This window comes from Quercus suber, unplaced genomic scaffold (assembly GCF_002906115.3).
Source record: "Quercus suber isolate HL8 unplaced genomic scaffold, Cork oak 2.0 scaffold_128, whole genome shotgun sequence".
Taxonomy (NCBI): domain Eukaryota; kingdom Viridiplantae; phylum Streptophyta; class Magnoliopsida; order Fagales; family Fagaceae; genus Quercus; species Quercus suber.
Genome location: NW_027069591.1, coordinates 276,331 through 348,419, shown reverse-complemented (window position 1 = coordinate 348,419; position 72,089 = coordinate 276,331). Strand labels below are relative to the sequence as shown.

General features: G+C 34.1%; 1 protein-coding gene across 1 annotated transcript; it reads left to right on the top strand.

The window, feature by feature from the left end:
- The first annotated feature begins 37,701 nt into the window (after nt 1-37,701).
- Nucleotides 37,702-60,834, top strand: LOC112021086 (serine/threonine-protein kinase STY46). The gene is made up of 17 exons (XM_024053653.2): nt 37,702-37,869; nt 37,980-38,275; nt 39,956-40,070; nt 45,070-45,182; nt 45,393-45,512; nt 48,003-48,075; nt 50,092-50,202; nt 50,868-50,918; nt 51,696-51,835; nt 51,936-52,043; nt 54,959-55,032; nt 55,765-55,940; nt 57,850-57,945; nt 58,684-58,764; nt 58,891-58,941; nt 60,262-60,402; nt 60,500-60,834. Exons 2-17 carry the CDS (start codon nt 38,112-38,114, stop codon nt 60,527-60,529), a joined length of 1,644 nt encoding a protein of 547 aa, XP_023909421.1. The 5' UTR covers nt 37,702-37,869; nt 37,980-38,111; the 3' UTR covers nt 60,530-60,834.
- The last annotated feature ends 11,255 nt before the right edge of the window (nt 60,835-72,089 follow it).

The window sequence follows — 72,089 nt, the reverse complement described above, 5'->3', positions numbered from 1 at the left end:
TTCAAAAATCTTGAATGGCCACCCAAGATACTATCATGGACCAACTGTAGAACCTTAGGCTTTAATCCACAAGAAGGGCTCAGATACACCCTGCCTTTAAACAAGATCAGCCCATTATGTAAAGAAAAGAACTTAGGCTTAGTAGAATCATCTTGCAACTACTAAAACAAGGACTGCATAGTTATATCAGAATGATAGCTTGCCTTAAGCTCATCAATCCAAGAGAGAAAAGGGAAGGACATCAAACACAATGAAGAAGGAGGTGTTGCACTAGCAATGGACTGATCCATAACAACTAAATCAGATCTCCTAGATAAAGCATCAGCCACTTTATTCTTACTTCTTTGCTTGTATTCCACCACAACAAATACCCCAAAAGCTTTGTTAACCACCTTTGTTGAGCAGGAGTAGCAATTTTTTGTTCTAGAATGTACTTCAAACTTTGTTGGTATGTTTTGATGATAAAAGGTCTTCCAAGAGACAAGGTCTCCACTTGTGACAATAGTGACTAAAGCAAGCAACTCCTTCTCATAAGTGGATAGTTGTAAGGCTTTTCCCTTAAGCACTTCGCTATGAAAGGCAATAGGCCTCTGATTTTGTATCAGGACAACCCCTAAACCCAACCCAAAAGCATCACATTCTATAGTAAAAGGAAGATTAAAGTTAGGTAAGGCCAAAACTGGGGGCAGACTCACTGCAAGCTTAAGTTGTTAGAAGGCAACCTTAGCCTGAGAAGTCAACACAAAGGAATTCTTCTTCAAGAGGGCAATGAAAGGGGTAGCAATCTGTCCATAGTGCCTTATGAACTTCCTATAGTAACCTGTTAAGCCTAGAAAACCCTTCAAGGCTTTAAAAGATGTAGGAACAAGCCAAGACACCATGGCAACAATTTTTTTAGGATCAGTACTCACACCCTTCCCATAAATGATGTGACCAAGATACTCCACCTCTAAACATCCAAAAACACACTTAGTTCTCTTAGCAAACAACTGGTGTTTCAATAGCAAATCTAATACAAGTCTAAGATGCTTAAGATGGGGCTCCAAAGATGGACTGAAATGTTGATGGAGCATTGGTCAAGCCAAAGGGCATAACCAAGAACTCATAATGTCCATCATGTGTCCTAAAAGCAATTTTATGGACATCCTCCTCTCTCATCCTGATTTGGTGATGGCCAGACCTTAAGTCCAACTTGGAATGATTGTGGAACCAGCAAGCTTATCAAGGAATTCATCCACCACTGGAATAGGAAACTTGTCCATAATAGTAGCATGATTCAAAGCCCTATAATCCACACACATTCTTTAAGTGTCATCTGCCTTCCTCGCTGTTGATTGTCATTTTGGAAGTCATAAGAGAAAGGAGCCCAACAACACAGGTAGAAAAGGAGTTGGTAAAAAGATAGAAAAAACCATTAAGCCCAGGAATAATGGGTCACAGGTCCATAAAATAAATAAATAGGCCTTAAGGAAGCAAACGGGCTTAAAAGAGCCCGGAAAGAGAGAAATAGCAAACTCATGGGCAGTATATGATGTATAAAAGTGAAAATAGGTCATGGCAGGCCCAAAGTAATACAAGCAAAGAAAGTAAGGGGCTGATGGCAAGTCCATGAACCCCTTGAATGAGGACAAGGTAATTGGGATGGGGAAGCCCAATGAAATTAGTAAAAACCCATGGGAACACAGAGTTAGAAAAATGGCCAAGTAAGCCCAAGAAAATTGAATGGGTCAAGGATGCCCAAGAGAAAACAAATGGGACACAGGAGCCTGCAGGTAATGTGATGAAAAACCAATGGCCATGCTGAGTCACTAAGGAAAGTATAAATGGCAGGCCCAAAGTGTTCCAACAGGATTTGATCAAATAAATGTCATAGAAGGAATGACAAAGTGATATGGCAAAAAATGATAGAAGTCAAAGGGGTGGACTGAAAAAAGGCAAAACCCAACATCAAACAAAGCCTAGCACCTAAGGGGAGCAGGAAATCAGAAAGTAGCTCACATAAAAGGTCAAGGACGGGCGACAGACTGTGCAAGCAAGCCTCCAGACCGCAATGAACACATGAGTAGCAAACAAATTTCAGACATACATGAAAGGGAGGCACACGCAAGACCCAGACATCACCAGCCTGTACCTAGCCAATATGGGACATGGTGAGGTCATGGGTTAGAGGTAAGAGAGCATGGTTTGGTGGTGGGGAGAAAGGAAAACCTATTCTGGGGTTCCTGCTCAAGCTCTTTTGGGGGATATGTCCTGCTGGGATGACATACCACCAAAAAGAAGTAAGACTGAGTTGGAACCACTTGGTGCATGCCGTGAGAGATAGAGAGAGAGCACTCACACCGTGGCAGGAAAGGGTGTCACGGCAGACTAACAAATAAAATGACTTTCTTTTGTCTATAGATAAGGAGTGGCACATAGACAGACTAGTGGTAGTCGGCAAGTACACCCAGACCAGACAAAAGTAGTTAAGGGCTAAAATAGTAAAATCCGGTCATGACAGGCATTATAAAGGGAGACCCTTGCCGTGCCCAGAAGAAGGAGGGATGAAATCATGGTAACAAGCACCTATAAGGAAAACCAGAAAAAAGAAAACATGTGTGGAGGAAAGAAAGATAAGAGGAAAATTAAATAAAAAGGAAAAAACAGAGAGTTAGATCGGCAGTCATGCACCAATAGGTTGATTCCCCCTCTCCCTCTCAAAGTCCTGTTCTCTGCCAAAAGCAAAAGGGGTTCTCTTGGGCATCAACCATTCAGGTCCGTTTCCCTCAAAGTGATTAATTTCCACGGTATAATTTTCCTGGGAGATTATTCACATTGAGAATGGACGTTCTTCCCTCTCTGGCTTTGGTCCTATGGATCAAATTTGATCTGATTTCTTTCTTTCTATTGATTAACCCATATACTACTCATTTATTCCTCTTGCTTTCTTTATAAAAGTAATTGTTGTTAAATTATGATTATCTTTCTTAATTAGGGATTATCCATTCACGTTGATTAAAAAGTCAAAGTACTCTCTTTGTTGTTTTGTTATTATCATATCTGCCTACCATGACTTATCTAGAATAGTTCTGCCTGCCGTAAGCATACTCCTGGCAAATAAGGCATAGTTTGTGCACTAGCCAAACCAAATTGAGTTGCAGAACACTTAGGCCTAGTACTGTAGGAGGTAGCCCAGCCCAATCTAACAAAAAGGCCCACTACACTCACCAACAATACTGGGGAAGAAAATGGACTCTGACTAGGTCTTATAGAACCAACCTCCAACAATTCAACAATTATATTTTCAATCTCAGCTTTCTAAAAATGTGGATACCTATAGGGTCTTTGACAAATAGGGTCAGTACCATCCTTCAAGAGAATTTGATGCTCATGCCCTCTACAAGGAGGTAAGCCAGTTGGGGTAGCAAACACTAAAGAAAACTCAAATAAGAGCTGTTCAATAGCAGGGTCACATGGCTGTGCAGATGAAGTAGCAGACCCCAAATACACAATCTGTAATAGAATGCCTTTTTTGATAGGCTTTTAAAAAAATTGGTCACCTTCTTGTAGAGAGTGATCAGTAAGGTGCAGACCTACCAAAGTCACTGTGGCACCCAAGTGTTGGAACTTCATAAACATAGCCCTAAAATCCCATTGTATAACACCCAGGGTTCTAAGTCATTGAGTGACTAAAACCAATTCACAATCACCAAGAGGCAACACATTCAAATCCACTGCAAAAGCATGCCCTTGCACTAAAACTCTAACATTGGCACACGCCCCTTGAGTTTGAATGGTAGCACCATTAGCCACTTTCACCTCAAATGTTAAGGTAGGGTCTAATGAAAGTTGTAAAATAGCTAGGATGGCAGTATCCAAGAAATTGTGTACCCGTGTCAATTAAGATAATAACTCAGTGACCATTAATCTTACCCTTAACTCTCATGGTACTAGGTGAAGGACTACCCAATAAAGCATATAAAGTGATTTTAGCTACACCCTTCTCAATATCAGATTTATTATCTTTAGAATTATCTCCATCCAATGGTAATAAGGTAACCTTAGAATCATCAAATTCAACTAACTGGACATTAGAACTAAATTCTTGAAAAGGAAATAAACCTTCTAACAAGAAGAGTTTGGCTGACTTACATTGGTGTCCAGGTTGGTGTTGGGATTAATGCCCTTAAATCCTATTGTATGATGCTATGTATGACATTATGTATGACATGATGTATGGCTTGATATTGTAATTAATAAAGTCGTTTTATTATTACCTAAAATAATGATAACATGAATATTCGGACATTATCATTTAGTCCATGAGATACATAGTATGTGATTTATGTGATTTAGTCACAGAAGATATAAGTCACAAGTTCTTTGTAAACTCAGAATTTTAGTTCATAGTCGGTGATGAAATTGGGCATTTCATCTGCGAAGACTATAACATATCAACTATGATGATTTGTCTTGATCATGAAAGTGGAGACTTCTAGTTGATGTGTTAATATGTTTTAAGAGTTAAGACATATTGAACTGGACCACTGTGAGATTTATTATTCTCCTAACGACTGTCAATTGAATAATAAATCTCACAACTTATATTTGCATGAACTCTTAATCCTGAGAGAATAATGGACCGAATCATGAAGTGTAGGTTGCTTTGATATATCAGGAGTGAGATCTAAAGTAACGGTCAAAATCTCAGTATGTTGGGCAGCCACATTTCGTGTTGATGGAACATATATTCTCAAGATGGAATTCATAGTCTCTTAACAGAGATTTAAAATATTCCCTTGAGATAAGTTTAATGGGTTTAGTTATTCAAAGAGTTAGGCCTAATCACTTTGGCAAGAAATTACTAAAGCATATATTTATGAAATTGGATTTCATAAATATATAATGAATAACTTAAAAGGATTAAACTGGGTACTCAAGGATTAAGACGTAGTAATCTTCAAAGTGACAGTCTATATTTATGACTTTGAATTACTATGAATATTTTATGAAGGGGTTGCATGTATAATAAAGTTTTGGGATATAATTTATTAATAAGGCCTAGAGTGTAATTATATTTATATAGTGGTATTCAATATAATTAATGGTAACTTTGGACTTGTCAAGAGTTGACAGAAAAGCCCAAGACCCATTGGAGCTAGTGTCTTATTAGTCCTTTTGGTCCCACTCCAAGCCACACATTAAAGCCCAATTGGAAATGCCCAATAGGCCGGCCCAATTAGATAATTAGTTATATATAAAGGGAGAGACATACAGAATTTTTATTAGAGAAAAAGTGAGACATCATTGTGAAGTGGTGTGTATGTGCGAGTGAAACCACTTAGTTATTCTCCCTTGGAAATTGATTGAGAGACCACACTTCTTGTGCATAAAGTGGAATTGGAGTGAAGATTGAAAGTGTTCCCAAGGACTTATAATCTTTTGTTTTTGAATTTCACCGCACCAAGGTACGCTAATTCTGAAATTTACATAATGCAAGTTATCAATCATGAATGAAATAGATCTTTGTTTATTGCTTCCGCTATGTGTTTTGTATGAGATACAAAACCAGATTTAACCAACAGTTGGAACTTCTCATCACAGTTGAAACAAAGCCCTTTTCTTCTTCTTTCCTTCATCTGAGCAGGTGACAACCTTTGCAAGGGAAGCCTATATCTAGAATCCAACTTCACATCAGGTTTTGGACCCAAAATGGAAGACTCGGTGTAATCAATTTAGACCTTTGACCTATGCGGTTGTTGTTCTAGTATTCTTCTTGGATTTTGGTCAATCCAAAGGCTCCATTATGATTCTTGGGATTAAGCATCTTCACAGTTAAAATCACCTCATCTTTGAGACCACTTAAAAAACAACTCAGTTTATGGCTATCTGACAGACCTGTAATCCCATTTGATAAGGCTTCAAATTGCCCTTTATAAACCACAACATTACTTGACTGCTTCAATCTTGTGAGTGATTCCATAGGATCTTCATACGCAGTACTCCCAAACCTTGTCAACAAAGCTTCTACAAATCCTTCCCAAGTTGCAAACATCCCAGTCTCATCACTATCTTGGAACTAGATCAAGGCATCTTCATCCATGTGGAAGGAAGCCATTAGCAACCTTTCACTCAATGGTGTTTGATAAAAATTGAAATATTGATTGGCCTTATACAACCATGAAGCAGGGTCATCTCCTTTGAATCGCGAAAAATCAAGTTTCACACTCTCTGGCAAATTTGAGATAGGCAGAGAAACATCATGTGATATTGGAGTGCTTAGGGTCTGAGATGAAGACTTTAAGGATGCGACTTGTTGCCTCTGTTCCTCTGCTTCAGTGAGTTTCTGTAGGGCTAAGCTAATTGCATTCAATTGTTGAGTGTTGGCATTCAATTGTTGAGTGTTAGCATTCAACTGTTGATTGATCTCTTGTAATGAATTGGCATGGTGGTCTGTGGTGGTTTTGAGAAGAGACAAGGATTCATTGATATGAGAATAAGATCTAGTCTCAGTCACGGTTGCAGGAAGGTAGGCTTTGATACCAATTGTTAAGTGTTTGGCTAATCAGAAAATTAGGAAGGAAAGAATGAAAAAACAGAGAAAGGAAAAGGAAAACAAAATTGGGGAATTTCTAGTTACTTCAAGGGTAACTGCCTTCAAGCAGAAAGAGAGGAAGAGAAAGACAGAAATAGAATAGAGGAAGTTGATCTAATTCTCTTCTTACCCTTTCTCATATCATTCCACATCTTTATACAAGTCACAAGTCTTCCCGCCAAAACTAACTAACTCATAACAATCCAACTGCTTTAACTAACAAAACTGTCACAACTAACTCACTTAGCACAGCTCACCATGGTTTTGAAACCCGGACCGGACCGTACGGTCCGACCGGAAAAACCGTGAACCTCTCACAATTACGGTTCTTTTAGGCATAAGAACCGGCCTATGCCAAAAAAGCAGGAAACCGTTCAAACCGCGGTTGAACCGCACGGTTCTGAGAACCGAATTCAGACCGCTTTTCACGGTTCCCTTTGAATCTGAACCTTAAAAAAAATAAATAAAAAAAAAAAAAAAACAGAAAAGCAAAAGAAAAAGAAAACGTCTGATCTGACCCAGAAAACATCTCATCTTTGTTTCAATCTCTTTGCTTCACTTTCAAAAAAATGTCTCACATAATCCAAACACAAAAAAAAAAAATCCAATTCTTACAATAAAGTTGAATCAGAACAAGCAAATATGAAAAAAAAAAAAAAAAAAAAAAAAAAGAAGATCAATCCGATCTGACCCAATCTGGTGGTGGGGAGGAGGACGAACGGCGGTGGGGCGGTGGACGAGGCCTTCGATCTCCACGATCTCCACCAGCGCCGCTTCAGATTCTTCTCTCTCTCTCTCGCTTCTTCTCTTTTCTCTGATGTGAATATGTTCTTTTTTTTTTATGAGAAAGCCTGATGTGAATATGTGAGAAGGATAAGTGATAACTGTGAAGTAAACTCTTGGGTGAAGCAAGCTTTAAATTTTGCCTTTGTTCTCCGCTGGTAATGTGTGTGTGGGCAGGTGAGAGCATGAGAGAAAGAGAATGAGAAAGACAAAGCTGAAAGAAAAATAAAAACAGAGATTAGAAAAAGCAAGACACGCTCTCTGGACTCTGGAGGAAGACTCTAGAAAAATAAAACCAAGATTAGACTAGTGGGATGGGGATATGTGTGTGGAGGAGAATAAAGCAAGAAAAAAGAAAAAGAAAATAAAAGGATAAGAAACGTATGGATGCAAGCAACGGAAGGAAAAAGAATAAAAGAATAGAGTCACAATTAAATGTTACTACAATATTTTATAATATTTTACAATAAGTTTTAAGTAATAAATTGTTATTAGTTAATATTAGTGAGTAAAAAAAATAATTTTAATAGTGGATTCAAATTAAAATTAGTAACAATTTTTTACATAAATTTTGTTGTGAAAGTATTGCTAAAAATATTATAGACTTCTTCACTGCTTTCAGAGACTTCTTTGTTGCTGCGTGCTTTAATGTCACTGTCAACTACTAAGTGCTTGCACTTCCTTCTTGGTTTTGATTTTTTTTTTTTTTTTTATAAATTCATAATAAATGGTGAACAATGACTATTTAAATAGACTTAGGAAAAAAAATGATGGGCAATCAAATGGGCTTGGCCATGTGCAAATAAACTTATTTGTCTCTTAACTATTTTATTGGGTTGCATAAAAAATAAAAATTATTGTGTACTAAACTATGCTTTATCATGACTTAAAAATAATTTAGAAACTCAATAGCTATTGCTTTTTAGAATTTTATAATTTTTATTTGTATTATGAAAGTTATGTTATAAAAAATACTATCTATATTTGTTTTGGATTATTTTAGTTAATTTTTCTATTTTTTTATTAATTTAATGTTTTTATATATATTTAAAATAATTATTAAAGTAATTATGACGTCATCACGGTTCAACCCCGGTTCGACCTTAAAAACCTTGAACCTCTCTCTTTTACGGTTCAATGAACGGTCCGGGTCTGAAAACCATGCAGCTCACTTAGCACAGTCAGTCACACACCTTTACAATGCTATTCAATTAGCTAAATGCCTACAATTAACTAGTTCCTTAACACTTAGCCAGTAGGTTGGAGGAAACAGATATCTTCTCTTAAAATTCAATGTCTTACATGTAGACATGGCAAAACGGGTCAGGCCCGTTTGACCCGCGACCCGATTGACCCGACCCGACCCGCCCGTTTTTCCACGTCTACCAACGTTGAGTAGATAATGAGATTGAGGTGTAATTCTTATAAGATATTTACTTATTCTTCTTCACTTAATATGTTATGTACTCCATTATAGTTTGTCATTCTTTACTTGCCACCTTCATTTTTCTTTCCTACTTTAAACATATCAAAAATTATACCAAGATTAGCTTCTAGAAAGCTGGAATAAGAGTTGCACCAAATTAGGTATCAAGTGTTTAGTGGTAATTGGTAAGTGGTAATAGTATCACCAATGAAAATCTAATCACAGTTAAGGAACTTAGAAACAATTGACAAATTGCATCTATTTCCAAAAAAAAAAACTTGTTTGAAAAATACGGGTCAACTTGACTCGTCCCGCAACCCGTTTGACCCGTTTAAAAATGACCCGTTTTGACCCGCAACCCGATTGACCCGACCCGCAACCCGACCCGACCCGCCCGTTTTGCCATGTCTACTTACATGCTATCCCAATTTGCTATAGACAAATAGGACATGTTATCTTCCCTAATACCTATTATTATTGTTTGTTGTTGATAGTTTTTTTTTTTTTTTTTTTTTTATGGGATAAATTAGATAATGGTCACAAATTGCCAGAGGAAGAGAAAACGGAAATAGATGTATAAGAAAAAAGTTTTACACTTTTTTTTTTTTTTTTGGTGGAGAATAAACCAGTTTTACACTTGAAACCTGATGTCATATTCATTTAAAATAAAGTTACTTATATTAGCTATGTAAGCCTATCCTAGTTACACCTCCTTATTCCATGGTAAGTGATCTACTGTATTCATGTTCCTGTAGTGTTTACCATCATATTTGTTCAAGGTAACACTACTCACCATTTTGTGATGTTATCACTCATCTTGATCCTGCAAAGTTTGTGGCCAACAAATATGGAAATATTGATGCTAATCTTCTTCATTGAAATTCTTATGCTTCATTTTTTAAATGAAAAATCAAAAGAAGACGTTTTTCAGTGTTTTATATACCACTGTGCCTCACATTTTGCATATTTTCAAGTATATGGGGCTCTACATGTTATTTGGGGCTGGATTTTGATAGAAAAGTCGCATATCCTCAATCAAAGAAACATGTACTCCGCTATTCCTTTTCGATATCTCTGTCAATTAAGTGAAATTCTTTTTGGTTTTATTCAAAAATTTGTTTCTTTAATGTAATAGAGACCATATTTAGCCTATGTAATAAATGCTTAAATTTTGCTAGGTTTGTTTGTTTGTTTTTTTTTTTTTTTTTTGGGATAAGGGTGTTTTTCCTTTCATTGCCTTTAGATGTGAGAATTGGAAAATTTGTGATTTCTCGCAATAATCACTTTTTTTTTTAATCTATTTCACTTTTTATAATACTGAGGAAACAATATATTTTTTAGTTATAAGAGCAAAAGTAAATTGTTGTTCTATTCATTTGTATTTTTTTTCCATAAATTTTATGAATTGAAAATTTCGTTTCAATGATAATTCTTACCTGACCGGCAAATCATAATTTACTTTACCTTTTTTCCATTTTAATTAAACAGACTTAATGCTTCAAATTTTTATTTTTAACATATACAAACACTTGCAGATATAATTGGAAAAGTTACTGTTGTTGGACCCGTTGAACAGGTTCAAATTGACAACGGCTATACAAATATGAGAAATCTTCAAGTTCTCCTTCATGAGTGAGGAACATTAATTTACCGCTAGTAATTACAAATACTGTACACATCATCTTAACCTTTTAAATATTTATTGAATGCTAATAACATATCTTCAAGGATAGAGAAACAAAACTTTCATTGTGGGATGGAGCTGCTATAACAATTATTAAAAATGACTACAAACAAGATGAAGATCCATATATAATTAGTGTTACTTCAACGATTGTAAAAGCATTCCAAGGTATATATATAGAGGCAAAGTTGAGAGAAAATCCAATTAAATTTAAAATTAGAATTCAATTATAATCTAATTTTGTGCCATGTGCCTCATCTAATCTAAGTTTTTAAATTTTTGTGTCAAGTGAATTAATTTAGTGTAAAAATTGGATTTCAATTAGAGTTTAACTTTGCACCATGTGTCCTATCTAATCTAAGTTTTTTTTTTTTTTTTTAAAATTTTTGTGCCAAATAAGTTAATTTGGTGTAGAAAATGAGGAGTCCAATATAAATAAACCATAAAAAAAATATAATCACACATCTAACTCTATATAAATTAGAGAGAGAAAAAGTTTGAACAATTTTATATTTATGAGCATTTTTTGTATAACTAAAAGGCTAAAATACCATTTTAGTACCTACATTTTGGAGTCACAGTCAATTTGGTCCCTGCATTTTGGGAGCAATCAATTAGGTCCCTGCTATTTTCAAGTCACAATCAATATGGTCGCTACTGTTAGATGACTAACAAAATATGCTTAGGTGGCAAATAGAATGCACACGTAGCATAAATAAAATTAAAATATAAATAGTTCTTCCACTCAAACCTTTCACATCAACTTCCACTATTACTAATTCCAATCACTCTCATATGACCCACTTATCATCAACACCCTCCTCACTAGTCAAACAACTCAGACTAATTGAAATCAAAATCCCCAAAATGAAATTTCAAATCCTTATTCCTTAACCCATGATGAAATCCTTCTTGACAGCCACCTGGACCTCGTCGTCTTTCCTCACCGGCATGGACCTCGTGTTTTGCTTGCTCAACTGATATGATGGTAACTTTTCAAAATTCATTTGCAAAATAAATAGACCTACAGTCCTACCCATTTTTAATTGTAATGGTTGAACCTACCCTTCTTGTAATACTGTGCTCTGCACTTTTTCTTCTTCTTTTTTAATGAAATTGACAAAGTATTATCGCTAATAAAATATTTACAGTGAGTATATATCAGTAAAATATCATCAAGTAATAATACAATGTGGAAACATAAAGAGGTGACCAACACATTTGCGGCCCATTGAAAAGATTCTAATTAATTTATAGAAAAAAATAACAGAAGATTTCCATACAAAACTTTTTGCTATTATTAAGAATTTAAGATCCAAAAAAGAGGATTAGGCAAGAAGAGATGTGGCTGTCAAGAAGGATTTCATCTTGGGTTAGGGTTCGAAATTTCATTTTGAGGATTTTGAAATCAATCGGGTTTGAGTCGTCTGACTAATGAGGAAGGTGTTGATGATAAGTGGGTCATGTGAGAGTCATGTGGGATTAATAGTAAAGGAAGCTGATGTGGAAAGACTGACATGGAAATACTATTTATATTTTAATTTAATTTATGCCACATGTGCATTTCGTTAGCCATCTAAGCAGATTTCGTTAGTCATCTAACGGTAGAAATCAAATTAATTGTGACTTGAAAATAGCATGGACCAAATTGACTGCTCCCAAAATGTAGGGGCCAAATTCACCGTGACTCCAAAATGTAGGGACTAAAATGGTGTTTTCGCCTAACTAAAAACAATTCAAATTTATAAGTTATTTATGTGATATACCATGACTATGTATGGTCCATTATTAACTAGGTAATACAATACTATCATTAGTTACTTCCTCACTTCACCAAAGTATCCATACAACGGTTTGCCTACTTAGTGATTTCTCATCTGGAAATGCCAAAAAAAAAAGTCATTTTAACAATCATTTTATTTATTTTACATTATCACTTTAATAATACAATCTTCATAACATTCCTTCCTTTTTTCTTTTCTTTTTTCTTTTTTATTTTTATGGGAAGACTTAAAATATTATTCAACGGCAGAAAAAGAAATTACACTCTAGATAAGAGTTTGTTCAAGAAAATAGGGATTTTCTTCAATCCAAGTTAGGAAATCATCCATGCCTAAGATATATTACTTATTTAGTTAACATATGGGCCGTTTGATTACCATTACCTGCGAACGTGGGCAAACTCAACACGACAAAAATCATGACAAGCCACTTGCATACCATAAAATAAAAATGATTGACGCCATAGAGGAAGGAAAATGTTCGCCTAAAGCTCGAGAACTAATCAACTAATCTCCTTCTAAGATAAACTCCTGAATACCCATATCAAAAGCAAACTGAAGGCCCTCTCATCCCTAATGATAACCCCCACACCAACTTCCTTTTGAGATGGAAACACCGCCACATCTACATTAATCTTGAATAAAAGGAAGCCACTTCATTACTTAAGCCTACACAGGAACTACGTCCACTGGGTTTGCATCATGATGTTCATTCAAATAATTACTAGCCCCCTGAAATATCACAACACTCCCCTTTGTGGTACCCTTCTGCCGCACAACATTTCGGTCATTCCATAAAGCTCAAGCTATATTAGCGACCACAAAAGCCAATTTATCATCATCCCTTTGGTCTACCATAAGTAAAACCCACAGTAAGTCCATGATATTATGGAACTAAGAAACTCCACAGTTAACGACCAGCTTAGAACAACTCCAGACCTCCTAGTCTCTCAGACATGTCTAGAAAAAGTGACCAGAAGATTCGACCTCTGATTTGCAAACCTCGCAAAAATTTTCCTGTATCACATGGCGACGCATGAGATTCTCCTTTGTTGGCAAAATATCGACAAGCTCTTCAAGCAAAGTGACGGATCTTATGGGGAACAAGAATCCTCCATAATTTCTTGCGAGACCGCGGAGTGCTACTATCATCCGAAGTAAACCCAACAGCCTCGGGCTCAGAGGAAGATAATTTACAGCAATTTTGTATGCACTGCGAACACCGAAAATACCATTCGATGTAGCAGCCCAATTTTTTTTATCCTCCGAAAATCTAGAACTCAAAGGGGATTCCCAAAATAGATTCAGCTTCAAATGTAATAAAAGTTTGACCAACCAAATCAATTCTCTATTCACCCAAATCCAGATTAATAAAATCAGACACTAGAATCAACCGGTCAACCCAAGCTAGGAGATACCACCTTAAACCATCCACGTCAGTCTGTGTAAAATATTCCGTCTATTTTAGTATAAGAACTTACTTTTTTATTTTATTTTACACAATCAATTTTTCAAAAACACCTACATCAGTCGATCTATTTTAAAAGATATTTCAATAAAATATTCATTCTTCATTAATTTTTTATTATTTTCTCTAATGATTATACTTTTTTAATTTAAATTTATATTTCAAGTAAACTACCAAAATCGGTGGCTCGGCCAATGGAGCCACTTGTGTCGGAGGTCCGGTAGTCGAATTGCCGAAATAGTAGTTTCGGCGACTGCCGCCGGATTGGTGCCTTCGTCCACCGTACTGCCATCCCCGATGGTCAGACCACCAAAAAAGTGGTTCTGGCGACTATCGATAGATCAATGTCTCCAACCATCATATCGCTATTAATGAAATATTTCTGTGCGGCACCCGAAGTGTTGGGCCTACTCAACCCCAAGTCTCCGTCCCAAAACACGCGGTCTTTGGGCCCAATCCTCATTTCGCCCGAAGGCCCAACCCTTGCTATCACAGCTCGGGAGTGCCGAGCTTCATTAGTAAGTTATGATCGGCATAATTTTTACCGAGCACTTTTATTGAACGGCACTTCAACTTTGTTCGGCTCAAAGAGGGCCCTCCAAACGCCAGCACCTCGCTCTGACCTGATGTGGGCACCAAGTCCCAAAGCCACCTAGACCTAGACTCCCACTTACCACCCCCCTGATTGGACCCTCCGTAGCACTCAACGCGCCCTGACTCTGCCGAGCTGCCAACGAATGTGGGCACCAAGTCCCAAAGCCACCCATACCTAACCTCCCATTTAGAGAAAATCCTACTGGACCCTCTGTTGCACAAACATGAGAAGCATTAATGACCCTCGCCTGAGCTGAGCACTATAAATAAGAGGGAAGGAGAAGAAAGAAGGGGTTGGTCAGAAAAAGGGGAGAAAAAGAGAGTCCGGAGAGCAGTTAGGAGGAAAGATTGTGTCGCCAAGAAGGAGAAAGGTGATCTCAGTGAGTCCTTGGTTGTAGGATCACCCATAGTAGGAAATTCAGCCTTACAAACAAATTAGTTGTGAGCCCAAGTGGGGCTGAGCCCATTGGCCTCATTTGCGACCCGCACAATTACTTATTCAACAACAAGAAACACTACTAGTTAAATTAATTGGAATTCACATGTACTTCACATCTATATCTATATCAATCAAGATTTGCACGTTATTAATAATACAAATTATATTCACAAGAATCACAAATGATGTTGACAAAATCTCATTATCGTTATGACTTACTATACATACTCTTCTTCTTTTCTTTTTTTTCTTTTCTTTTTTTGAGGAAAACGATACATGCTCATAAGTCCTCGCAAACACATTCCATCAACATAAGCCAAACTCACAAATTATCACATTTCCACAAATCCCAAACACATACTCCAAAGTTGCATATTTTAGCCTTAAAAGTTAAATGAAATATCACATTATTCCTGATGTTAAGTTGTTAACAGCCTACATTAGGCCAGTTCCTCCACTTCGGATGAAATTTACCAAACCTTATAAGTCAATACTTCCACTTCGCATGAAATTACCAAACCTTATTAGTCCTGCCTATATACAAAGCTTTAATTTCTATTTTAGTATTTGGATGACAAAGAATGTAAATTAATTCTTCTTTCAACACTAAAATTAAAGAAGTCGAATTGAAGAGAAAACAGCCATATTATTGTATTTTGAATTCTTGTTTTTTAAACCCCGTTTGGTTCCAGAGAAGGCAAAGTAACAGAAATGAAAATCTCTAAAATAAACTAATTTCAAATATTTTATGTTATTATATTTTTAAATTAGTGACGTGTGGTAGTCAAGTGGCAATTTAGGTGGTAAAAAAAACAATATTTTAATATCACTGTTAGCTACGTCATCTTTTTTCATCCTCCACCTCATGATATTGACTATTTTGATTTTTGACACAATACCAAAATATTAAGAACTAAATGGACATATTCAAAACATTAGGAAACATTTTAAAACACTGCAAATATGGGGACCAAAATGGTAATTTACCTTAGTTTTTTCTTTTAAATTTTTAACTTATTTGTTATGTAAGGATAACAAAATCTTAAGTATAACTAACTATAATTTTGCCAACTTTCAACAAAAAGTTAATTCAAAATCACTCTTAATTTATAAACAATTTTAACTTTTGATTTGAATTAAAAATTTTAATATAGACTTTAATAAAATTTCAAATAAAATCATCAACATAGTTTGAAAAAAAAAAAAAAAAAACTCAATTATGATTCCTTTCCCTCTCACTTTTGACCCCCAACACATAATAGCTGACCCTTTTTTTTTCCACAAAACCACATCTTTTCTCTACTTCCTTTCCCACGGTCTTTTCTCTTCAATTTTTTTTTTTTTTGATCTTTTCCTTTGCTGTAGCTCTCAAGCACTTGTTTCTCTCCTCTCTCATGCCAACAACAAGCTCTCCATGGCAGTGATGATGACGGCGGCTTTGATTTGGGCTTGAGTTTGATTTTGGGCTTGGATTGATGGGTTTTTTGTTAAAAATTTTATTTTGGGTTCTAAATTGTTAGAGTTTTCTGTTGAAGGTTTGATTTTGGGTTTGGATTGATTTTTAGTTTAATTTTCCTTTGTTTTTGGTTGATTTTGTTATTGGAATATCATGGGTTGTGGTTGGGCGATGTTAGGTTGATTTGATGCAAACTAGGACAAACACAGTTGGGTGGATTTGCAGCAAATTGGGACAGACACAAAAAGAAGAGGGAGAAAGAGAGAATTAATAAAATATTGTATACAAAGCTACAGTAACCGTGTATATTTACATAGTTACTATAGCATCTTTGTATATTTACAAAGGTTTAGAAAGACTGATGCAGGTGTTTTAAGTTCTATGTTTTGTAAATTTTTGCACGTTTTGTATTTTGCAATGACTGATGCAATTGCTCTTATACGTAGATGAATAAGGAAACCATTTATCATTCCAAACACGAACCTTGGACCCATTCCCTCCCTGCCAACGTAACCCCTCTTTAATCAATCCTTGAGCCACCATAATACTTCTCCAAACATAAGACAGATTGTTTCCCATAACAGCATGGACAAAATCACAATTGGGGAAATATTTAGTTTTGAAGACCTGAAAAAACAAAGATTAATGGCCAGATTGCAATCTCCAACGTTGAAGGAAGAAACAGTTTGAAGAATTAAAAATGAAGGAAGGTGAGAGGTTTGACGAAATTCATGCTAGCCTTAACAATATAGTCAACTCTAGATTCAACCTAGGTGAGAAGTATTCAAAGCCCAAAATTGTGAGGAAAATTCTAAGATCCTTAGTTAAGAGTTTTAGGCCAAAGTCACTACCATAGTGGAGAGTAAAGATCTAGATGCACTTAAAAGTAGATGAATTAGTTGGATCCCTCCAAACTTATGAGGTGACCCTACCCCCAAACTCCCAAAAACAATTCCATGATCCTAAAAATGATTAAGGAGATAGAAAGTGACAATTCTGAGGATGAGAATGAGGAGAAGAGTAGCATATCCTTTATAGCTAAAAATTTAGAAGACTTTTTTTTGTTGTTGATAATTTGATAGTTGGAGGGGGATTTGAACTCTAGATGTCTCATTTAGAAACACCAAGAAGTGTCAACCAGGGCAAGCTCAAGACCTAGGCCTAAGGCTCCCATTTAAAAATGAAGGAAGGTGAGAGGTTTGACGAAATTCATGCTAGCCTTAACAATATAGTCAACTCCAGATTCAACCTAGGTGAGAAGTATTCAAAGCCCAAAATTGTGAGGAAAATTCTAAGATCCTTAGTTAAGAGTTTTAGGCCAAAGTCACTACCATAGTGGAGAGTAAAGATCTAGATGCACTTAAAAGTAGATGAATTAGTTGGATCCCTCCAAACTTATGAGGTGACCCTACCCCCAAACTCCCAAAAACAATTCCATGATCCTAAAAATGATTAAGGAGATAGAAAGTGACAATTCTGAGGATGAGAATGAGGAGAAGAGTAGCATATCCTTTATAGCTAAAAATTTAGAAGACTTTTTTTTGTTGTTGATAATTTGATAGTTGGAGGGGGATTTGAACTCTAGATGTCTCATTTAGAAACACCAAGAAGTGTCAACCAGGGCAAGCTCAAGACCTAGGCCTAAGGCTCCCATTTAAAAATGAAGGAAGGTGAGAGGTTTGACGAAATTCATGCTAGCCTTAACAATATAGTCAACTCCAGATTCAACCTAGGTGAGAAGTATTCAAAGCCCAAAATTGTGAGGAAAATTCTAAGATCCTTAGTTAAGAGTTTTAGGCCAAAGTCACTACCATAGTGGAGAGTAAAGATCTAGATGCACTTAAAAGTAGATGAATTAGTTGGATCCCTCCAAACTTATGAGGTGACCCTACCCCCAAACCCCCAAAAACAATTCCATGATCCTAAAAATGATTAAGGAGATAGAAAGTGACAATTCTAAGGATGACAATGAGGAGAAGAGTAGCATATCCTTTATAGCTAAAAATTTAGAAGACTTTTTTTTGTTGTTGATAATTTATTAGTTGGAGGGGGATTTGAACTCTAGATGTCTCATTTAGAAACACCAAGAAGTGTCAAATAGGGCAAGCTCAAGACCTAGGCCTAAGGCTCCCATTACCAAAAGTCTATACTCCTTTGTGAAAAAGGCCCCCACGCCAATTATAAAAATGCCTAGATTTTATGATTAATAATAGTTTGGCTAAAATGCAAAACTCACCTTTTAAGTTTCTTCAGAATTCATTTCAATCATCTAACTTTATTTTCATTCACTTCAGTCATCTAAGTTTCAGATCTATTCAATTAAGGCCATTCCGTTAAATTTTGTTAAAAAATTTTGAAAAAAAATTGGAAAATATTTTTCAATTAAAAAAATTTGAAGAAAAATTTACAAAATTGGAAAATTAACCACAACATATAACAAAAGTTGATAGAGAAGCTTTATTGAATAAACTTGAAAATTAGAAAACCGAAATGAATAAAAGCAAAGTTAGAGGACTTAAATGATTTTTGGTGAAACATAAAGGATGTGTTTTGCATTTTAGCATAATTTTTTTAAAAAAATTATGCACTATTTTTCTCATGAGCCATGAGTAATGTTAAAAATACTACAAATTTTACTACATAAAGCTTACATTGATGTATAACTAATAATAAAAAAATGACTCTAACATTTTTTTAATTAAGTTGTTAAAGTTCATCAATCACATTCTTTGCAACATCAAATTGTAAACATTTTGTATTAAAATTGGAAGCAGCTTGCATTTTCTTTTTCTCATCTTTAACAAAGCCTCCAAAATATATGTTAGACCAATAGAAACCTAACCCAACTGAGACCCTAAAATATTTGCAAAAAAAAAAAAAAAAAAAAAGTAGATGTTTTACATTATCATTTACCTCTCCAAAATATATGTTAGACCAATAGAAACCTAACCCAACTGAGACCCTAAAATATTTGCAAAAAAAAAAAAAAAAAAAAAGTAGATGTTTTACATTATCATTTACCTTAATACCTTGATAATTTAATTTTTGTAAACTAATATTCTACACAATATATTATTAACATTGACCACCTAATCTTCCATATAGTGACACACTAAAAAATCTACACTGAAATATAAAATTGAAAATTAATCTTCAACTTTACTTAATCATGCATTACCTTCTTTCTAAGATAAAGTAAACCTATTTTTTGTATAAAAAAATCTTTTTTTTTTTTTTTTTGTAAAAGTTTGTATTTAAACTATAATATTTAATTCTCTATACAAAATTAACCTTAAATTAATTAATATCAATTAATTAAATTAAATTTGATTCAGTTAGTTTAAATAATTTTATTTAACTAATATTTAAATATTAAAGGCCTCATTTAAATTCACTGCCTTGGGTCTTATATCATATCAAGTTAGCTTTGGTGTCAACTAATTGAATTACAAAGTTTTTGACAACTTTTCGAATAAAGTATTCTGGGTTAATTACACTCCCCCTACTTAAGATTTAAAAAAAAATAACACCCTCATTTTGTTTATATTAGTAATGAAATATTCTAAAATCTTATAATAATCTCAAGTTTAATTGGTTAGTAAAAAAATAACTGATAAATTTAAAATAAAAATGCAAAATTTATTGTGGACGAGGACCCCTAGTCTTATCTAAGTGGTTTGCTAAGATGATTTTCGAGGATTCCCCTCGAACCTTAGGGACGAGCACTGAATAGCCACAAGACAAGCACTCGTTGATCTGGGGGATGAGTAGTAACCATAGAAGGTACACAAAGTTAAAATATCACAGAGGGACTACAATAGACTTAGCACGAGTTACGAGTAGGATGAAAGGAGAAGGGAGTGGAAGCTATCTCTTCTGCATTAAATGCAAGACAACTACTCATTTGGTCGCATTAATGAGGAAATGACCATGAACAGTGGTGGCATAGCTCGGCAGAAGCTTACCTGTATGTTCTGGATGGAACAGAAGTCCTATAAAGGCAATCTCAACCCTCCAAGTGTCAAGGGAGGATAATGGGTGTGTAAATATAAAAGGGAAATGAAGATCCAGAAGAGGAGATCGAGAGAAAGGGAAGAGAGAGATTTGTAAAGGAGAGAAAGGGAAGAGAGAGATTTATAAAAGATCTTCCTCGGGGTGGACCGAGGATCCCTCTTTCTTCATATTTGAGTGTTCCTAGTCTTTTATTTGGCATTTCTTTTCATTGTGATTAACTTTAGCTTATCAAGTAGTCAATATCCAACCTATTTCTCTAACAAATTCGTTGTGATGGGCTCATTGGGCCATTGTTTAGACGTTCTTGGGTCGTAGGTCTGTTTGTACCCCTACATTTATCAAGCACCAAAACACTTACAATGGCAAATCTCTTACAACCTATTGAAGAATAAAAAAAATAATAAGCAAAATTCACAATTAATATTTTAAAATACAATTTAATTAAAAATTTAAATCAATGAATTTAACAAAGTTTAGTCAATAGTGGGGGAAAATTTCCCTAAAAAAAAGTAGGGGGGAATGTTTTTTCTCTTCAAGTTTAGAGTGCAGTGTTATTTTTTCAAATCTCAAAAAAAAAAAATGCAATTATCTCAGGTATTCCTTACTAAAGTATTTCTTTTAAATTTGTATATTTTACTGAATAAAAATTCATTAAAATACCTTAAAAAAAATAGAAAGACACAAGGAACCAGAATTTTTTTTTTCAAAATAACACTAAAACTCAAACAATTTCATTAGTTAGCACATTTTCAAAACTATTTAGCAAACTAACATCTCGAGTATGAAGAACTCGATTTTGTTGCGCTAAATCAAGCATTACTGACTCGAGTTCTATGTGTGGAAATCGAGCATTATAAATTCGATTTCCATAAAGAGATCAAACAAAGAAGACACCCAAGCCTAGAAAGAAGAAACCTAGACCAAACAAAGAAGAAAAACAAACCAGACTGAACCCAAGCAGTGACAGCGAAGGTTCCAGGAGGAGGTGGCAGCAGCGACAAAGCTCCTTCATTTTCTTCTCTGGGTCTTTGGGTTTGATGATGTTTCGTTGAGTCTAGGAAATTGACTTCATCACACTCGATTTAGCGCAACAAAATCGATTCACTTGCGCTTGAGATGTTAGTTTGCTAAATTGTTTTAAAACATGCTAACTAACGAAATTGTTTGAGATTTAGCGTTATTTTGAAAAATAAAATCCCAAGAAACCACAAATTGCACAGGGACTGAACAAGAGACCCCACCTGTAATAACGATAGTATATATATCAGGGTAAGGCTTCTGTCCAGTGGCCAGTGGCCACTGGACCCGTTAGGATACGGACACGTGTCCAGTTTTGGACACGTGTCCACATCGCAACGTGTCCAGTGATCACTGGCACTGGACACAAGCTGCTCCCTATATATCAGTCCATATGTAAAAAACTAGCAAAATCTAAATAGGCCCATTTAGCTAAAGCATGAACACTCTTATTCAACTCCTTGGAACCCATTTGAAACAAAACTTGGTTTCCTAACTATCATTCACTACAATACTAAAAGACTTTGAATCCATTTATGCTTTAGCACCCTCTCTCTCTCTCTCTCTCTCTCTCTCACCAAAAAAAAAAAAAAACAAACAAACAAACCATCACATTTGTAGACCAAACGCAGGAAATTTTTTATTTGTGTTGTGTTGATAATATAAAAATAACTATGGTCTAGGGTAGGACAACTAAACCTAACATGTCATGATAGTACAATAGCACACTAAACTTTGGCCTATCTGGATCCGGACGTAATATTTTAACAAGCTCACCTCAAAATTTTAACTTTTAAGTGAGTTTATGGATCATGACAAACTAGGTTGAGTTGGGATTTTAAGTGAAGTCAAATTTTATTTTTAAGGGAGAAAATTAAAATGTAATGATTAAATTTTTAGAATACTATATATTAAAGTAGTATAAAATATTAAAAAATATATCAGACACTTCTTATCTTTGATAAATTATCAGGGAAGTGCTAAGTGGGTATAAAAGGAATATAAATATTATGGGGTTAGAAAAACTGGAGTAGTGGCAAATTAATTTTTCCATTGATGAAGATGCCAAGACCCTTATCAGAGATATCAGTCCGTCCACCGACCAACTGTATCAACGTTTCTTTTCAAGCTTCTTGATACTCGCTTCAACATAGTCAAAATCGACTCAAGTTCCAAACTCAATAGTTTTGTGCTGATCCAAGACAATAATAAGACTACGGGAGTTGGGGCTGAGATATTTTTTGACTAAGTCCTATTCTGCAAATGGATACCTTTTGTGTCCATATAACATAAAATATATTCATAATAAGATAATTATTGAGATGTATATGCTAATTCTGTTGTGAATTAACAATTTCTGGGCCATATTGATTTTATTTGGATTTATCTGGAGTGCTTGTTTTGTGTCTGTACTAATTCGGCGAGAGTGCTTGTTTTGGGTACAGACTAGTTCAGCGAGGCCCATTTTGTAGAAGACGTGCATTCTCAAAGTTCACCAATGCAAGAAGACCCTATTAAGAACATTCTAACATAAGTTCTTGGTAGCCAGCCTCATTTTTTGTTTTAATTTTTAATTTTAGAGATCAATATGTTGCTTGCACATAATTCATATGTTGTTAAAGTATACATATTATTGACGTTTGTCCCAGTTAAGAATGTTTTTGTCATTTTCTTAAAGATTCTACGGCTAAGGCATTCTCTAAATTACTCAAAAATCTTTGTAAAAAGTTTGGTTATAAATTTGATTGTAGGCTTGTAGTTAATGACTAAAACTCCCATTTAAAAAATTAATATGACTACATAATTTAAAAATGTAATTGTTAGATTGCATGTTCTTTATATTCTTAACATGAATTTCAAATTTTATGTCAATCGTATGTAATTTGATCCATCAATTTAATTTTTTATGTATAATTTTATACTACAAAAAACTTGAAATTTAAACATTTAATTGATGACATAGCTATTGATCTTTGATCTTTTGGAAAATTTTGCAAGCACGAAGGATATAAAAAAAAATTTGTAATCTAATATTGGATTTCTCAAAATTCACATCCAATAAAAAAAGAGAAATGCTATGTCCACAATATTTTCACAACACTTTTACAGCAAATCTTAAGTGACAGGTTGTTAAGGGCTGTTATTGGTGGGTAAGAAAGTAATTTTAGTAGTGAATTCAAATTAAAAACTCCTAACAACTTGTTACTTAGAATTTGTTGTGAAAATGTTGTGGATGTAGCAGTAGGGATAGCAACTTTGCCTTGCCCCGCTTGACCCGCCCCTCCCCGCTTTGCCCCACACGAGTTTTTGCCACCTTGCAAAGGTGGTAGGACAGGAATAGGGCAAGATTCTAGCCCCGCACCACGAGGCGGGGCCAGGATAGGTTTAAACCTTTTAGACCCAACCCGCCCTATCCCGCCCCGCATTGATAAGGGTTAAATTGTAAATTTTTCATATTCTAAAATCCAATTATTTAAACAAACATATTATTAGCTTATTTTATTCTACCCAACAAGGCTTTCTGCCTCTTTCTTTTTTTTTTTCTTTTTTCTCTAGCAAGGTTGGAAATAAGGTACCAATTTTAACATTTTCTTTTGTCTTCATTATAAACAAATTTATATACTCTTGAATCATTGATTTTGTATTATAAGATTTTTGTTTTTTTTGGGATATTGTCTTGTTAAACACTTTAATAATATTATTCAATTTTTGCTAAAAATTAGTTTAATTTGATGGGATAAATTTATTTGTAATTTCAAGTATATTTTTATTAACGAAACATGTTTTATTGAAAACAATTGTAATAGTTGTGGGCAAATTAATAAGAAATAGAGTTTTATGGGGTGGGGCAGGTCTTCGCAGGGCCCCAAAAGGTAGGGATGGGGTAAGAAAATTTTTCTCGTCATGTGGAGCGAGACGGGGATGGGGTAAGACAAAATCATGCGGGATTGGGGCAAAGACCCCATCCTTCGGACCTGCCCCGCCCCATTACCATTCCTATGCAGCACTTCTATAAAGAAATGACAAAGTTTAGTTACAAAATTGGCTGTAGCCTAAGGCTATAACTTTACTCAATAAAATAAATATTACTATATATTTTGAAAATCTAACTGTTGAATTTCATGTTCTTTATGCTCTTAATACACATGTCAAATTTTATGTCAATCAGATATTATTTACCACATGATCTATAAGCTTATATTTTATGCATAATTTTAAATTTCAAAAATTTGCAATTCAAACAATTTATTGATAACATAACTATTGAACTTTAATTTTCTAGAAATTTTGCAAGTATGGTGGATATAAGAAAAAGATGTAATTCCAATAGTGGATTTATCAAAATTCATCATAATAAAAAAGATATTGAGTAAGATTGTAATTTTAGGTTATGATGATGCACATAAAATCAGTAGGCTGAATATTCCGGGCTTCAATAGACTAGTAGTTGCTTGGAAGGTCTGAAAAGAGAAACGACACAAGATCAAAGGAGACCGGGGTGAACCAGCCAAGAACCCTCCAATACTTAAGTTAGTTTTTCTCTCTTAAACTCAAGAATTCCAACTTTTGGGAAATAGTGAGAACTTACTTTTGTTTGATGTGGATGAGTCTTTATATAGTGAGCATTGGAACAGTTACTTGATTGGTAACTTCCTCAAACAGTATGGAAGTTACAAGGTTCAGACACAACTTCTATAACTGCTATAGAAGTTAGAAGATTTAATCTTATTTTCTATAACTGCCATTGGAAGTTGAGAGTTTAGTGAGAAGTTAGAGCGATAAGCATGGATTTTGCTTACACTTCAAAATAGTAGAACGTAAAACAAAATATAATATTTCGTGTATGAGTTTATTATGAAAATATTCCCAAGTGTTGAAGGGTCATCCATCTGCTGTCATGTCTGGGCAACTTTTTCCTTAGTCTAGATAGCCTCCTCATACTGAAAATTTTTACATTAGGACAACCTATGAATGATACAATGGACGAGTAGGAGCAGGCCCAATCATCGTGGTTTCCTACCTTCTCTGGATGACAACTCAAGGACAAGCTACATTAGGCCTTTTTCTATCAGTTGCTCCCTTGTCCTTATGTTGTCTGTCATCAGAACGCCCTTCTCCTTTTCTTTTCTTTTTTGACACGTGGTCTAATCTGGCGTGTTTCAATCATGTCGTTTTGGCTTTTAAGAAAGATGCCACATGGCCTCTCTTGGTTGGTCATGACGCTTCAAATACCAATCCTCGTTACCTATAAATAGTAGAATTCCTCTCCTACCCTTCACATTTCTAAAATTTTCTTCCTTGACATTTGTCATCTAGCGCCTTGTCTAGAAGTTTTTCCGCGTCTATAGTCCTCCTTCATCTAGAGTCAGGTATTCTCTTCATCCTTATCATTAGGCTTTCCTTTAAGTTTTCTTCAAGATGTCTGAAATTGTCGTCTCTTCGTCTAGTAATAGTGTTGATAAGGCGATAGATGAGTACCATGACACAACTAGTTATAGTGGTTCTAGTAAAGGAGGTAGTAGTAACAGTAGTAGTGAGGGGAATACTACAGACGAGGAATACATGTCTGGTGTTCCTGGGGTTCCTTTAGAGGTCCTTTAGGAACAACTTAGGACGAAGGCAACTTTTGGGTCTCGAGCTAGTACCTTGACGAGTGTTCCTCCATCCACTTCTTTAGATGAGGTAGAGACGGTGTATAGTTGCGCTGTAGGCGTCCATTCCAAGACAGACGAAAAAAGGCTTAATTCCCTTAGGAGTTGGTATCAAATTTCAAATAACCTTAACCCTAGGTTAGTTGTCCATGGGGAATGGTGTTGTAATCGTCATTTTGGGATAGGGGTCTATGAAGCTTACCTTCTAGGGGGACTCAGGTTACCCTTAATGTATTCGCTAGGGAGTTACTCACTAGATTTGGTTTAGGAGTATGTCAGTTTAACCCCAATGGATGGAGGCTAGTCATCTCCATGCAAGTTTTATGGAGGGAAGTGTTTGAAGGGGATTGTCCTCTCACTGTGGACGAGTTCTTCTACTGCTACAAACTCTTAGAGATTAATCAGTCCCTTGGCTTTTATCAGTTCACAGCCAAGGGTAAGATTGTAGATTAATAAAGTCACTTGTAACTTCTGATAGAAATTGGAAGATAGAGTTTTTCTTTGTCTTTGGTTTTTGGGCTGGACACCCTGTTGAGATTGGCAGGGATCCATTTGCCCCATATACTAGAGAGTTAGGGAACCTTCGTCTTGAAGGTATTTTATTTTTTTTATTTTTTTATTATTATATATTTTAATTTTGTTTATAATTGTCTAACCATTCTTTGTTCTCTCTTTTTCTACAATTGTTAGAAGACCATCTTTGAGCAGGTTCTATCTTGAACGCGTCCAGAAGGCTCATTTATACGCTGATAGGAGTTTCCACTCTTTAGTCACCCTTCAACATCTTGCCACCTGGGGACTTGGTCCTGAGCCATCTCCTGAAGGTATAGCTCACAAGCTCACTGTCCATAGACGTGAGTTTTTTACTTAAAGAGTTTATTTTAATATTACTTTTTAAATGATTCTAACATTTTTCTTTTCAGGGATGGCAACCATGAAAGAAAAATAAGGGCAAGGAGGTAGTAGACGAGGTAACTAGGTCGGAGGCCCAATTTCAGCCTCGTCGTGTTGTTGGGGATAAGAGAAAATTTTGTCAAAGGCAATTGACTTGGAAAATCTTCCAAGTCGTCGCAAGGAAAAGAGGGCGAAGCATAGGTCGTCCAAGCCTAGGGTTGTCAAGCCTGGCCTTCCTATTCTTCCTACCTCTCAGCAGTCATCCATCTAAGTCCATGATGTAGATTCATTTGAACCTGTCAGAATTCCTTTGTCCAAAACTGTTGTGCCTATCTCATCTCAGCCTTCTTAAAGAGTTCCTATGAACCTTATTGAAAACGAGGATTTGGCTTAGGAAAGTTTTGAGAAGGCTGTGACTGATGAGGATGTGGCTGCATGCTATGACATGTCCTTGAAAGAGTTTGAGCATTCTGCTGTTCATGATCTTTTCAAGGTATGTAATCACTTTTACCTCACCTTGTCATAGTAATATATATATATATATATTTTTTTTAACAGAATTTTTAATTACTTGTGTAGGCAATGTCAAAGTTCATCGCTGTGTTTAGGCAGACCATGGAGATCAACAAGACAAGGATCTTGCTTGAGACGAGGATCCAGGAGGTCAAGGATGATTGCAAGGGCTAGGCTGAGGTGGCAGCCAAGGCTAAAGACGAGGCTAAGGAATTGCAAACCCTCATCGAAGAGCTTAAAGTTGACATTGTTGAGAAGGACACTCGTCTTGACCACCTTCAAAAAAGGAATGGTGAGCTGAGCACCCTTCTTAAGAAGGCAAAAGAGGACATTGTGGCGGAGTTCAAAGCTTCCAAATAGTTCACTGGTCTGTTAGACACCAACTATGCTGCTGGCTTCGAAGATTTTCGTATGGACGCTATGGAAAACTTCCCTGAAGTTAATTTTAGCTCCATCAAGCTCAACCTTGGTGCTACAAGCTCTCTTCTCCAGACGAGTTCTGAAAATGTTAATATTGAAGACGATGCTACCACTCAACTCGCCTAGGATGAGCCTAATGTTGGAGATAACCCCCCACAATGAAGATGTGAAATTTTAGAGTCTTAGTTTCCCTTTCTCTTTTCTCTCATTCTTTTTATTTTTTATTTTTTATTTTTTTATATTTTTTATATTTTTTTTATAAGGTCCATTGTTTTGGACCATTTGAAGTTATTTAAGTACATTTCACTCGTCTATAATTTTTGGGACGAGCTTCCAAATAGTTGCCTTTTAGGCTTTACTTGATAAGAGTTTTTGGACGGTGATCGTCTACCATTTTCTAAACTTTTATGAAGGAATGTTTATTTCCATCACTTCATTTTCTATTGAACATGTTATTGTATGGACGTATTTTTCTTTATTTGCATCATCCATGTTATACTGGTTTAAGTGTGATCCATCCACTCATGGAGGCATTTAACTCGTCCATGTTAATATAAATTCCTCATGTTCAACATTTTCACCATTCTTTAAATTTTGCAAGTATAACTCATTTTATGAATGGCATGGGTTTTTACCAGCTTTAATCATCTGGAGATTGGATTGTTTTGGCTAGATACTTATCCATGGACTTTGAATATTCTTTCATGCATGTATTTCCTCATCCATTGGTTGGACGAATACGCTTCAGGCTTTATCTCGTCCATTGTTTAGATGAATGTGCCTTAAGCTTATTTTTCTTTGCTTTATCCTTATTTTAAGAAAAGCTTAATAGACGTTACATCCCTGCGTCCAGAGATTTTACTCGTCTTGGGCCTTTAGCCTTCTTGTGGATGAAATCATGAAAATTAGAAATTCATACATCATATATATTGGAAATCCAAATTGTATATACGTAACATAAACATGGTCCACAAGCATGGCGCATGCTTAGAAGCTAGTGCCTTTTAGGGAATTAAAAATACTAACAAACAAATAAGTCCATAACTTCGTCCATAGTCCATAAACAACGCACAATTTGGAAACTGATGCACCTTTAGGGAATTGAAACACAATATATAGTACTAATAACAAACACAAGTAAATGCAAGTAATGGAAAGCAACACAAACTTCTGCTCGTCCAAGATAACAATGTCTATGATGATGCTCGTCTTAGCTGATATCTTATTGATAATATCTTCTTAGATGTTCAACGTTCCAAGGGTGCTCTAACTTTTGTCCATTTAGGGCTTCCAAATAGTATGATTCTTGCCTTTTGCAGTTAATAACTCTATGAGGTCTTTCCCAATTAGACCCTAGCTTTCCATGAGCCGAGTTTTTGATTGCCAAGAAGACCCTTTTAAGGACGAGGTCTCCAATCTTGTAACGCCTAGGTTTTACCATTGCATCATATTACCTAGGCATAAGACTTTTGTATCTTGCTGTTCTCTACTCTGCATTCATCCTTACCTCGTCAATGAGATCGAGGTTAAGACGAAGTTGTTCTTCATTTTCCTTCTCTTGATACTTCATCATCCTATGGTTGGCCATGTGTACTTCTGCAGATATAATTGCTTCACTTCCATAGGCTAGTTTGAATGGAGTTTCTCCTGTGGGGGTCCTCACAGTTGTCTTGTAAGCCCATAGAACACCTGGTAGCTCATCTGGCCATACTCCTTTTGCCCCCTCAAGCCGAGTGTTGATGATTTTCAACAAGGATCGGTTTGCTACTTCTACTTGTCTGTTTGATTGCGGGTGGGAGGGTGATGAATAATGATTCTTGATTCCAAGTTGCTTGCAAAAATCTCTGAAAAGTGTGTTATCAAATTATCGTCCATTGTTAGACTCCTAAGTACCCCAAACTTGCATACAATGTTCTTTCAAATGAAGTTCTTGACATTCTGTTATGTGATATTTGCTTAAGGTTCAACTTCCACCCATTTAATGAAGTAATCTATCCCTATTACTAAAAACTTCATTTGCTTGGTTTCAAGTGGAAAGGGTCTTAAGATATCCAGTCCTCACTGCGCAAAGGGCCATGTGACCATCATCGGGGTGAGATATTTTGACAGTTGTCTAAGGATGTTGCTGAAATGTTGGCATTGGTCACACACCTTGATATAAGCCTTAACATCTGCTTGAATAGTTGGCTAGTAGTAACCTGCATGGACGACCTTATGGGCTAGTGCTCTCGCTCTTTAGTGGTTTCCATATGCTCCTTTATAAACCTCCCTCAATACATAGTTTAACTCGTCCGGGGCTAAGCATCTTAAGTAGGGCTGAGAGAAACCTCGTTTATATAGCACCTTGTCTATGAGGACATACTTGGCAGCTCTGATCCTCAATTTTCTGGCCTCGTTCTTATCCTTATTTGATTGTAACCTGAGAAAGTGTCCATGAAACTTAGTAATTTATGACTTGCAGTTGAATCCACTAGCTGGTCAATGCGTGGCAATGGATAGCTATCCTTGGGACAAGCTTTGTTCAAATCGATAAAGTTCACGCACATCCTCTATTTGCCATTAGCCTTCTTGACCATCACCACGTTAGCTAACCAGTTTGGGTAATAAACTTCCCAGATAAATTTTGCTATGGTCAATTTTTGGACTTCTTCCTTAATAGCATTATCTCGTTCAAAAGCAAAAACTCTTTTCTTTTAAAGTACGGGCTTGGAAGAATGATACATGTTCAGACGATAGGTAATGACACTTGGGTCAATACCTGGCATGTCCTCATGACTCCATGCAAACACGTCAATGCTCTTCTTTAAAAACTGGACATGATCTTGCTTTGTCTTCTTCTCCATACTTGCTCCATCCCTTGTATACTTCTCAGGGTTATTCTCATCCAAAGGAATATCTTCCAGTACTTCGGTGGGCTCTGCAACAACCCTTCTCTTCTCAATACTTATTTTCTACATGTGCTCGTCCATAGCCAATATGGCTAACTAATCTCCTTGCACTTGTCCTATCCTGTACTCTGTAGGGAATTTGACCGATAAGTGGGAGGTAGATGTTATTGCTTTCCAATTGTTTAGAGTTGGTCTTCTAATGATGGCGTTACAAGAAGATGAACAATCCACCACAAGGAAAAACTAACTTAAGCATCGGAGGGTTCTTGGCCGGTTCACCTTGGTCTCCTTTGATCTTGTGTCGTTTATGTTTTCAGGCCTTCCAAACAACTACTAGTCTATTGAAACCCGGAGCATTCAGCCTTCTAATTTTCTGTGCATCATCAGTTGCCGCTGTCTGTGGGAATAGTGAGAACTTACTTTGATTTGATATAGATGAGTCTTTATATAGTGAGCATTGGAGCGGTTACTTGATTGGTAACTTCCTCAAATCGTCTAGAAGTTACAAGGTTCAGACACAACTTCTATAACTGCTATAGAAGTTAGAAGATTTAATCTTATCTTCTATAACTGCCATTGGAAGTTGAGAGTTTAGTGAGAAGTTAGAGCGATAAGCATGGATTTTGCTTACACTTCAAAACAGTAGAACGTAATACAAAATATAAGTTTTCATGTATGAGTTTATTCTGAAAATATTCCCAAGTGTTGAAGGGTCGTCCATCTGCTTTCATGTCTGGGTGACTTTCCTTAGTCTAGACGACCTCCTCATATCGAACATTTTTACATTAGGACAACCTATGAATGATACAATGGACGAGTAGGAGCAGGCACAATCATCGTGGTTTCCTACCTTCTCTGGACAACAACTTAAGGACGAGCTACACTAGGTCTTTTCCTATTAGGTTACAATTAATTTTGTAGCTAAATTTTGTTAAAAAGATATTGAGTGGAGGTGGAGTTCTAGCCATTGGCTATAACCAAGCTTGTAGCTAAATTTGTCACTTTTATTTTGCCTTTACTGGTCGCAGAATTTGTTGGTTGCATTAATCAACCCCTGTTGTCATATAAGGAAATTCCCAGAAGAATCGGATGAGGAGTATTATTAGGGGATTATGCATAATCAAAAAGAGAAATTGGAAAATGAAAGGTACGAATTTTTGTTTTTGATTTGTTTGTTTGTTTGTTTGTTTGTTTTTTTTTTTTTTTTTTGATAGTATGAATTTTTGTTTGTATAACAGAGATTATATATCATTCTAATGAGAAATTATAAGGTCCACATGATGGACAAGTGACGTGGTCCACCATTCTACTAAAAGATTCACACTTGTTTAAAATTGCTGAGTTGGAATTTTTTTAAAACATAAACTGATTACTGACTCAGCAGTTTTAAACAAGTGTGAGTCTTTTAGTGAAATGATGGACCACGTCACTTATACACCAGAGGACTCTATATTCTCCATCCTAATACATATTTGGTTGATATATGTCTTCTTTTATTATGACCAAAAAAGGCTTCAAATAAGGATATCTTTCGGAAAAGAGACCCCATGCTAATGGACATATTTAAGCGATAGTATATTCTTTCTTGAAAAGCTTGGATTCCGTGGAGTCGCATCACTAACTTACACTTTGTTCCCATACGACAAGTATTCCCTTATAAGCATCTGTCTATGAATTTATTGCAGAACATAGTAGGCCTTTGATTTACATTATTATGCGAATTGAATTTATTCATTCATTGGTATCTTCCACAAATATACTTTTGAAATGAGGCCATATTACCTATAATATCTTAAGGAAATAAAATACAATTTAGAATCTATAAATTTGGTGAATTGTTATTTTAGTACACTAAGTTTAAATATAAATTTTCTCTTTTTAGTTTACTAAGTTTAAATTTGGTGAATTATACTTTTCAAATTTTAAATTGTAACTAGGAAACAAAAATAAGTACTTTTGTTTTAAATTGTATATAGGATTAAAATGACTTAATTTTCTATTTATTATCAAGAGATGTATAATTTCAACTCATCAATAAAAGTAATGTAATGTTTCAATTTTAGTTTTTTTATTTTTTCTATTAAAATAAGTGACAACTTCATTATAAAACCTTTGATTTAGGAGGATCGATAACATCAGTAAAAACTCTGCTCTTGAAAGGCACTAACACAACTCCTCTCATTTGCTTGGGTTATGCCAAACCATTTGCCAANTATAAATTTGGTGAATTGTTATTTTAGTACACTAAGTTTAAATATAAATTTTCTCTTTTTAGTTTACTAAGTTTAAATTTGGTGAATTATACTTTTCAAATTTTAAATTGTAACTAGGAAACAAAAATAAGTACTTTTGTTTTAAATTGTATATAGGATTAAAATGACTTAATTTTCTATTTATTATCAAGAGATGTATAATTTCAACTCATCAATAAAAGTAATGTAATGTTTCAATTTTAGTTTTTTTATTTTTTCTATTAAAATAAGTGACAACTTCATTATAAAACCTTTGATTTAGGAGGATCGATAACATCAGTAAAAACTCTGCTCTTGAAAGGCACTAACACAACTCCTCTCATTTGCTTGGGTTATGCCAAACCATTTGAAATGTTGAGCCAAGGCCCAAGGGCATAGTTTCTCACAAGATTAAAGATCAAAATTTTATAGAAAAAATAATTAAAAATCAGAGATTGGTAGGGATCTAATTTTAGCCACCACATGTGGTGGTTCAAACCCCCATACAGCACCCAGACCACACCCTAAACAAACCAAGTATTGAACACTAACCAATCTCCCCAAATAACTTAAACCAAACCCACAATTTCTAACATCAAAACCTAGCCACGTCCATCAAATCCAAGTCAACGACCTTGATCAACCTGATGAGCTCGCATCTTTAACTTTGTCACTTTGCTTGGATTCAATGCGTTCATACTTACCAATACCCTAACCTTCTCGGTCGTACTCTACTTTTTGCGATAGTTCCATGGCTCATGATGCTTGCCTTCTTCTTTTCACTGATGAGCTTGCATCTTCAACTTCGTCACTTTGCTTGGATTCGGTGTGTTTATACTCACCAAAACCCTAACTTTTTTCACCACATACTCTACCTTTTAGGTTAGTCCCATGACTCGTCGCACTTGCCTTTTCTTCGATTGAAGCTACATCAAGATCAGTCTCAGAAGCTTTGTTCTTGATCCTTTCACCTAGATCCATACTGACAAAACCTAATGCCTCAAATTGAGCTTTCAATCTTGCTATTGCTCGCGATGAGGGGTTTCATAAATTTTGGGTTTTTGGTAAAATGAAATTTCATTGGAGTTTTTTATTCTAGTTTTCGACTTTTGGTTCTTTAGAATGAATGTGGAAAGGATTTTGGGGAAGAATGTAGAAGTTGTTCATCCATAAAATGATGAAAAGGAAAAAAAAGGTTTAATTAATTTATTTATTTTTACATTTTAAAGAATTATTTTATTTTTGAAAAGATTTAATAAGTTATTTAATTACATAATATAATTAAATTAATGTAGCATGAGTTAATTCGGCCAAGTAGCACATGTGCAGGTTTTGTGTCATTTAACTAGTGGCGGAGCCAGGGAATTTTTTCAGGGGACCGGTGAATACATTTTTATGTAATTTTTATATTTATTACCAAATGTAAAGGACTATCTGGGCTTTTGCCCTTAATTTTTTATTTATTTAGCAATTTGCCCTTGTTTGCAAACTATATAGGAATATGCCCCTGTTTCAATACTCGATAATCTTAAAATCGAGTTTCTATGAAATACTCGATCTATAGAAAATCGAGTTATGCCCAATCAAATTAAAAAAAAAAAAAAAAAAAAAGCATAGAACTCGATTTTAGGGAAATCGAGTTTAAAAACGTCACTATAGGGCTTTAAAACGTCACTATAGGGCTTAAAAACGCCACTATAGGACTCACTGATGGGGTAATCACACTTACAAAATTTTTTTGCAGGAAAACGCCACTATAGAGCATTAAAACGTCACTATAGGGCTTAAAAACGCCACTATAGGGCTTCCTAAATGGTATCACACTTGAAAAAAATTTAAAATCACACTTATAAGAAATTTTTGCATAAAAACGCCGCTATAGGGCTTTAAAACGTCACCATAGGGCTTAAAAACGCCACTATAGGGTGCTTGGACCACTATGGCGTGATCCCACTTATAAAAATTTTGCAGGAAAACGCCGCTATAGGGCTTTAAAACGTCACTATAGGGCATAAAAACGCCACTATAGGGCTCCCAATTATAATTTTTTTTTCATGGAACTCGATTTTCTTATATTCGAGTTCCATGCAAATTTTTTTTTTTTTTAAATTTTAATCGGGCATAACTCGATTTTCTATAAATCGAGTATTTCGTAGAAACTCGATTTTAAGATTATCGAGTATCAAAACAGGGACATATTCCTATATAGTTTGCAAACAAGGGCAAATTGCTAAATAAAAAAAAAATTAAGGGCAAAATGCCAGATAGTCCCAAATGTAAAAGAATATTAATGAAAAATTCCAAAAGTTAGGGGGGGCATGGACCCCCCTTGGCAACCCCCTAGCTCTGCCTATGCATTTATCGAACACATCATTACGATATTAACATAAGAACTACGATTCAAAACAAACCCTTAACGTTAAAGGAGTGAATCAAATTTTTTAAATATTAAGTAAGAAAATTAAGATGACACAAAACTTTAAATGTGTATTTTGCATTTTAGTCCATTATAAAATACCTAACATGTCATTAGAGCATTCCCAATGGCTTATTCATAAACCTTAAAAATGCATAATGGATTATGCAGTTCATCCAAATCCACAAAAAAAAATCCCATGCATCGGCTTACTCATTTTGCATCCAAAATTTACAAATTGCTACGATATTCTTCAAAGATACATATTCTTGTAGCCGTCGTGCAAACTCATATTTGAGTATTTTACTCACTGGAATTTGTGGCATTGGGTGGATTGAGTTTATAGCTGCCGTTGTTGACGGGTGTAAAAAATAATAATAATAATAATAATAATAATAATATGGTATAGTGTAAATAATACTTATTATTTTAATGAGGTGTACTGCAAAATAAAAAATGAGATTAATGGTGTATTGTAAAATATAAAAAATAGCTATATAAAATAAATAAAGTGTCCTTTTTTTTATAAGAATAAATAAAGTGACTTTTAATAATGCAAAATGTTTATTTATTTATTTATTTTTTGGTATAAGCCAATAAGAACAATTTGGTTTTCAGCTCATTTTGAAAAAAAAAAAATGCTATATTCACAATATTTTAACAATACTTTTACAACAAATAATAGGTGATAAGTTGTTACTGGTTCTAATTTGAATAAGTAACTTAAATCACTTTTTGCCCATCTGTGACAACCAATAAAAATTTGCTACTTATGATTTATTATTAAAAATGTTGTGAATATAGCATCTCTTTTTTGTAAAACACCAAATCTAAAAATAATTAGAAATGCTACGTCCACAATATTTTCACAACAAATCCTAATTGGTAGGTTATTACAGGTTTTTAATTTAAATATAACATTAAAAATACTTTCTTACCCACTAGTAAGAGCAAGTAACAACTTGTCATATAATTTTTTTTTTTATGAAAATGTTGTGGACATAACATTTCTCATATACTTCCAGCGTTTCTTGACAATGACCATTGTCCAATTAATTTCTCAATTCCAAAACATAGGATCCATGGCCAACCCTAGATTCTCTCAAGTTTATCTGATCCTATTATTCCAACGAAGCTCCTTAATGTCCAGTTGTCCAACCCTTTAATTACCATTGTTTACTACCTTAAAAAATATTTAAGTCTTAACCAGAACAACAGGCTTTTCTCGAAGCCAATTTGCACGAGGAAATTGTAAAGGATACAAAAAAGTGAAACAACCCAATCACAATAAGCCACACAACCTAAATATTAGCTTTCCTTCCATCTCAAGATCAGCAAGTGTTGAGAATCGAAGAGGCTAGTCTCTTCTTCAGTGCCAATTAATTGAGTTATAGGGTTTTTAGTGAAATATGACAATTAAAATTCAAACACTAGGCAACTAAGAGTTTTAAAATTCAACTGGTTACTATTTTCTAGAGTGAAAAAAAAGAAGAAGACATTTTCAAGGCTTAAATTCTCCTTCCCTTAATCATCAAATTTTAAAGGAATAATTTCATTCCTTATCAATGAGAATGAGATAGCCAAGAGTCTTAAAATTTAAATATCAGATAGTCAATTAATTGAGTTATAAAGTTCTTAACGAATAGATGAAGTAAAATTCAAACACCTAGTTACCAAGGGCTCATTTGGTAAGAGATTTAGTAACGTTGTTTAAATTTTGTAAAACTATATATAGATGAAAAAATATATAAAAATATGTGTTGTGGTATTTAAATAACTTAATAAACTGACTTAAAAGTCATAAAATTCAACTGGTTAATAATTTTTAGATTTAAAAGGAAAAGACATCTTCAGAATTTAAAATCCCCCTTCCTTCAATTATCAAAGAAGAATTTCATCCGTTGTCAATGAGAATAAAATATCATAAAAATATCATAGACGAATAAAATGATAAAGAAATTTGCAACACGTTTTTCAAGTTAATGGGCGTCCCCAAACTCTGACAGTGCCATAGAAAACTGGCAAGTGAATCTAACAGAGCCCGTACCAAAAAAAACAAAGGCCAATTGCGTGATAAACAACACAGTAATGGCATGACCGCACCGCACCTGATCCTGTTGTTATTTTTGCCCAGTTGGTACGAAATGGCCTTCTTCTTATAAATTCCATTTTTGAGTCTGTCAAAAGGTCTTTTTTGAGTCTGAGACCCAATCCAAACGTCTGCAAAAAGTCTCCACCGTGAATTCCCTCCAATCTAAAGGGCATTTCCGTCACTCCGGTCCCTCCAAAGCTTTCATTTTAAAATTGCCAAAAAAGTTCACAATCCTATCCACTCCACGCCTCTTTAACTTTTTGTAAATTTTTTTTTTTTTTTTACAATAATAATTGATTAATTAAATGATTAAATTTATTTTGTTTTAATAATTTGGTCAGAAACAGAAATAGAAAAAACTGAAAAAAGCCTCCTCAAGTCTACGTCTAGGCCCGCACGGGGACCATGTCCTTTCTCTCCGTTCTTTTTCATGAGTCTTCTCTTCTTCTCTCTATCTATACTATCTCCAAACTTCAAACCCAAACCTGACATTCTTCAAAAACGTGCCTTCTTTCTCTCTCTTGAAAGTACTAGCACTCAACTTTGAGCTCTATCTTTTTTTTTATTTTTTTTTATAAGTTTTGGACGAAAATACCCTCCATCTTCGTACATAAATCTTGATTCTATTTTTCTACAGTCAAAGATCCCTCTGCTGCTAAATCAATATTCAGGAGTTTCAGATTCTCTCTCTCGGACATGAAAGTTCTGCTCAGTACAATACTATCAATAATAGCAATAGTAAAATAGCAGTGGAAAAAAAATTAAAAGTATGGATTTGATCGAGGGCGTCGGAGAGAGCTCGTCGCCGCCGCGCGCTAACGATTTGCGAAACGACGTGTACAATCGATTGGTGGAGAACGGTCACGAAGAGGCGGTGTCGAATCCTGAGTTTCGCGACCTCTTGGACGCTCACTTCAATCGCTTGCCCCCAAGGTACTCTTTACAATTTCATCTCCGTTTTTTTTTTTTTTCCTTTGAATCTGTGTATTTTATTGTTGTAAACCTGATTGCGATCACTTTGTGAATCGGTTACGAATAGATGTGCATGTATTATCAGTGTTAGTTATAGGAATAGATTGTGGATTTTTATTTTTTATTTTTTTATTTTGACCAAGTATGATGACTTGGAAATTATTGTGATGCTGAAGATAACAAGTTTGTGTTTCTTTCTTGCTGTTTTTGATTTCAGAATAGAATCTTTCAAATCAAATTCCGTGTTTTTGGGAATGGTATTGCTTTTGAAAAAAATGTTATAAGAAATTGTGTTTTCATTTGAGAGATTATAGGAGGACTGTAGATTTTGAATTTGTATTGCCAAATGCATCACTGAGACGAAGAAGAACCGATAGACTTCTAAACATACTGTTAAAAAGCATTAGACCGTGTCATGTTGAATGGCAATGCACTATTAGCAACTAGGAAAACACCAACACAAGTAATCAAATTTTGATCACAGCAACTACACAAAGGAACTAGTTGACCAACACTGCAGAAGAAATATTCGGATTGATATGTAACTTGTTATCGTGGCACTTATATCTGCAAAAAAATGCCATTAGTGATACTCATCCTTAAAACCTTCCTGTGCCATTGAGGGCATTTCTCTCAAACCGGCCATGGTAGATGTGAGCTGCCCAAGCAATTTAAAGCAATAAGACTTAAAAGTTTTTAACCTTCATTTTTGTTGTAGGGCAATCCAACTCTGAATCACAGCAACCAGGTCTTCTAAAAATCAATCGCACCTGTAAATCTTTCATCCAAATATCTATTAAAAGATACCTACTTTCTAAAGCAATTACTCAAAACCTGCCGGCAATTTCATTTATAACTTTGGTTCTTTTATTTATATTAAACTTTGTAACAATCTGTCTTTAACAACCTACGAAGCTATATAAATGCCAGCCTAGGGATATACCTTGAAAATGGGATTATATAATTTCAGGGAGCTAAAGGAAGTTTCCCTCTAATAACTTCCAAGTTATATTCAATGTATAATGCCTGACTTTGACGGCAGCGGGAAAAGTGTCATTCCTACTGACAGCAGGCAAATAATCTTTTTTATTTTTATAAGAAAGTGAAGACAGCCGGCTAATAATCTTAATCAAAGGACTCTGTATTTCCATTAAAATTCCAGTCTGATGGTAGGCAACTTCAATCATATCTTCTGAATAGCTTGTGAGCACTTTAGATTTGGTGGGGAGGGCTGCCTTATACATCATTTGTCTGTTCCAGATGACCTTTAGGTTGCCAATTGGCATGTCATAAGAATATGTTTATTCCACAATTGTGTTTCGCAAATGCTTTAGCAATTTTACTTATTTTTAACATCCTTCTCAAATTCCCGGACCATTTAGCAGGTTCCTTAACTATCCGAAAGCTTTGTCCTCTCAAAATAGGTTTTTTCCAAGCATAGAGAACCATATTGTGGAAAAGCTTAGATGTTTGTTAACATGGACAGAAATTTTGCATTTTTTTTCCATTTCAAGGAAAAGAATTTTTTTAAACTTTGAATATGTAATTTTAAGTAGTATGGTGAGGATAGTTATGTGTTGAATAAAGCCTTTTATCTTGTGGGTTGATAAACTAATAGCTTTACATTTTCTTTTTCTTCAGTTATGGACTTGATGTAAATATGGATAGAGTGGAAGACGTATTATTACATCAAAAGCTTCTTGCCATGGCAAAGGACCCGGAGAAGCGTCCTGTTTATCATATCCGTTTCTTGGAGGTTAAACCTTTCATTTGATTCAATAACAACATTTGGATTATTATTTTTTGGTTAATTAAATTCGCTTCAAGTTCAAGTGGAGAACCTATCTCTTTTGACGCATTTGTTATGCACAATGAAGTGTTTGAAGAATATAGCTTGATTTAGGTTTCCTCCTACTTTTCTTTCACATTAAATGATCATTAAAGGGGAAAAAGAAACAAACAAGAAATGTTCGAACTAGATATACATATGTTCTTGTTTCCATATGATATTGATAGACACAGATGTATGCATTTGATCATAAATTTGTTTGATCTCAACTATATGTCTAAAGTGTTTAGATAGCATAAAATCAGGGCACTTAACACTGATAGAGATGTATATGTGTATTGCTATTACCATATGCAGTCAGCCCCCTTCAGATTGGGTTATATAAGAAAAGCTGTTAGAAATAAGGATAAAGAGTAAGTGATTTCATGTGAATCTTTACAAATCAAAGTGGCAACTTATCGACCTTTGCTTGTTGTATGCTTGATTATATTGTGGAGTGCTGGGCTTAGAAATGTTATGGGCACTATAGTTATCAGTAAAAAATGTGTAGATTTGGAAATAATAACCTATCAAAAAAGGAAATAATCATCATATGAGGAGCACTGGTAGTAATGGCTATGTACTCCACCGTAATTTGGGTTGAGATACCTCACTAATTTTCTTTTGAATAAAAGGTGTTAAAATAAGGGCTTTTTTATTTATGAATTCATAGTGTGGAGTTTGATATGAGTGTCAGTTTAGTTCTTGCAAGTTGTCCTGATTTGAGCAAATAAAACTTGGACTTTAGGTTTGTGACAAATTAAACATTTTGTTAGTATTTTCCTTTAAAAAATTGATGGAGCTAATCACATGATGTGCACATGTTTCTACCACATCTTCAATAATTTCGAAATGCCATTATTACTATGTACACCATCATGTGATTAAATCCATTAGGCTTTAATGGAAAACATTAACCAAAGGCTTTATTTGTCACAAACCTGAAGTCCATGGTGTTATTTGTTCAAATTGATACTCACATCAAAGTCTACTGGTGGTTTTTTGTAAAACCCTCTAAAAATAACGACACATAATTCTATGTTAGTTTGGTTTTTTAAGGCTCCTTGGAGGGGTCTCCTTTATATAGACAGCTACTTGGGGGAAGATCCTTACATGTGACAATCTCATTAAGATAGGCTACACGTTACTAGGATGGTGCTGTATATATTGGTGCAGTGGAGAGTTGATGGATCATTTACTGATACATTGCACTATTGCTTGTGATTTGTGGAGTTTTGTTTTTAGATCTTTAGGGATTCAATGGGTGTTACCAAAAAAGTCATTGATCTTTTGTTAGGTTGGAGGAATAAGGTTGGCAAACATTCATCGGATATTTGGAACTTAGTCCTTTTATGTTAGATGTGGACATAGTGGAGGGAACTGAATCGTCATACTTTTGGGGATACAGAAAGTTTGGTGACTCAATTGAAAATGTTGTTTACTAAATGTTTGCTGATTGTTCTCATTTGTGGGGTTTTACTGATGGTAATTCCCTAGCTAAATTTAAAGAGTTGCTACACTTCTGCATATAATATCTCTTCCATATAATTCTTTAGGCTTCTTTTTTTGATAAGTGTATGCACATGAAGTAGCCTTTTTTCAATTAAAATATCATTACTTACAAAAAAGAAAAAAGAAAAAAAGAAAGTGTGTTAGTAGTGCATTATGTCCTCTAATTAGTGCCAGAATAGGAAAGAGGCTGAAGTGGAAATTAAGAAAAAGGCAAAAGTTGTGCATGATTTAGAATACTGCAAAGATGGTGACTGTTGGCATTAGTATTTATGATTTGGAATGTACTTTCTGATAATTTGTTTTTTGTCTGATAATCATAATGTTTTATATTGCTACAACTTTATACATCTTTGTTACTCTTATCACTGCTTGGAATTTTAAAAGCAGCTTAGTTAATGTGTTGATATTGATATACTGTTTGGTTAACAAACATGGGAAATCAGATTACTGTATGTTTTTGTTAGAATATTGGGTAAAGTGATTAAATTTACCATTTCCTGTCAAAGCTTTTAGGAGAAATGATCATTTATCATGGTATCAAACCCTGTTTTCACTCTACATTCCATTTAAAAGTAAAAAATCCCATGTGTTGGGCTCCATTTATTAAAGGGAAGTTTGAGCCATATGTGAGAGGAAGTATTAGAATATTGGCTAAGTGATTAAATTCACCATTGCCTATCAACTCAAATTTTGGGGAGAGCAAATAATTTATCAGTCTTCTTTGATAATGTTAATAGACAAAAGAACTGTAGTGACTTATTTAATCTTGTGTCTGTAATCTTTTTATGCAGTGTCTTTTATTCTTAGTCAGTAGTGTATCCATCAAGAAGTAAAAATATGTGTATATGATAAGAGTATCAAAAGATTCCTTTTCTATGTAATAAGGTGTATATAAACATAGGTTGGTCATGTTAATAGATCCAGTTTTTAGGATTTCAGAGAATGCTAGTGAGTTTCTTGCAAGCTGCCAAGGAAGCTAATGTCAACACCAGTACGAGAAGATGGTAATTGCACACTTTTCTTGCTGGCTTTGAGGATCCAAAATAAATGTCTTCCCTTCCTTTCTAGGATGTCCAAAACTAAGTGTCCTCATTCTTAAAGTTGATGTATTTGTCTGTTAAGTTTCCCATCATACCCTTGCAAAAAAAAAAAAAAAAAAAAACCTCATTAAATGTCATGCCTCATCCCCACTTCTTAAAGGACATTATAGGCCAATGAGCTCTAGCTAAACTGGCACCTCCTCCCGTTGTAAGTTCTTGGTGGAGGGTGAGGTCATGGGTGTATGTGTAACTTACCAATAAACAAATATTTTATTCATTATCAACCGTGCCTTTTTGACATTCTATGAATCAAAAGAAAAAAGAAAAAAAAAAGAAGAAAAAAAAAGACCCTCATGTCAATGAGATAAAGTAAAAAAATTGTCCTGGAAAGTAATTTAGATTTTCTATGTTATATATTTATTATAGAAGCTTGAGCTCTTCAGCACATAATCATTGTTCGCAAAAAATTAATTTAATTTTTTCCGCCGCTTTAGTGAGAGGATCTATGTCTCTATTTGTGTGTCTAGAGCTATACATATATATCCCTTGTAGGTAACTTAGTATATGAAACTTCAAATTGTTTCTAATTGAAAATATTTCAATATTTTTATTTTGCAGGATCTTGAAAAATATCAGTAAATTTTTAACTTATTTTATCTTGTGCTCCAGTATGTAATCATTGTTTACAAAAAATTAATTTAATTTTTTTCCACTGCTTTAGTGAGAGGATCTATGTCTCTATTTGTGTGTCTAGAGCCCTTGTAGGTAACTTAATATATGAAACTTCAAATTATTTATAATTGAAAATACTTTAAATTGTTTCTAATTGAAAATATTTCAATCTTTTTATTTTGCAGGATCTTGAAAAATATCAGTAAATTCTTAACTTATTTTATCTTGTGCTCCAGTACGTAATCATTGTTTGCAAAAAAATAATTTAATTTTTTCCACTGCTTTAGTGAGAGGATCTACGTCTCTATTTGTGTGTCTAGAGCTACACATATATAACCCTTGTAGGTAACTTAGTATATGAAACTTCAAATTGTTTATAATTGAAAATATTTCAATCTCTTTATTTTGCAGGATCTTGAAAAATATTATTCTTAACTTATTTTATCTTGCAGTGATACATAATTTATTGAAGCAATATATTGTTTATTTTTAAATATGTTTTAATTTTATGTATTGCTGCAATTTGCATGATCTGTGCTATCTTATCTTTTTACAGTCCTGCTTTTTTTTTTTGGTTATATATATATATATAAATAAAAAAAAGAAAAAAAGAAAATTTATTTAAATTAAATGGCCGCAAAAGAAGCTTTTTCTTCCCTGGTTAGTGCTGATGAGTTCTCTAGCTCAAACGGCACCTCCTCCTCCCTAAGAAAGGGTGAAGGGTAAGGTCATGGGTTCAAAACCTACTTGGTGAGTGTGTAACCCACACCCCTCTTCTTTTCTTTTTCTTTTTTCTGTTCCTTGAAGGTTGCATGCGTAAACTTACCAATAGCAAAAAAGAAAAGAAAAAAGAGAGTAATCTGTATGTCTGATTAGGCATATGAGTTTCTTCTAAAAAAATTGAAACCCATTCTGTCCCCACACGGTCATTCTCACTTTGATCCTGCACTGTTATTTCCAGTTCTTTACTATTTTCTTCTTATCAGAAAAAAAAAAAGTTCTGTACTATTTTCCTGGTCAAGCCAATTGCATAGTGGTCCAAATGCATACATTACATTTTCCCCAGACACATGGCCTAATTTCTATTTCTCATGCTCAGAATCCCCTATTTTCTACCTTAGATTTAAAAATTATATATTTTTTGATTGATTTGTAAGTGTAATCTTTATATGGTAAACCTCTTTGGAACATACAGCAACCAAGCTTTAGTCACAAAATTTTGGGATCATATATGTATTCTTAATAAACTCAAAATTGTTCACATGAATTCTTTTCCACCATTTTATTCTATCTGATGTCATACCCTCTGTTACCTCCTCTTAGGAACATATCAAAGTTTGTGTTTCATATCTGCTTTTAGTTAATGGCTAGCTTTGAATTGTTGTTGTTGTTGGTAAGATTTGATCTGGCCCAATGCATGGTGAAGTTTGTATGCCATGTAATCTATAGAGAGAACTACAATCTAAGTTCACATGCTGATTTTTCACTCTATAAATTTAGAAATCCTGTCTACCATTGTATGCTAAAACCTTGGAGAATCATACTTCAATGAACATTGTATTTTGTTACCCTATGTAATATTGGTTTTGATCTTTCCTTCTCTTTGCTTCGAGCCATGTACCTCAAAAATTTTCCCCTTGTTTGCTTCTCTATTTACTCATGTTAATCATTTTGAATTTTTTTATTTTTCTCTTTTTGGGCAGAGTATGTATACTAGAACAGATAGTGATGGTGATCAGCAATTAATAAGTGCTTTATCTACCCCAAGGCCATCTTGTGATACTTCTGATGAAGGAGTCGTGCCAACACATAAGAGGTATTCCACGTTTGCTGGTCCTACCTATGTGCTTGCTTGCAGTCCTCTTTATTTATAGATTTATTTTTTACTTGATGAAAAAGTGGTCATCTTTCTCATTTTTTGTGCCTGTATGGTTCCAGGGACTGTAGTTCTAATTTTCAGGTTGTGTTTGTGTTTGTTTGTTTGTTTTTTTCCCTGCATTACTTATTAGTGTCATTTCTGAATTAGAATCAAGGATTGTGCGATTGACTTTGAACCTTGCTCTAAGCTTGAGGACCTAAATTTAGATGTTAAAAGGAATCCCGAAGACATGGAGGAGAGATATCTTACAAAGAACCATTCTGGAAGGTACCACAGCAAATCTTTGTTAGCATTTCTTCTGTTTCTCTGTTATTTCTGAATATTTAAGGCACCACTGTCATTCATTATCCTATGGATAAGCAAGATTGTCCTACTTTTGAGAACATTTACGGACAATTGGCCTTTTTGTTGGTACAGTGGTTTTAATATGTAGTACTTCGATAATTTCCAATATGTTGCTCTTTGATACTTTTTTCACTTACAGAATTAGGGTTTTATTTTATCAGTAACCATTTTATCTGAAGTGAAAGGTCATACTGAAATTGAAGCATTGGCAGTGTGATGGAGACAGCATCCTGATATAATAATAAAGGTTCAATAATTCTACATGCTTGGGTGATTCACCCATTTAGATCTGCCCCTGCACTACTAATGAAGCAAACACAACTCCCTATTTTCTGGCCCTGGGGGAGAAGAGGGGGGGGGGGGGGGGGATGTTGGTGTGGGAAAGGGAGTAGGAGAAAAGCTCTCTGATGTCTCCTTCCTGCAATAAGTAGAATGATTGAAAGTCCCCTGTAATTAGTTGATACATGATTTGATCCTCAGGTTAGCACGTGGAGTAAATATTGCAGACTTTCCATTTTCCTAGTGTATGTATCAATCAACTCTTGTTCTTGCTCACTTATTTGAGGCAGAATTAGCTAAAATGTCTCATCTTCATAACCTTCTCAACAGTGAAGAAGTTCTTTGCAACAAAAAGTAGTCTGAAACACTATATGCATTTATGCTGTCTGTAAAATCACTGGACGTAATTGTGGGCTATCAATCAATCAAGAAGCTGGCCCAAGTCAGCAATCTCTTCTGTCTGTTTGTAGATGACTAGGCTTTTTAGTGAGGTCTTTTACTGGTGCTTGGCCTGTATGTTGCAATCCGGTGTAGTTGTTTTGGGGAATGAATGAAGTGGTTTATACCTATTATGATGCCATCTGGACAGAATCATCAATTGGTTCGCCTAGGAACCGTTTGTCTCACTAGGTTCATTAAAAGTTCATTCAGCATTACTTGCCATTCACATTACTGTTTTTGAGTTTCCTTTTGATGTTTAAAAATGAGAAATGTCTCAAATTAAACAACAGATATGTTTAGGAACAAGAAAATTAAAGGGCATTTTTTGATGCAGTGGTCCCATAAAATATGGACAAAGTTTATATGCAACCAGTTTTGAGGAATTCCACCAAACTGGGTTAGGTGGCATATTTTGAAGCTGACATCTGTCCTAAATCAGTCAAGTTTACCAAACACTCTTAACCAGTCCGACAGCAAACAAAACCCCAACCCCTGTCTCTCCCCTCACCCAACGAAGGACCACCACAAGTCCACAACCCCAAACCATACCACCACCACAACCACCAGTAAAACAAATACCACATAAAAATAAAACAGATTAGCTGGAAATGTTAAGAATAAGACGTCAAACATATTTGATATGCCAGTCTTGGATTTATAATAAACATGCATGTCATTGTTTATGTAATATATAGATGTATACATGCAATGCTTTGAAATAAAGCTCATATCTTTAATTTTAGAATTTTAAAAAGAAAAACTTATTCTTGTAAATTTTTTATTGTGCTTAAGCACTAACACATCAAACGTGAATTTAAATGAAAACATAATAGGCGAACTGTAAAATGTAGAATAAGTCATGGGAGGAACAGTTTGGGAGAGAGATTTGACTGTTTTTTATCCTTGAACATGAGAATAGAATTCTTATCAGACAGAAAAAGTAGAGCTTTGTGTTTCTTTTGTGATCCGCCTAAGGCATATTTACATTCCTTTGACCCATAATCCTCTATTGAGTTGAGTTGTTTCTGCATTATGTTTTCTAAACGTCCTGTTTTAGAAGTATTATAGTATTTATTTATGGTTAATTATAAAGTGTCCCCATCTTTGAAAACTGTCACTAGACCTACTTGTGTTTTGGAGTAAAATGTAATCATCATATTTTTTGCCTTGATGGATTCTCCTATGTGAATTGCACGTGCTGCATGAAACACAAAATTTATCCCTCAGTTGGCCCTCATAATAAAATCATCATTTTTTGGCCTTGATGGATTCTCCTACATGAAGTGCACATGCTGCATGAAATACAAAATTTAGCCCTCGGTTGGTCCTCAGAGGGTGCGGCAACAGAGCTGATTTGTTAAAAAATTAAGAACAAAAGTGTTATACTACCTCTTCCGTGAAGCTTTGAGCCATATTAAGGGCCAATTGATAGCTAAATTTAGTGTTTCAAGTGTCACGTATAATTCACGTGGTAGAATCAATCAATTGGAATGGAAAATATGACAAGTTTCTTTTTACTCCAAATCACGGGAAGGGGTAGTGATGGTTTCCAAAAGATAGGAAGATAATTTGTAATTAACCCTAATCTCTGGGAGATAATTTATAATTTATTCAAAGATGAACTTTATGGTGTTAAACAACCTTTACCATCTTTCAGTAAGTTAAGTTGACCGTTGGTGAAATACAATGCAGGCAAGAACTTTCACATGTTCCAATACATGAAGTAATATTTTCTACTACTGACAAGCCGAAGCTTCTAAGTCAGGTATGTTGAGGCGAAACATATTAATTTTTTTATTATCAAAGTTCATATTACTTTTTCAGGTTTATTTTCAGTTTATTTTTATTAGAATAATGGTTATTAAAATTTAATATACAACTCTTTTGGGGTCAGGTGGTAGTTTATCGCAGTATCAGAGTAGGTGGTCTTGAATTTGAACTGTGTCTCCACTCAACTTCCATTTTAAAAAAGTTAAAAAAATCTCATGTGTTGGGTCCTACTTTTTTTGGGGGGGAGGGGGGCTCACTCATGATAGGGATTGTTGGAATATTGATTAAATTATCAAAATTCACTTTCATAATGGCTTAAGCTTTTGGGATCTTTTGGGATCAAGTGGTAGTTTATCAATCTTCATCATTGTCATGGTTTTATATGAACTAGTAATGCTCTCAAATGAAGCAACTAATTTATGACTGAGGTTCCCCTAGCCACTTTTATATCCAATATTTGTGTTCAAATTTTCAAACACCTATTCTTGTATGAGATGAACTTGATGTAGTAATACTCCTAAACACCCATCCCCCCCCCCCCCCCCCCTTTTCGTAAAATAAAAAAATAAATTTTTTCAAACGTAATTCCATGAATTTAAGATCATAAACTGAGTCCACTGAGGGCAATTCTTCTATTTGGTTGTCCTAAATTTTTCTAATTATTGAAACTTCTTTAACGTTGTAGGGTTCGTGGTGGCTTCCGTATTTTTACTATAATGTTTTCAATTGAACAATTACTCTTGGTATCTAATAGGTGCAGTTTTTAAAATACCTAAATGCAATGTATTTTTGGTGTTCAAAGTAACTTTGCACAATTTGAGTTCCCATGGAAATATCTCTGATTACAATAAAGGTTGTTCCTTTGCACAAAACTCACTTTCGCTGGGTCTGGGAGAATTGATTGGTGGGAAGGTGACCCTACTGCCTGTGACAGGGTTGGAATTAGACATTTTATTTTTAGCATCTAGGTGTGTTTATAGTAAGGTTGCAATGGGGCAGGGGCTGATTATGCTGAATATTGTGATCCGATAATGGGGGTAGTTGAATTGTAAACTTTGGAAGATTAGGGTTAGACAAGACGAGAGAGGACTGAAGGAGGAAAAAGATTAGAAAATAGTATACTTATATACATTCATACATATTAGAGTGATATGACATGATTACAAGAATATCCTTAAGGTAATACAAGGATAACAAGTCAATTATAAATAATTATGTGACCACTAATTTTAACAGAGGTGGATGAGCCCGAAGGATGGGTTACAAAAAGGTTTTGTAGAAGGATGCCATAATGTTTGTGGTGAGTGTTACTGGAAATGGTTGAAATTTCATGGCCCTTGTGGTCTGGTTGGTGGTGGTAGAACAGGCGGTTGGGGTTAGGGTGGCTGAGTTTGTGGTTGAAATTGGTAATGGTGACCACAACCACTGTGGGCAGAGGCCCTTATTACTATGGACTAGACCGATTAGGGGAATGCTCCCGGAAAGGTCATAGACATTCCCTTGGAGCCTCTAAATAAAGGGTTGGCACTTCTCCCCAAATCTTTCCAAGAGAATGCAATTCATTTGGATGAGCTTATTTTATCTTAAAACATGAAGTACTACTTTTTAAAGCATCACCTTTTGATGATATAGTTGTACTTTTGTACAACAAACAAAATAAGCTGATGCAAATAAGCTCTTCCAAACACACGCTAGATTTGTTCAATTCACCCAAATCTTATATTTCTTTTATTATTTGTTTATATATATATATATATATATTTTACGTTACTTGCACTGAGGGAAGAAACAGATAGGTTCTTATCAAGTTGGATTATAGACATATTGTTCTTGACAAACTACAATATATAGTTCCTTTTCTGAACATAATTTTATAGCATTAAGATAAACTTACAGCCTTCAGTTTTCTGACAAACTCCATTGCCCTTCAAGAATTATAACTACCATGAGAACTACAAACTGGAAAAACATCAAGACTGAAGTTTAATAACCATATGTTATTTTCTTCTAGCTTTCTGCATTGCTTTCGGATATAGGACTGAACATCCGTGAAGCACATGTATTCTCAACAATTGACGGCTACTCTTTGGATGTGTTTGTGGTGGATGGGTGGCCTGTTGAGGTACTTATCATATTCTATTGATTTATTGTCTTTCACTTTGCCATTTGTATTTTCGGGATTTTGTTTCTCTGTTGTTATTTTTCTCTTTACATGTTTTGAATTACAGTTACTTAAAATCTATTGCCTTTCTTTGCTTTTTTCCAACTGTAATGCTCTAAATTTAATTGTTATAATTTTTTTCCTTAATATTATTCCTCAGTTGCATTATGATATTACTTTACATCAGTGGATGGGCACGTCATCGTGGTTTTGTTTCTTCACTTGTAATGCCATTCAAAAAACCAGAAAAAGAAAAAGAAAAAACCAAAAATTTCAATTTTGTTATTGGTTGTTAATTATAAAAAAAGTTGTAATTAATTGTTGCATATTTGCAGAACAATTGATTTGTGTCAGTAATTATTTTTCGGCTTCTAGTTGAACTTCATCGAACATTGTCATACAAAGTTGTTTTTTATTTTTTTAAAATTTTTTATCGTTAATAAGTCAAGCCCTTACATTTGATGAATCTATCATGTTTGTGTTTCAAACTGGTTAAATTAAACGAATTGTGACTTATCCCAGGACAGTGACCTCGTAATATATTAAGGAGCATTGTGATTATATCCTTTTATGACAGGGATCTGTGCTGAGTCCAAATGTTGCTGACTTTGCAATGTTGTGGCCAGGATACAGATGGTTTGATTGAAGCTATGGAAAATGCAGTTGCTAGAAGTGAGGTAATTTGTGTTTCAATGTAATTATAGTCTGTTGTTTGGTGTTATTTATGGGTTCTTTGGATGTTGAAATCATATCCTGGAAGAATGGTTCTCTGTGGCTATGAGCTTGTAGTGTATGCATAGAGATTATAAAACCAGAAACACAGTTTGTATCAGGTTTACTTGAATAACACTCTTCACATAAGTCTTGGAAAGGAGTCAGTACTGCCACTTTTATAAAAAAATTAAAATGGCTCCAACTCAGAGGACTTTCCTGGGACTCTTTTATTTTATTTTAAAATACCATTTTCTTTAAATTTTCCCTTAATATTATTTCCTGGGACTTACCTTCTCTAATTGTGAATCTCTCTCTCTCTCTCTCTCTTCCCGCGCTCCATCATCTCTTCTTATCTCCTAATTAATCTACTTCTATCTTCTTCTTCTTTTTTGTGTTTTTTTGTGTGTGTGTGTGTGTGTTTTTTTTTTTGGAAATCATTAATTTGAGCATTTGGGTTCAATCCCCAACCCCACTATTCTTATATGTTATACAGCCCTCAATAGAACCAATTTGCATTTGACAGTTTGTGTCTATCTTTTGGAACTAAAGTATTTTCCTTATGTTTTTGAGCCAATATCTCAAATTTTCCATTATTAAAGTTTGTTTGGTGCAATTGTGATGTGTAGTGTCTTATTTTCTTGTCATTGTTTTTGGTCCCAGTGGATCATTTTTATATCCATCTCTTTATCTGCTCGTAAGTGAAAAATGAAGATCAGTGAAAGTGTAATTTGGAAATATAGGGATCATGGTCACGTTCTTCATATTCTCATTCAGCTGTGGAAAAAGCATTGTCTGCAGAAGCAAAATCTGGAGATTGCGAAATAGATAGAAGATTATTGAAGGTGGGAGATAAAATTGCATCTGGCTCTTGTGGAGATCTGTAAGTTGTGTTTTGATTCTGTTGGTCAATTACCCCCTACCTCCAAAAAAATAGTCTCTTATTTATGTTGCTCACCATTCTATTGCTTTTCATCTTAAAGGTATCATGGAGTTTATCTTGGTCAGGATGTTGCTGTTAAGATTCTTAGATCTGAGCATTTGAATGATGCTCTAGAGGATGAGTTTGCTCAAGAAGTGGCAATTCTAAGGTGAATAACTTAGCAGATGTTAGAAATATTGTTGTACTTCTAATTCAATTGTCAATGTTTTTTTGATATATCTTGCTAAGAAAATCATATTACAATGTAGCAGTCTGTAAACATTCTCTATCCTAGTTAACTTTTATATATTCTAATTTTTAAAAAATCTTTCCATTCTTATTTTCCTTGATCCGCTTGGCATGGTTTAAAAAGTTGAATATTGATAGACCATAGACCAGAAAAGCGACAGGTTCAAGGTTAATGACCAAGTTGGACATTATGTCATATCTTATTTTCCTAGATCCACTTGGCATGGTTTTAGGAAGTTGAGCATTGATATACCTGAGAAGTGACAAGTTCAAGATTTATAAGTCAAGTGGTGTTTAACTGAGATTGGCCAATATGTCATAAAAAAATAAATTAATAGTTAGTTAATTTTAATAATAAACTAAATAAGTAAAATTTAGTGAAATTTACGTAAAAAAATATTAATGATTTTCAAATAATCTTTCACAATGTATATAAAAAAGCAAGATGATAAAGAAACCTAAAATATATTATCACAATTCAAGTGATATAACCCACAAAAAAAACTTTCTTTGTAAAGCATTCTGCTGTCCACTCCAATTTGAATTCAATAACCATGTTTTTGGTCTTATCAAGCCCTACCAACCACTTCTTTCTTTTTCTCTCTCTCAATCATCATAAGTTTCTGAACAATAAGGTTGCAGTAGACCTTGAAATAGGATGAAAATTAAAAGAGAAAGATGAAACTTATAACCAAGGAGCAAGGTGACTTGTTATAAAGATGAAGAAGAAGGTGACCAACTAGTTTGTGAGAAGGAGAAACATGGCAATGGATTGGAAGATCAGTTGATCTGAGAGTGAGAGCAAGGCAGGAGAGAATGGTGAGAGAGAGAGAGAGAGAGAGAGAGAGAGAGAGAGAGAGAGAGGTGATGGTAGTGGGTCTATTTGCTACAGGTGGGCAGATCAGCAACTGAGGCTATAAACGATGTCATCGAAGTCTTATTGAGAGAAAAAAAATCCTTTTGAGACACTGGGGAAAGGGAGAAATATGTTTAAAATTTGTGAGGCCTGTGAAAACTTTGCTGGTTGAGAGGTTCAATTGCAGGTTGAGAGAAGTTCCTTCTAGTTTTAAGGTGGAACGGTTTTGGAGGCTCAATTGGGCTGTTTTAGGTCCCGGTTTATGATTAGGCTGATCTGACCATTTATTATGGCCCACTTTTAAAACCGTGCCTCTTAACTTATTGAGATATAGAAAAATAGAATAAAATTTCAAAACGTTAGCTCCCTCCTAAAAAGTATATGATTGGTTTGGTTCCAAATTCAAGCAAAAAAAGCATTTGTATGAAAATTTTTTTTCCATGTTTTTATTTATTTTTTTATTTTTAAGTAAACATATATAGATACATGTGTTCTCTAAGTATATGATTGGCATATTAACATGTTAGTCTATTCTGTCAATGAGTGCATTGACCATGTGTACTCCACCTTATGCTACTTCCTAAAAATCTTGCACTGAAATCAAAATATAAATTTATACGTATTTAATGACAAACTTGCTAGAAGACATATGGTACGGTAGTATGAATGATATGTGCAATATATTCATTCTAAATGTAATTGATGTTTAAGTGACAGCCTTGTGGTAATAATGTTCATTATGCTGTCCCATGTTTGTGGTTTGCACGCCACCTTCCCCCTCCCCTCTCCCTACCCCAAAAGCTACCTATCAAAAAGGGGGAAAAAAAGCAGTTGGAAAATATCTTCATTATTGGTCACAGTACCTGTCTTTGCTTACAAAACCATGTAGTCTGATGTTGTAAAATCTTTCCACATGACAGAACTATATACATGTCCCCTCCCCACCCCCCCCCCCCGCGGATAAATAACAGAACTGTATACATGTTATTCTCCAAGTTATTGAGTTTGTATATATTTGCACATTTTTATACAATACATGATACAAAAAGCACGCTAATGTGAAAAATATTATATGATCCTGATATGATCACCTTTTTGAGGTTAACTCTCAGATCATTGGCGGGGCTTTTTGTTGGCAAAAGCCATTGTAGTGTTTATTGTACACATGAAGGCTCTTAATTGGGAGGAATTAGTATCTAATCATTAAAGGATATTTATTGCTTAAGTTCTTCCCTCAAATCCAGAATTGGAGATTGAGGTTTTTGCATTAATTGTACTTCCTGTGTCTCTCAACTATTGATAAATGATTTTTATGTATCATATCCCTTTCTTTAAAAGAACTAAAAACATTTGAAATTAACTAGAAGTTAATTGAGTCAGTATTTCTTCAAATGAGAGCCTCGGTTCCTACATTTGCGATCACACTTTTTGGCCTGTATGGTAAGTTCAGCATCATGCTGATTTTGTGAGCATTGAAGATGCAATTATTATCTTTCATGCTTGAAGGGAAAATCAAGAATACATTATTCTTCTGAAAAATATTTTACTTAAATTTTATGTCTTCTTCATAATGAAGGAGGTCATCAATGAGAGGACGATGATTGAAATTAATTTCCTTTAGTCTCTCATTCATAGTAGTAGAAACATCTCCTTTTTATAGGTTAGTAACTAAACAAAATCATGAAATCGATTTTATAGAGTTATGATCATTGAATCTTCTATCAAGTCTGCAATAATACTGCCAGTTTGTGTCTAGCAGTTATTAATTAAAAATCCCTGAATGTATTGGTTACATGTCTTGTTCCTTCATCTTCATTATTTCCACCTCGCAGTAATTTCAAGATATTTTAATTTGTTGTCCTCTTGGCATTCTTGTGGCTATGGATTTGCTTTTGGTTGAGTTTCAAGATTACTGCTCATCATTTGTCATATGATTATTGAAAAACCTTTTTGTTATCTTCTTATTTGGGCTTTTGCAGGCAAGTCCGACACAAAAATGTTGTTCGTTTTATTGGTGCGTGTACAAAGTTTCCACATCTGTGCATTGTAACAGGTAGGGCCTCCTATTGGAAACTCAAATATATTTCCTTTGGCCCGGACGAGTATTTTTCATATCCCTTAAGTAGCTTCTTTTGTGGCTACTACTGCAAGAGAAAAGGAATGAATTTAAGATGTTTAAAGTAGTTTTACTTGAAGCGAGTTGGAAATACATGATAATATTTTCCATCAGCATAATTCACTCTAGTAATTACACCCCTAAGTTTTTTATTTAAAAAATATTTTTATCAGAATAAACTTTTATTGACATATGAAGAGCTGTGGAAGAAATTCCTTCTTTAACTTTCTAACTGGAGAAAATTATTCCAAAACAATATAAATTGCTTGGGTTGTCTCTCTTGTGGCCTGTAATATTAGGGATCTTTCACTATTATCACTCACTCAATATTCGCTGTTATGTGCTGTTCAGGAAATCAGTCTGTTATGAAGTTGCATTTCTGAGGAACTTGTCATTTTTCTCTTAATTTAAAATATGACTTCTGCATATTCTTCTCTAATTACTTGAATCTATTTTATTTGTAATCCTATAGGTTCATCAAGTCCATTGAAGTATATAACCATGCTTCTTTTGCATAAATAATGAATTTCTATTTTTATGTTTTTAACCTTTGGAGTTTGGCTGTTGGGGCTAGCTTGTAATTTATGTGCTTTTTTCTTTTTAAGTCTTCTGTCCTTTTTCCACTTTAGTAATCAGAAGACAATTCATGGATTTTGGTCTTCCGTGCAGAGTATATGCCTGGAGGAAGTCTCTACGATTACTTGCATAAGAATCATAACATCTTGGAACTCTCTCAGTTGCTGAAATTTGCAATTGATGTATGCAAGGGCATGGAATATTTGCACCAGAAAAATATAATTCACAGGGATCTGAAGACAGCAAATTTGCTGATGGACACTCAGAAAGTAAGAATTTATGAAGATTATTTGAGTGACTGATAGCTATAGCATCTTCTAAAGTATATAAAATGCACAATGATTGAAACCCTTGGGGCAAAATTATAAATAAATTTAGATGCTTGTTTCATTTAATGATCCATATACCAGGATTTTGCTTGACTAAGTGGTGGTGAGGTGGCAAAAGTATTCATTTTTGTCTTAGGCTCGAGATTACCGAAGGAGCTAAGTTGTCATCCTTTATTCACTTTTTCCATATTGGCTTTTAGTACTTAGAATCTTTTTCCCAATATGTTATTAATTCCTACATTGTTAAAATTGGGAAGAGGATTGCGTATCATCCGATTCTCAAACATTCTTCTGGAGATTCCTCCAGTGGGACAGAACATTGTGTATGTGTATCCTGTTTAGAAATTATTCTCCTAAGAATTGAGGTCTTAGTAATTAAATTATTTGTTAACATCTGAAGGTGGATTCAAATACATGGATGATAGGTTTCAATTTAGTAAAAGCATCTTTGGTATGTAATTGTGATCTGTTTTATTGGAAGTCCACCATAATACCAATGAATGGATCATGAAATTGGCTGAAAGAGTGAGCATTTTGAATCTCTCTTTCAATATTGATCTGAAAGAAATAAATAGAAATCCTATCCAGAATGTTAGTGGAGAATTTGTTTTTCAATATTATGTGCTTTAGTTGCAATATGGTTCTGTTGTCATGGTTTCAGATAGTGCAGCAATGGTCTAAATTTATTATTGTTTATGCTTGTATGAATAATCATCAACGGAAAGCCTGGGAGACTGGTTTGACCGGGTTGGACTTCTTGTGCCAGGATATTAATTCATTCTTCTGAAGAAGTATCTTATATAGTACAATGTACTTCATAGATTTTAAAAACTGTCGATTTACAAACAACCTTTAAAAAACAATTTAGGTATGTCAAATTTAAGTAGTTGACACTTGTCCTAGAGAAATTTGCAAACTGTATGGAAGAAATTTGCATAAACTTTATGGTACTTAATGGTGATTCTTTATCCCTCCGGCCAATGGTGCAGTTATACTCTCAAGAAATTTATGCCACTGGTAATTGTTTTTGAAAGTAAATCTAGATGTTGATATTAGTATTGATTTTTCCCCCTTTTGGTTGATATACTAAATTTGTTATTGTTTAGACTTGCATGAATAATCATCAATGGGAAAGCCTTGGCATCTGGTTTGATTGGTTGGACTTCTTGTGCTAGGATATTATACCCAATCTTCTGAACAAGTATCTATTATAGTTCAATGTGCATCATAGCTTTTAAAAACTTTCATTGCACAAGCAACCTTCAAGAATTGAAGTAGGTATCTCATTCCAATTTAAGTAGTTATTCGTATAGAGTCCCAGAGAATTTTTCATAAACTGTATGGTACTTGATGTTGATTTGAATATCCATATGGCCAATGGTGCAGTTCTTTAAGAAATTCAATGCCACTGTTATTTGTTTTCTGTTAGTAAATCTTGATGTTGATATCAGAATTGTGCTTACAGATAATAATTAGTTGGATTATAGTTTAATAGAATTAACTTTTAGAAAATTATCATCATCATTGTTATTTGGTTTTATGATTTTCTAGTTTTTAGATTTAGTATTTTGATTGTTTCTGCATGTGATTTCCCACTGGAGATTTCATTTCTTGCAGTGAATTGTGAATCTTTGTCATTACTATGCTCATCCTTGTACATATGTTATTGATCTTGCCATTATCATCCTGGGATAATATTTTGTTAGGAATAAGTATAGATTTTTTATGGTAAGACTTCTAATATTGATTGATTGTTCCATCTGCTTTAATCTCTAATCCAGTCATTTAAAGAGAGGAAGGGTTTCTCAATCATTTTTACAATGAATAATTTTGTATTTTTGGTCTCAAGGTTGTTAAGGTAGCAGATTTTGGAGTTGCTCGATTCCAAACTCAAGGGGGAGTAATGACAGCAGAGACGGGGACATACAGATGGATGGCACCTGAGGTCTGTTATTTAAGTTCAATATTTTTATATACTTTTTGAGCTTTCAATTATTAAAATATTGTGTAGTTTTTTTAAATCTTTATTATGGCTCCAATCAAGTATTTCATGGTGAATCTATCTCTTCCCACTTTTTTTACAGAGACCCTGTCTCTTATTTTCTTCAGTCATGACTTAGGTACTTGATTTTTCTTTAAATTAAAATGAGCTTATTGATTCTGTATCTTTTTTCTTTTATTTATTTATTTTGTCATTGCTCATCATTGATAGACACTGCTGGCATGTCCTCACCACCCAACCTCTTTCTCTTGCAGTCTTAAAGATTAATTCCTTGAATGAAGTTGTGTCTTCAGCTTACTTTTTTGGTACTTTGTAAATTACATGTGCCTCTTTCTGCAAACTAATTACATACATATGTCTTCAAGAGAAAAATGTTGGATTCCTTTATTATCTTGGCATGTCATTTGTGTGTATACGGGCATGCTTGCTTTGCAATTTTCCTTATGCTGTATTTGCTAATGCTTTAGTGGCCTAAGCTGATGTAGATCTTTCCTAGAGTGATGATATATACTTATTTTGCTTCATTTCGTTCACTGCCAGAAAAAAAATGGACCTTATAGCTTTGATTTTATATTCATTTTTTAATGTACTTCAGTTTTTTTACTCATATGCAACATGATGTATTTGCCAACTCCTTATTTACTTCTCATTTTTCTGCGGAATGCTGTTCTTTTTCACAAGGTTATAAACCATCAACCATATGATCAGAAAGCAGATGTGTTCAGTTTTGCAATAGTACTGTGGGAGCTAGTGACAGCCAAGGCATGTCCTCTTGTTAAAACAACCCTCAACTTATGTGCTCTTTCTTTCTAAAACAGCTCAATTTCAGTGATTTAAAGTCATAAATGTCAACATAATTTTCATTCATATAAGGTCTTTGTCTGGCAGGTTCCATATGATACCATGACTCCACTGCAAGCTGCCTTGGGTGTGAGACAGGTTTGCATATCTGTATTGCTGAGCCATGATTTAGTATTATAGCTTTTGCATCTACTATCAAATCACTGATGAGCTTTGTATTTGGATAAGTACCTCTGGAAACATGGCAGCAACTTAAACTATTCAACCCCCACACCCTGTGGGCATGTCTGCGGGACGATTAATAGTAATACATATTTGCATTGTGCATCATATGTGTGCCAGATGTTTGTCAATCTCTAAAGTCTAAAGCTTTTCGCTGCTTTAGAAATTTTGTTAAACTTCTTTTACATCTTAGCGGATCATCCAATTTAAATTGAATGAATCAACATCTGGCATGTTAATGCCTGATATTGAACGAACAGATGCTAAATGTTGACACTTCTTGATGAGACTTGAGAGAGGTAAGCCTTGATATTAGGGCATTTTGGCCACCTGCTCAACCTGATTTGACTAGTTTTTATGGCAGTAGGAGTGTGGCAGCAGGTTGGTTGTTTTGAAACCTGCCTCTTATGGGTCAAGTGTCGGTTTTTCCATCTGGGAATCTGAACCAACTGATTCCGTCCATCCCAACTGCCCTTACCTTCATGTCCAGCAAGATCTCTGTCCAGATAGTGCCTTCGTTGCTGGATCTGCAACTGCAGTCATATTTAATAGCTTTCAACCAGATCTGACCGCCACCCATGGACACCCGCACGATCAAGCCGCTGTTTCTGCTCTGTCGACAGAGGGTTCTGTCCTCCCCCACCTGATGTGGTAGGGTTAGGCGTCAGGATGAGCTTAAACCCGATTCGACTCATTTCATGGACACCCCTACTTGATATCATGGCTTTTGAAATGACACTTCTAAATTTCGGTGTGCACCTCGAAATAGAGTTTAGAATAGTTGTAGATTATACATGTATATGACAATTTAGGCTCATTAAGATTGACAAAATATAATAATTCAAAGATTAAAATGCAGTTTAGTCTCCTGAAAATCACACCAGTTGTCAATTTAACAAACGATGTAAATTTTAGGGGACTAAACTGTATTTTAGCCTTATTTTAATATCATTCACGCTCTTTCGCTAGAAGATCCCAAAATATTGAGTCTTAAACGCTGGTTTTAAGATACTTAAGACTGATATATTAGCATCTTGAACAGCAAGAAAGAATAAATGTAAATTTGTACCCAATTTGGGAAATTTGTGGAGGCCAAATGTCTTTTAGATTTCTTCTACTTCCTCTCCACTGTAGCATGTTAATGCCTTTGAGAATCTAGTATATTACACAAAAAGAGTTGGCTGAATACAAAAAAGCAAAGCTTCTGAATTTGTGTTCCTGTAATCTACTTTCTAGGGACTGCGTCCAGATCTTCCCAAGAATGCACATCCCAAGCTGTTAGAACTAATGCAGAGATGTTGGGAAGCGGTTCCTGATAATCGGCCTTGCTTCTCTGTGATAACATCTGAACTAGAAACTCTCCTTCAAGAAGTTCAGGTACTCCCCGAGCCACAAATATCATTTTCCTTTCCATTAATTATTCATTTTTATTTTTTATAGTATATTACATTTAATCCCAATATGTACATTTCAGATAACTTCAGAAGTAGTGAACGGTACTTGAACATTCCTAGTATGTGATATTCTAAGCGGCTCATTTTCAGGCATGTGGGTGAGGATTTTTTCTTCTTGTTTTTGGTTCTTCAGTTAGATATGAGGTAATTTTGTACAAACTGAAAGGAGAATTTAGAAGCCTCTGTGTAATACAAAGTGAGGAGAGTATCATGGTTTGTATTTGATGTATACACTCTTCCAGGGACTGTAAGAAAACCACGATAAAATCTCGGTGAAAATTGTTTTGAGCAATGGTCATACTTTAGAGTGGATATAAAACAATTACACTGGAACTAGTGCATGCCTTTTGTGACTGCTTCAGGTCTTGGCTTTTCAGCATTTCTGCCCCTATATTTGATTAGTAAAACTTGTTTCAACTAGTTGGAGCTGGATTGACAGCCAGGCAAATCCTGTACAAATTTAATAGTAGGTTCTCTTGCCTCAACTGACTTATTTTCCATTCCAGAATCTGTAGTGAACTATGACCGAATGGAATCAGTTGCATAGTCTTACATGATGCATCTATCTATAATTTTAAGACCACTATCTAGTCTTGCAGGATACATTGCTGTTCCATAATTTTATTTGTCACAGCACCTGGTCATAGCTCTGTGAACAGACTAGTATAATGTAATTCAATACATGAAGCAACTGCAAGTTTACAATCAGAATTCAGGGACATTTATTGTGTACCATTTCCTAATCATTCGTGGCTTACAATTTGTCATGCCAGCGAATATGAATGCGCGTCATTGATTTGTTTTGAGTAACAGCTACATCATCTTTTTAATGAGAGAGTGACTTGGTTTTTGGTTTAGCACTTGTTCTACCGACATTGACAGCATCAGACGCCATGTGCTGTGGGGCGACATCTATAGGCTTTAGGGTGGATCTCATTTCACCAGTGTACGTTGCCTTTTCCCCCATTGAACTATTGAAGTTTGGGTAGGAAAGAACATTTTGGACTTGTGAGAAAAATGGGCTATCATTTTCATTTCTTTCACTCTGTTACTTGGACCCAAGTATTTTGCTTTATCTTATTTTTACCAGGGAAAATTAGATCAAGCAAATACTGCGAATCTGGACAGAAGTGGGTTTTTTAGACTAAATTTGACTAAAAGTACATTGAGGTTGATGTGAATGCATGCTAACAACCTCACAGTCATTGACAATCTCTCCCTAGTAAAGTTACAAGTCTAAGCGAATTTCAAGGCACGCACCATATAATTAATAATTGATAGGACTTAATGAAGATCTAATATGAAATTCCAAATAATCAAGTACCTTTTCTCAAAACCTCACATTTCGATCATAGTTTGCATGGTGTTTATGTTTCATCCACTTTTATTAGAACTTTGAAGTGAGGCTTCAGACCAATATTCTCAATTCTTTTCATTTTAGCCTGAACAGTTGAAATATTTTGTTTGAATCACTAAATCTGTATATTTCAACCTTAGTTTGAAATAGACCCATTTTATAATTAATATTAAAATTTATAAATATGAAGTGTATAAATTACCACATAATTTATATTTTAAATGACGGACATTCTCTATAATATTAAATTCATAAAATAAAATCATAATCGTCAAATGGAGAAGATCTTATATTTCTTAGGTTTGAGCTCGTTTCAATGCTTTTTCAAACTTCATTTAATCATTTCGTATATATTCACGACTCACCACTTCCCCTCCACCTCCCAACCCTTCTGCTACTCTTTCCCTCCCATCAAAAGTTACATATATCTATTTTGTGTTTTACTTTAATGTGGGTTAGAAATAACAATAATGTTGAAACTGTAATTTCATAATAGATTTGGATTAAATTTTTTAATTCCAATAGATAAACTGGAATGATTATTGAAATTGTATAGACATCTTTACTACACACGCAAATCGGATTGATTATCGAAATATTTAATGTGTCATATTTTGTTATGAGATTTTACTGATGCAAAAAGCTTGATCTAAGAAAGTTAGTGATGCGGAACATTTTTTTTTTTGTATGCCTTAAACTCTGGGCAAGATACATGTTGTCCTCATTACTCTAATAAATATGTGATCTGAGTAATGCTTAATATATGAAGATTCAGATTCTCCAAAAAAAAAAAAAAAAAAAAAACGTATATATGAAAATTCCTTTTACCCTACTCCTTAGATTATCTTATATATATATATATATATAGTATATATTGCTTTAATTGAATGCAAAGTTATAGGCTACTAACAGTAGTGTAATTTGGCTGCTATATATACATGGATTACAATTCAGACCATTAAGGTGATTAGGTCTGCCAAACTTATGAAGAAAAACCGGTGAGCTGTGTAAGACTTTGACCCCGATTATTGGATTAAGGCTAAGATTAACTTTATATATATATATATATAAGGCTAAGATTAAACTAGACACAGCTATATACAAGTACAAGGGACGTGGTTGCTCATACCTGATACCACATATGTTATTGACAAATTGTGCTTGACAGCTAACAAAAACAGAGAGAGACTAGCAAAAGCAAACAAATAGCAAAACAAATGAAAAAGGCAAAGTACAAAAATATAGGAAACGCACAAAAAAGAAAGAAAGAAAGAAAGATACTAAAGTACTTTTGCACTATAAGAGTTATTGGTGTCATGATTATTATAGTATCCAACAAGTTGCTTAAACGTAGGGATAGGGGTAGGTGAAAACAATAGTCCTTCCTGAAAGCGAAGTAACAAACTGATGGAGGTCAGGCAGCCTGGACATGAAAGGTTTTTATTTTGTTTTTTCTGATAAATACAACCATGAATGGTGGTGCACATTAATATCCCGAGAATCTCTGCAGAAATTTTTTTTTTTTTGGTTTGAAAATTAGATTTTGGTAAATTATGGAGTGTCGGACTCAAAATTGACACTTTTCAATCTTTCGTATAAATGATATATTTTTTTTTTCGAGGTTTATATATTTTTAAAAAGATTCTCTCCCAAATTATGGTTGAAATGAAACGCTTTCTTTGAGTTTTGTAGATGAATCACGATGGACACTTCCCCTTGAGATATGTATAACTAAGATGAATCTTTCTTGAAAATAGAATATTCTATTAGTAAAAAGTTAAGAATTTATACAAATTTCAAGGAGAATGTCATTTTATGAAATGTTTAAAGGTTTTTTTTTTTTAAAAAAAAAAAAAAAAAAAACTTAAAAGGAGGTCGGTGTATAACCATTTTTTATTTTTTATTTTTTAAAGTAACAAATTAAATAATGAGACTTCAACTAAAAGTCTTGTAGTTTAATTTGCACATCTTATTATTTTTAAAAAAGATGTCTAAAATTTTAGTCTCACATCTCTGTTGAAACTATCAAATTTATCCAAATAAATAAATGAGGTTTTAAAAAATTAAAAAAAAATTAAATGTTCAAGCTATATTAAACTTCAAAGTTCAAACACAATGGACTATTTTGCTGATTTTTGAAATCTAAGAATTTAATTTCTAACTTTTTAAAAATTTATGGTTTAATTTTTCACTTTTGAAACTATAGAGTATAGAGTTTAATTTATTAGTTTTTAAAATCTTAAGATTTCATTGCACCACTATGATTTTATATAATTTTTCCTTTTTTACTATTTTGTTCTATTGGAGTTTGATTTTTATTCCAAACAAAGTAGAGGTTCAGTAAAGTGAGCGTTGGGTTTCCGCGTTCGGCGTCTGCGACTTTCTTGTTTCGCGTTTTGCCTCTCTTTTTTTTTTATTTTTTTTATTTTTTAAGGCCGTTTATGTTGACTTTAGCGGCAAAATTTACTGTTGTGAACAGTGCATGCACTGTTCACACATAAAAAAATATTAAAAATGGGTCTCACAATACTATTCACACATTTAAAAATTATTTTGCTACAGTGTTTTCAGTTTTCAGTTTTTAGTTTCAGCAACAATAAGCTCAATCCAAACGGACAAATTCTAAAAATAAGTTTGAAATTTACAAACAATGAATCTCCCTCAAGAATCTGGCCAAATGCAGCTCAATTAATCAGTTTTTACATTACTAGAAAAACCTTCTAAAAAAAACATGAATTATAAAATGTATCCGTATCAAGAAAATGTCCACATTCAGTTTTATGATTTCACAAATCACTAGCAAAACAAAAAGAAAAAAAAAAAAGATCAATTTGTTGTTTTTTGGTGGGGTAACAATGTTGCACATCTTATTTTCTTTACATATGAACTCACGTGAGTGCACGTGCCAATATGTACTAGTTAGTGAGCAGACACTGGGCCTGATCTAGATTAAGTCAGAATAAGAGGCCACCAAATCCACAAGAAGACATAATTTAAGCATGTTAAAACAAAACAAAAAACAATAATTGTCGGATGTGATGTATTCAAAGATGTTGATAGAATATTCTTATAGGATTTATTGAAGATGGGGGTCGTTACCGGACAGGTTTGGCCCCGTAATTAATTAAGGAGCAAAGTCTCTCTCCAACTTAGTTGAGTGAGAAATTTTATAAATTTTTTGTATATTTTTATGTTAAGTGTGAATTTTAAAAATCTGACCGTTAGATTGCATGTTGTTATTATATTCTTCATGCATGTAAAATTTCAAGAAGATCAAAGATCAATTGTTATCTTATCAAACAAATGTTAAAATTTTAAATTTTTATGGTCTAAAATTGTATATAAAAATAAGTTTATGCATTGAATAATAAATAATATCCAATTTGAATGAAATTTGATATGCGTGTTAAGAACATAATGAACATGAAATTCATTTGTTAGATTTTCAAAATTTACAAAAAAAAAAAAAGAGATATATGAGAAGTTTGAAAAATTTCTCTCCAAACTAGTTTGGAGAGAAACTTTGTTTTTAATCAAGGTCATGCTAACGAGTGTCCTTAGAGCTATGATTAATTATCAATTTTATGAAAGTTTTGACACCATTTTTATGAGAAAAGAAAAAATTTGTTAAAACATTTTTTTTTCTATAAAAACTTTCTTTAAATAGATTATTAGTTATTGTTTTAAGAGTATTTGTTAGCATTTTTCAATTAATTAACTGAGATCGAGAATGCACCAAAATGAGTTTCTTGGTTCATTTTTCTCATATGGGAAAAGCTATATCATTTTACATGATTATCGAAATTTGTAATGCATATTTGTTGTTGATTCTTGGGACCGTACATGCTATTATTACAATGCACATGTTTGTTGAATGTGCAGGGGACATATCAATGACTGTTTTCTTTTTCTTTTTTGGTAAACAGTGACTGTTTTTTGAGGTTTATAAAGCCATATTTATCAGAATCATTTCGAGGTTCACGAAAGCTTATGTTAAAAGTCACACCCTACCGACAAACCATTGTAACTATGCAAAGTTTTGGTTTGCAGATTTGCCAAAATAAAAATAAGAAAATGGTAAAAGGCCATCAATTAGAAAAATGTTGAACTTCACACAGCTTTGTCCAAAGTCCAAACCCCAAATTGTCTAAGTTTTTACTTTTGGGTTGTTTTGACTAAATAATTATGTTTTCTTTTTAAGTTCTTACTTTTATAAAAGGACTATATTTTTAAGTCTTTTATTTTGAAAACCTTGAAGAATGGTCGAGATACTATAAGGTTTTAATTTTTGTCATTCTTAGAGAAATTCATGGTATTAGTTTCATTTTTTAGTATACTTACATGTTCATGTATAAATTTAGTACTAGGTAATGAATTCTTTTTACTGTTGTCTTATTTTTTTTAATTAAATTAATTATATATATTTTAAAATAAATAAATTACTAATTCAATAGGTAGACTAATGACTCAATGGTTAAATGAATGAACCATTGTATTGGTAACTTATCGGTTCCATGCTAAGTACAATTTTGACCACAATGCATAAAAAATGTGTTATGAGTGTGCAAGCCAGGCCGTCAATGAATAAAATTTTAAGTACTAATTTGTACTAGCCTGTATCTTCAGGCTGTGGAAGTTGAAATTGAAGCTAAATCTATTGTAAACCTGATCTCTAATGCTAATAGCAGTAATCGTTTTATTGCTTCTCTCATTGATGATTGCAAGATCTTGGTTTCTCGGATACTTCATAAGAGGATTGTCTATTGCTTCAAGGAAGCCAATAAGTGTGTGAATGCTCTCTCTAGCTAGGATCAGAACAAACCAGCTTGTGGAGTTTATTCTTTTTCACTTCCCGCCAATAGGCTTATAGTTATCTTTAATTCAGACTTTCATGGGTTATATTTTAGCGAAATGTTAACCAATGCCCTTAGAAATATTTTATTTAAAAAATAATAAAACAACAATAAATATTGTTGACTTTTTTTTTTTAATTTTTCATGAAAGTGGTGTCAAAACTTTTATATTATAATTTATGAGAAATGCTAACGAGTGCCCTTAGGGCACTCATTAATAATTCATTTAAAGAAAGTTCTAATATCACTTTGATGAGAAATGAAAAAAATTATTAAAATATTAATTACTTTTTTTTTTTTTCTATAAAAACTTTTTTTAAATGGATTATTGACCAGTGCCCTAAGGGCACTCGTTAACATTTTCTATTATGTATTAACAATTACTCTAGGGGCACCCGTTAACATGACTCTATTTTAATAAGCTTTGTCCTGAATTTGTTGTTGCTTTCTAGTTAATAAATCAGATTTTATTATAAATAAATAAAAATTTAAGTATTAAAATACTCCCACCCCTAAGAGCTTGTTGGGGGTAGTGTGTTAAGTATTACCTTAAACTCTTTGGCAAAAGTTGTCACTAGAGCAAAAATGAGTGCTGAAATTAGCTTAAGCCTCCCCCCTCCAAAAAAAAAAAAAAGCCTTCAGCCTAAAAACCACTGGAATTCCAAACTTTAGTGTCAAAACTCTATATAGTACACTATTCCACCTTTTGATATAAATAATGAATTGAAACTATCAAATTATTATTAAAAGATATTTATTAATTTGGTAAACCAATGCGGTTTAAAATTTATAATCGCTTTATCAATGTAGTTTGGAAAACACTCTTTAAGTCCTAAAATTATTTTTCAGTAAAAATGTTTTATTGCAAAATCTCTCTAAAACTAATCTATTTTGGTACTGCTGTGAGTTCGGAAGTCCTTACAGCTCTTTTACAAACTTGCCGTACGCTTCACACTTTAGTGCACTAGTCTTATAAGGACTCCCAAAAGCTGGAAAAGCATCTTTAAGATAAAGTTGAAATTCCGAGCTATTTTGGGTTAAAGCTCTTTAGTGCACTAGTCTTTCAACTTTTTATAAAAATGATGAATTGATAATGCATTTGCTTATTGAAAATAACACTCATCACGCGCATAGAGAGAGAGAGAGAGAGAGAGAGAGAGAGAGAGTAATAATGGGGCCTTAATTGAATTAAATGGGAAAGAAATTACAAAATATTTGGTTATTAAATGGATGTAACAATATCAGAATGTACTTTAGCTAGGCAGTATAATTTGCCAAAGGTTCCAAACACTAGAAATTATTTTTTAAAATTATTGCTAAAAGCCTAAAACTCTATAGCTAAAATACTTTAGTTAAAATTCTACTCCCTAGTCCCTACTGCAATGCTTAACAAGCACTACCCATTAATCTACAACTTAAATATACAAGCTTTTTTGAGCAATATTAAATAACAAACCCTAAAGCTAATAGTAGATATTAGAGAATACCAAAAGGTGCAATTTTGTGTTCCAAAGCGATAAAAAGATGACAAAAGCATGCATGGGCAGTCTTGGGGAACATGTACCCAGTGACAGGATAATAGTAAGAAATAAGAATGAAGTAGCTTGAGTGAACTTCAAAATTTTGAGATTGCGAGGCAAAAAAAGCTTTCTTTATCACCTAATAAGTGTCCCCCACAAAAGTAATGAGTAGTTTAATCAAAGAAAAGTCAAAGGAAAAAAAACAATTTGATCTTATGATCTTGATCTTTATGGACCGTCCGAAAAGAACTTTCATTAAATATGACACTTAAGACAGCTTTGAATTGAGTGGGATTGAAAGGTCTTGGTGAGGTTCACTACTTTTTTTTTTTTTTTTTGTCTTTATGTTTATGTCTTACCCCTATAAGATTAAATGCAATTAATATGCGGCTAACATAGAAACAATGTGGTGGACCTCTGTGATAAGAATTATCATCAAATATGATAACATCGATCTTGTTTGCATACAGGTGCTGTGTAGGGTTAGTGAGATTTATTTGCTCTCTTAAACAAAAGTTTTTTTCTGGGCTGTCCTTTTATTATTCCGGGTCCATTTTTTTTCTAAGGGAAGAAATGACCCTTATCCTTTTAAAATTTTTATTGTCTCTTCCTGTACTACTTGAAGACCCCATTTCCCACTATAGTGGCATTTTTTTTTTCAATACGATTCGTTGCATGCTGTTGAAGAAGAAGAAGACAAATTACAATGGGGATCGCAAGAAGCAACACCTGCCATGGGATGACTCACTGATAATTAAAGAATCCAATGCCAGACAAAGGGTGAAAATTATATACAAGCGATTCCACTATATGTTCATTAAACCCATTATTAAATTCTTATAATTGAGAATTGATTACCCCATAAAAAAAAAAAATCTAATCAATAATTATACACAATTGTAAAGAAGATCTTAACTCACGAAAAAGGCAAAAATAAAATAAAATTAAGTAAGATAAAAGTACCAAAAATTTCTTTAGGTGGAGCTAGATAGCATAGCAATTAGCAACACTTAAATCTCAAAAGCCCAAACTATTAATTTTAGGTCTTAAATAAGCAAACAAACAAATGTCATATGAAATACAGAGTTATAATGCGCAAGTTATTTGTGTGCACGTATGTGTATATATTTTAAGGGAGTCAATTTCATACTAAAACCATTTTATTTTGGCCAGAGAAACAAAGTATTTTCAATATCAATTGATATCAATTTACCATTTCAGGATTATCGCTATTTATATATTTCTATACACACACAATATATATATATATATATATGTTTATTTATGTAAGTATGTATTTATTTATTTTTATGTTAAATATACAAGCTTTTTTGAGCAATATTAAGTAACAAACCCTAAAGCTAATAGTAGATATTAGAGAATACCAAAAGGTGCAATTTTGTGTTCGAAAGCGATAAAAAGATGACAAAAGCATGCATGGGCAGTCTTGGGGAACATGTACCCAGTGACAGGATAATAGTAAGAAATAAGAATGAAGTAGCTTGAGTGAACTTCAAAATTTTGAGATTGCGAGGCAAAAAAAGCTTTCTTTATCACCTAATAAGTGTCCCCCACAAAAGTAATGAGTAGTTTAATCAAAGAAAAGTCAAAAGAAAAAAAACAAGTTGATCTTATGATCTTGATCTTTATGGACCGTCCGAAAAGAAATTTCATTAAATATGACACTTAAGACAGCTTTGAATTGAGTGGGATTGAAAGGTCTTGGTGAGGTTCACTACTTTTTTTTTTTTTTTTGTCTTTATGTTTATGTCTTACCCCTATAAGATTAAATGCAATTAATATGCGGCTAACATAGAAACAATGTGGTGGACCTCTGTGATAAGAATTATCATCAAATATGATAACATCGATCTTGTTTGCATACAGGTGCTGTGTAGGGTTAGTGAGATTTATTTGATCTCTTAAACAAAAGTTTTTTTCTGGGCTGTCCTTTTATTATTCCGGGTCAATTTTTTTTCTAAGGGAAGAAATGACCCTTATCCTTTTAAAATTTTTATTGTCTCTTCCTGTACTACTTGAAGACCCCATTTCCCACTATAGTGGCATTTTTTTTTTCAATACGATTCGTTGCATGCTGTTGAAGAAGAAGAAGAAGACAAATTACAATGGGGATCGCAAGAAGCAACACCTGCCATGGGATGACTCACTGATAATTAAAGAATACAATGCCAGACAAAGGGTGAAAATTATATACAAGCGATTCCACTATATGTTCATTAAACCCATTATTAAATTCTTATAATTGAGAATTGATTACCCCATAAAAAATAAAAAAAAATCTAATCAATAATTATACACAATTGTAAAGAAGATCTTAACTACTCACGAAAAAGGCAAAAATAAAATAAAATTAAGTAAGATAAAAGTACCAAAAATTTCTTTAGGTGGAGCTAGATAGCATAGCAATTAGCATCACTCAAATCTCAAAAGCCCAAACTATTAATTTTAGGTCTTAAATAAGCAAACAAACAAATGTCATATGAAATACAGAGTTATAATGCGCAAGTTATTTGTGTGCACGTATGTGTATATATTTTAAGGGAGTCAATTTCGTACTAAAACCATTTTATTTTGGCCAGAGAAACAAAGTATTTTCAATATCAATTGATATCAATTTACCATTTCAGGATTATCACTATTTATATATTTCTATACACACACAATATATATATATATGTTTATTTATGTAAGTATGTATTTATTTATTTTTATGTTTATCAAAAAGAAATTAAAATTTTAACATTTAAAAAAAATTATTGTATCACCGAAACGGCAATATCAATTGAAGCACTTGAAATTTGTCTAGTACAAATAGTACAATATGGTATTTTTCCAGTACATTTTAGAGGAGTATTGGTACTGATTTATGGCCAGTATGGTATATTTCTTCTATACAAACCAGTATAATATTGACTTCCCTAATATATATATATATATATATGAGATGGGTTCAAGTTATACTTGATATAGCTCTTATAAACTTAGACATTTTTTATACCATAGATTTCTAAGAGATTTAACAGTTAATTTTTTTTTTATTAAATGCTATTATTTTTATAGGGACTCAGTTTGGATGAATGAGTTTTCAGCCCAACAAGCCCAAACAATAAATTTATAGAGAGTGGGTTAAAGGTTTAGGCGCTGGCCGTCGTTCATCAAGCATCAACTCTCATTTATAAAAAGATACTTAGAGTTTCTCTACAACTGGGAGGATGCTCCTCGGCCATGGGCCGAGGAGGCCTTTTGCTTCTCTTTTTTCCCCCCCCCCCCTTTTACTTTACTTGCTTTCCTTATATAGTCTTCATCTTCCTATTTCCTTATTCCATCTGTTGATCATTCATTTGCCTCTCTTCTGGCCGTCCGTCCATCAGAGGCCTTATCAGTACTCGAGTGGTTCACTCTGATCAACATTGCCCTGCTAAGGGGTTATATCCCCATTAATGCGGCCAGGGGGTTAGGTGAATGCATTAAATGCGAGGGTGACAGCTTACTTTGGGCCTGGTCTTTCTGAAAATCACCATTGTCAGGCCGAGGATGAGGAGGTTCTCGGCGTGGATTGGGAAAAGAGGCTTTCCCCAATTTAGCCTTGAATAGTCAGTGTTCCTCGGCATGGGCCTTGAGCCTGCTACCCGATGGGCTCGAGGCTATCAGGCCCACGGGCCCCACAATAGCCCCTCAAAACCCTCTGCACGTTCCCTCGGACTGGAGGAGGTTTTGATATCTGCGGGCCCTCTAGACGAGTCGCCCCACTTCGGTTCGTGTTAATGCTGGCAGCTTTTTGACTGCCCGATGCGCGTTTTTAGCGTTTCAAGACTTAATGGGTGTCCACATTAAATTTTGGTAGCACCACGTTTCCCAC

Excerpts from the sequence above, each read along its gene's own strand:
- LOC112021086 (XM_024053653.2), top strand. The coding sequence starts at position 38,112 with ATGGATTTGATCGAGGGCGTCGGAGAGAGCTCGTCGCCGCCGCGCGCT. Across the intron at positions 55,033-55,764 it reads ACATCTGTGCATTGTAACAG|AGTATATGCCTGGAGGAAGT; the intron begins GTAGGGCCTCCT and ends TCTTCCGTGCAG. Across the intron at positions 58,942-60,261 it reads CTGCCTTGGGTGTGAGACAG|GGACTGCGTCCAGATCTTCC; the intron begins GTTTGCATATCT and ends TCTACTTTCTAG.